The 72,089-nt window shown below is 43.2% G+C and overlaps 2 protein-coding genes and 1 long non-coding RNA gene across 4 annotated transcripts; all 3 read right to left on the reverse strand.

The window, feature by feature from the left end:
* Positions 1-2,733: 2,733 nt before the first annotated feature.
* On the reverse strand, positions 2,734-24,636 carry LOC106586245 (uncharacterized). Its single transcript, XR_001324159.3, has 3 exons — positions 24,514-24,636; positions 23,975-24,047; positions 2,734-4,692 (listed from the first exon to the last, which is right to left on the reverse strand). It is a non-coding gene; the product is annotated as an uncharacterized LOC106586245 (long non-coding RNA).
* Positions 24,637-29,525: 4,889 nt separating this feature from the next.
* Positions 29,526-47,003, reverse strand: atf2 (activating transcription factor 2). Its single transcript, XM_014173311.3, has 12 exons — positions 46,215-47,003; positions 45,360-45,429; positions 45,175-45,271; positions 44,962-45,080; positions 44,733-44,861; positions 43,795-43,973; positions 43,300-43,411; positions 42,122-42,208; positions 39,696-39,899; positions 39,250-39,447; positions 35,610-35,715; positions 29,526-31,485 (listed from the first exon to the last, which is right to left on the reverse strand). The coding sequence occupies exons 2-12, from the start codon at positions 45,405-45,407 to the stop codon at positions 31,265-31,267; spliced, it is 1,500 nt and encodes a 499-aa protein (XP_014028786.1). The 5' UTR covers positions 45,408-45,429; positions 46,215-47,003; the 3' UTR covers positions 29,526-31,264.
* An 8-nt stretch (positions 47,004-47,011) lies between these two features.
* On the reverse strand, positions 47,012-49,731 carry atp5g3 (ATP synthase, H+ transporting, mitochondrial F0 complex, subunit c-3). Of its 2 annotated transcripts, none has more exons than NM_001139711.1 (5): positions 49,587-49,648; positions 49,385-49,479; positions 48,321-48,395; positions 48,015-48,205; positions 47,012-47,886 (listed from the first exon to the last, which is right to left on the reverse strand). In NM_001139711.1, the coding sequence occupies exons 2-5, from the start codon at positions 49,421-49,423 to the stop codon at positions 47,772-47,774; spliced, it is 420 nt and encodes a 139-aa protein (NP_001133183.1). In that variant the 5' UTR covers positions 49,424-49,479; positions 49,587-49,648; the 3' UTR covers positions 47,012-47,771. The 2 variants fall into 2 exon arrangements, with proteins under 2 accessions (NP_001133183.1, XP_014028401.1); XM_014172926.3 differs by lacking the exon at positions 49,587-49,648 and adding an exon at positions 49,665-49,731 and having other exon boundaries at positions 47,300-47,886.
* Positions 49,732-72,089: the final 22,358 nt, after the last annotated feature.

The raw sequence follows: 72,089 nt of genomic DNA on the forward strand, positions 1-72,089 counted from the left end.
AGACTGGTGTTTTGCGGGTACTATTTAATGAAGCTGCCAGTTGAGGACTTGTGAGGCGTCTGTTTCCCAAACTAGACACTCTAAGGTACTTCTCCTCTTGCTCAGTTGTGCACCAGGGCCTCCCACTCCTCTTTCTATTCTGGTTAGAGCCAGTTTGCGCTGTTCTGTGAAGGGAGTAGTACACAGCGTTGTACGAGATCTTCAGTTTCTTGGCAATTTCTCGCATGGAATAGCCTTCATTTCTCAGAACATGAATAGACTGATGAGTTTCAGAAGAAAGTTTTTTGTTTCTGGTCATTTTGAACCTGTAATCGAACCCACAAATGATGACACTCCAGATACTCAACTAGTCTAAAGAAGGCCAGTTTTATTGCTTCTTTAATCAAAACAACAGTTTTCAGCTGTGCTAACATAATTGCAAAAGGGTTTTCTAATGATCAATTAGCCTTTTAAAATTATAAACTTGGATTAGCTAACACAACGTGCCATTGGAACACAGGAGTGATGGTTGCTGTTAATGGGCCTCTCTACGCCTATGTAGATATTCCATAAAACATCCGCCGTTTCCAGCTACAATAGTCATTTACAACATTAACAATGTCTTCACTGTATTTCTGATCAATTTGATGTTATTTTAATGGACAAAAAAATAGCTTTTCTTTAAAAAACAAGGACATTTCTAAGTGACCCCAATCTTTTGAACGGTAGTGTACGTTGAGTTCACATTCTCTAGATAATATTCAAACAAAGACGATTTCAAAATGTATGAAATTAATAAAATACTGCCTTTTGAAACAGCCTGACTACTCTGTCTGTGCAGTACAGGATATAAATATGTGGAGTACTGTACTGTACTGGCCATATTGTGGTTTATCACGTTTGGTTGGCTGTAACAACATCTGTTCAGGAGTACAAGGTTCCCATGGGAACAGCACTGGTGTTTCTCCACTTCCGCCATACACCAGCGCTTATCTTGTTTGCTGAAATAAGCCTGCCAGTCCCGCGAGGGGACAAAGTTAATGTACGCTTCAGAGCTAATAATGTTCGAATAACTCAATCTGTGAACTTCATACATGGAACGGATATTACATCCTCAGCAACAGAAACACGAGTGAATTTCTGTAACGCAAGTATGCCTCACACTCGCAAAGCCCTAGTCTAATCCAGGAGGAAAACAAAGCATCATTACTTATTCAAAGATGAATCAAGCACAGTAAATATAAGTGCCATTATCACCATTGATATGCAATAAACAAGCAATCTACCGCAAGCATGCAGCTAGCATCGAAGAAGTGGCATCCATTGTTGTTTATCAGTGGCATCCGTTGCTGTTGAGAATACATATGAAACTACTAGGGAGACCTGTATGTGTTGTTTGGCTTGAGGCAGTGTTCCAACCAACAGGCACCAGGCCAGGAATATCAAATAATTCAGATTGACAAATAACAGACCGGCTGGTGGACATCTGGCCATCTCATGTCTAAGGATGATGATGTCTCCATGTTGTCTGCTTGTTAGCATATCCAAGGCAGAATGGCAACCAGCTACGTTAACACACCATAAGGAGAAGGAAAAAAACCTACCAACATGTTTCAGAAAAACAGACTGTATTGAACATGGAGGAATAGGACAATCTGGTGGAGGGAATAAACTGGTGTGTGAGAATGAGATGGAATGGAAAGGCAGACATTTTCCAGAAACACAAGTATTTGAGAATTCCCTGGTTGACCTAACTAGCCGTCGGGCACTACAACCAACTGGACGATCGAGAAAGTATGGGCAATACACAGTACAACTTCATACAACCCAATCAGAAACATCACCCATGTTCTGTAGCCAACCATTTCAAATGACCATGGCTGTATCTCAATGGATTTTCTAAATCAGGCCAAAATGTTATGACTGCATTGTTTTGGGGATTTTACTGAGACACTCATTTTTTCCATGGTGGTCAATAGATAGGCGTTGTTCATGGAGGCTCTGTGCAGCTATAGCAAGGTTACACAACACAACACACACTGAGGCAAGTTCGTTGTAGCAGCAAGTCAGCAGTAAGGCATTTCCTGGACCCAACTCTCGTCTCTCAATTGTTTTCAGAGCCATTTGCGATGGTCAGTTATGACATAATCTCATCTTGGGCTGTTAAACAAGGACAATCCCTCCGCTGTGTAATTCCGTTGCCCTGCTCCTCCTTGGCTGACAGTCAATTGTGAGAGAAATGTGTTTTTCCTTTAACTGTCTTACTGGGAACCAGGGCTCATTTACTGTCCTTGTCTCCACTGGATGAATAACCCAATGACACAACCACTAACACACACCCTGGCTTGTCCTAGCGGTCTTGTGATCTGGACCCAGCATTATTTAAAGGAGTAGTGCCTGGAGTCATTGCAATTCTGCATAATGCGAGCTAACAAAACTATTGTTATTGTGTAACAGTTCAGACAATAACTTGTTATGCACAACTAAATGGATAACCCTTAAGGAACATAAAGTAGAAGTCGGAAGTTTACATACACCTTAACCAAATACATTTAAACTCAGTTTTTCACAATTCCTGACATTTAATCCTAGTATCAATTCCCTGTCTTTGGTCAGTTAAGATCACCACTTTATTTAAAGAATGTGAAATGTCATAATAATAGAAGAGAGAATGATTTATTTCAGCTTTTATTTCTTTCATCACATTCCCAGTGTGTCAGAAGTTTACATATGCTCATTTAGTATTTGGTAGCACTGCCTTTAAATTGTTTAACTTTGTTCAAACATTTCGGGTAGCCTTCCACAAGCCTCCCACAATAAGTTGGGTGAATTTTGGCCCATTCCTCCTGACAGAGCTGGTGTAACTGAGTCAGGATTGTAGGCCTCCTTGCTCGCAAACACTTTTTCAGTTCTACCCACAAATTTTCTATAGGATTGAGGTCAGGGCTTTGTGATGGCCACTCCAATGCCTTGACTTTGTTGTCCTTAAGCCATTTTGCCACTACTTTGGAAGTATGCTTGGGGTCCTTGTCCATTTGGAAGACCCATTTGCGACCAAGCTTTAACTTCCTGACTGATGTCTTGAGGTGTTGCTTCAAAATATCCACATCATTTTCCATCCTTATGATACCATCTATTTTGTGAATTGCACCAGTCCCTCCTGCAGCAAAGCACCCCCACAACATGATGCTGCCACCCCCGTGCTTCACGGTTGGGATGGTGTTCTTCAGCTTGCAAGCATCCCTCCTCTTCCTCCAAACATAACGATGGTCATTATGGCCAAACAGTTCTATTTTTGTTTCATCAGACCAGAGGACATTTCTCCAAAAAGTACAATCTTTGTCCCCATGTGCAGTTGCAAACCGTAGTCTGGCTTTTTTATGATGGTTTTGGAGCAGTGGCTTCTTCCTTGCTGAGCGGCTTTTCAGGTTATGTCGATATAGGACTCGTTTTACTGTGGCGTCGTGTCTTTGGCATCATTAAATTGAACTGTTATTTTATCAAATCAATTCTCTGTAATTATTATTACGTGATTAAACTAATCATGTAAATGTAATTAACTAGGAAGTCGGGGCACCAATGAAAATCTTCAGATTGCAAAGTTATAATTTTCCTAATATAACTCTTCAGATATTTTAATATCTGATCAATTAGTCTTCTAATTAATGAATTATTCTTTACCTCACGTTAGTCTCATTCCGAAGTCGTAAATCGTTGGTTATCTGCACGAAGCCAGCCTTTACTATGAATCATCCATACATCAATTGTCTTAATCATTTATTTACTAACTAACTATATAATCACAGAAATGCATAAACAAACAAACAGTAGATATGGTTACAAGGAAATGATCCCTAGTGGGCTAAGCTGATTTGACGGCTTGGTGGACAAAGGGTTGTGGGTGTGGACTGAGAAGGGCGAGAATTATAAGAGTCACTACACAGTTGATAATTATATTGATTGAAATGCTAATCCTTTGCACAGCAACGCTCACTCATTTGGGAATAATTGCAATCAATACATATTTACGCTCAGTGTGTCGTTGTGATCTCTGTTGGAATCGTCCATCTTTCTGTTGGAAAGTTCATCCGTCCGTGTCTCTCCGCTCCCATAAAGTCTCTCGTGGTTAGAATGGATACTTCAGAGACCCATTCAGAATTGTTCTTATATCAAATCAAATGTATTTATATAGCCCTTCTTACATCAGCTGATATCTCAAAGTGCTGTACAGAAACCCAGCCTAAAACCCCAAACAGCAAGTAATGCAGGTGTAGAAGCACGGTAACTAGGAAAACCTAGGAAGAAACCTAGAGAGGAACCAGGCTATGAGGGGTGGCCAGTCCTCTTCTGGCTGTGCCGGGTGGAGATTATAACAGAACATGGCCAAGATGTTCAAATGTTCATAAATGACCAGCATGGTCAAATAATAATAATCACAGTAGTTGTCGAGGGTGCAACAAGTCAGCACCTCAAGAGTAAATGTCAGTTGACTTTTCATAGCCGATCATTGAGAGTATCTCTACCGCTCTTTCTGTCTCTAGAGAGTTGAAAACAGCAGGTCTGGGACAGGTAGCACGTCCGGTGAACAGGTCAGGGTTCCATAGCCGCAGGCAGGACAGTTGAAACTGGAGCAGCAGCACGGCCAGGTGGACTGGGGACAGCAAGGAGTCATCATGCCAGGTAGTCCTGAAGCATGGTCCTAGGGCTCAGGTCCTCCGAAAGAGAGAAAGAAAGAGAGAAAGAGAGAATTAGAGAGAGCATACTTAAATTCACACAGGACACCGGATAAGACAGGAGAAATACTCCAGATATAACAGACTGACCCTAGCCCCCCGACACATAAACTACTGCAGCATAAATACTGGAGGCTGAGACAGGAGGGGTCAGGAGACACTGTGGCCCCATCCGATGATACCCCCAGACAGGGCCAAACAGGCAGGATATAACCCCACCCACTTTGCCAAAGCACAGCCCCCACACCACTAGAGGGATAGCTTCAACCACCAACTTACCATCCTGAGACAAGGCCGAGTATAGCCCACAAAGATCTCCGCCACAGCACAACCCAAGGGGGGGTGCCAACCCAGACAGGAAGACCACGTCAGTGACAACCCACCCAAGTGACGCACCCCTCCTAGGGATGGCATGGAAGAACACCAGTAAGCCAGTGACTCAGCCCCTGTAATAGGGTTAGAGGCAGAGAATCCCAGTGGCGAGAATAGATGTTTCAGCGGTTGTCGGTCTTCGCATTCAATGGTACATAATTTCTAGCTGCAGACTAGTAATTAGTATCGAAAGAGTTGCTCTTATTCTGTCGGATCAATAGTCTCAGAGTTTAACCACGTGGTATGGTTAAGAATTCAGCAACCATTACAACCTTAGCTTATACTGAGGTTTTTCTGGTCTCTACTCCAACCTTTGCTCCCTCAGCTGACCGAGGTATGCATGGTCTCAAGTGGGTTTCTTCAGGTGGGGTTTTTATTCGGAACAGTAGAAAAGGGCTGTCCCATGAGCCAGATCATGTCTGTGTTCATGGGGGCAGGCCAATGACTTAGTTAAACTATAAAGGTAATACAATTCTCTCACATTAAGGGTTTAAAATCACATTACATAATTTCACAAATAGTTTCATCTTTACTCATTCATTTTATACAATAATTAGACGCAACCCTCATAACAGAGGCTCCTGTATAAACAGAGTTATAGTAATGTGGCTGTATTGTCTTTTCATGATGTTTTGTTTCATATTACAGCCTGAAACAAAACGGACCGGGTCGTAGCTGGCTACTCCACCGAAAGTTTACACGTTCTCCAAAACATGGATATTGTTCAGTTCTCAAGTTCTGTGGTGTAGAAGAAGTTCCTTTGTTCTACTGTGAAACTCTCTCTCTCTATACTGCCTGGCCAGGGGGAGAGAGTCTCCTCCAGGAATTTATGACCTGAGATAACAGAACCTGGGTGTAGGAGAAGGAGGGAGAGGGGGAAGGTACTCGCTATACCCAAAGAGGGCCACATCATGACAGTGGATATAGATACTTTTGTACCTGTTTTCTCCAGCATCTTCACAAGGTCCTTTGCTGTAGTCCTGGGATTGATTTGCACTTTTCGCACCAAAGTACGTTCATCTCTAGGAGACAGAACGCATCTCCTTCCTGAGCAGTATGAGGGCTGCATGGTCCCATGGTGTTTATACTTGCGTACTATTGTTTGTATAGATGAACATGGTACCTTCAAGTGTTTGGAAATTGCTTCCAAGGATGAACCGGACTTGTGGACGTCTACAATTAGTTTTCTGAGGTCTTGGCTGATTTCTTTTGCTTTTCCCATGATGTCAAGCAAAGAGGCACTGAGTTTGAAGGTAGGGCTTGAAATACATCCACAGGTACACCTCCAATTGACTCAAATGATGTCAATTAGCCTATCAGAAGCTGCTAAAGCCATGACATTATTTTCTGGAATTTTCCAAGCTGTTTAAAGGCACAGTCAACTTAGTGTATGTAAACTTCTGACCCATTGGAATTGTGATACAGTGAATTATAAGTGAAATAATCTGTCTGTAAACAATTGTTGGAAAAATGACTTGTGTCATGCACAAAGTAGATGTCCTAACCGACTTGCCAAAACTATAGTTTGTTAACCTCTCTAGGGTAGGGGGCAGTATTTGCACGGCCGGATAAAAAACGTACCCGATTTAATCTGGTTATTACTACTGCCCAGAAACTAGAATATGCATATAATTGTTTGATTTGGATAGAAAACACCCTAAAGTTTCTAAAACTGTTTGAATGGTGTCTGTGAGTATAACAGAACTCATATGGCAGGCAAAAACCTGAGAAGATTCCTTACAGGAAGTGCCCTCTCTGACCATTTCTTGGCCTTCTACACTCTCTTTATTGAAAACTGAGGATCTCTGCTGTAACGTGACACTTCCTACGGCTCCCATAGGCTCTCAGAAGGCGGCAGAATGTTGAATGATGACTTTGCAGGCCATGGCTGAAAAACAGTAGCGCATTTGGTAAGTGGTCGATCAGAGAACAATGAGACTGGTGCTCGCGTGCATGAGAAGAGTCCATTTTAGATTTTTAGTCTTTGAACGAAAACAGGGTTTCCCGGTCGGAATATTATCGCTTTTTTACGAGAAAAATCGCATAAAAATTGATTTTAAACAGCGTTTGACATGCTTCGAAGTACGGTAATGGAATATTTCGAATTTTTTTGTCACGATACGCGCCGGCGCGTCACCCTTCGTTACCCTTCGGATAGTGTCTTGAACGCACGAACAAAACAGAGGATATTTGAACATAACTATGGATTATTTTGAACCAAACCAACATTTGTTATTGAAGTAGAAGTCCTGGGAGTGCATTCTGATGAAGAACAGCAAAGGTAATCCAATTTTTCTTATAGTAAATCTGAGTTTGGTGAGTGCCAAACTTGGTGGGTGTCAAAATAGCTAGCCCGTGATGGCGAGCTATCTACTCAGAATATTGCAAAATGTGCTTTTGCCAAAAAGCTATTTTAAAATCGGACATAGCGATTGCATAAAGGAGTTCTGTATCTATAATTCTTAAAATAATTGTTATGTTTTTTGTGAACGTTTATCGTGAGTAATTTAGTAAATTCACCGGAAGTTTGCGGTGGGTATGCTAGTTCTGAACGTCACATGCTACTGTAAAAAGCTGTTTTTTGATATAAATATGAACTTGATTGAACAAAACATGCATGTATTGTATAACATAATGTCCTAGGAGTGTCATTTGATGAAGATCATCAAAGGTTAGTGCTGCATTTAGCTGTGGTTTGGGTTTATGTGACATTATATGCTAGCTTGAAAAATGGGTGTCTGATTATTTCTGGCTGGGTACTCTGCTGACATAATCTAATGTTTTGCTTTCGTTGTAAAGCCTTTTTGAAATCGGACAGTGTGGTTAGATTAACGAGAGTCTTGTCTTTAAAATGGTGTAAAATAGTCATATGTTTGAGAAATTGAAGTAATAGCATTTCTAAGGTATTTGAATATCGCGCCACGGGATTCCACTGGCTGTTGAGTAGGTGGGACGATTTCGTCCCACATACCCTAGAGAGGTTAACAAGAAATTTGTGGAGTGGTTGAAAAACGAGTTTTAATGTCTCCAACCTAAGTGTATGTAAACTTCCGACTTCAACTGTACTTAATGCCTTGTCATTTTAACATAACAGGAACATGACATATTAAAATACTTCAGAGGTATATAAGGATTACAACATGCGCCATAAATGCGACAGACACCGCCTGGTATGACAGCTGCTCGGCATCTGACTGTAAGGCGCTACAGAGGGTTGTGAGTACAGCCCAGTACATCACTGGGGCCAAGCTTCCCGCCATCCAGGACCTATATACTAGACGGTATCAGAGGAAGGCCCAAAAAATGGTCAAAGACTCCAGTCACGCAAGTCATAGACTGTTCTCTCTGGTACCGCATGGCAAGCGGGCAAGCGCACAGCAAGCGCCAAGTCTAGGTCCAAAAGGCTCCTTAACAGCTTCTACCCCAAGCCATAAGACTGCTGAACAATTAATCAAATGGCCACCCAGACTATTTACATTGGGCCCCCCCCCCCCCCCCCCCAAATTACCCCGATTAACCTGTACCCCTGCACATTGACTCGGTACCGGTACCCCCTGTATATAGCCTCGTTACTGTTATGCAATTTTATTGTGTTACTTTTTATTTTATTTTTTACTTTAGTTTATTTAGTAAGTATTTTCTTAACTCCATTTCTTGAAATGCATTGTTGGTTAAGGGCTTGTAAGTAAGCATTTCACAGTAAGGTCTAAACTTCTTGTATTCGGTCCATGTGACAAATAACTTTTGATTTGATTTGATACCTAATGGGGAAAAATAACAATAGCAGGTTTTGTTTCATTCTGCACATGGATTCAACAAATGCACTCTTTTATTCCGACCATAAAAATCAATGCTGCTTTCTCACTTTTCCAATTTCCTGAAACATGGTTCCAGTTTATGGGCAAGGAGAAAGGCTCTCTAATTAATACCAATTTCTCCCAGTCCTGGGGAACGAAGGTGCTGTGCTTAACCCAGTGTGAAGCCACACAGCAGAACATCCGTACCCCACATGACTAACAATACAACCCAGCTCCCTTTACATTCCACCATGGGTCAGAGTTGATGACGAGAGGCCAGCCTGGAGCCTTGCCTTTATATTGTGCCTAGAAGACTATGAAATACCATGGCTTCGGCTTCTATGTGCTGTGGCGAAAAACATAAATCTAGTCAGTGTGGTAAGCAAGACTAAGATGGACATTCACCTAACTCCGTTATTGCTTTTCTAGTCAGAACATAGTGGTGACATTTGGTCTGTTTGCAATGGACTATATTCCCAATAACCTTGTGACAATATCGGTGTGTACAGAGCCAGAGCCCCGGCCTGACAGAACTGCCAGAGACTAAAGACCTTTATTTGAGGATTTTCATTTCTAATTACAAGGGCTTTAAGATATTAGACTCCAGAAATACCACCTTTCTGGTCAAACCCACAGAGAGGCCATTTCATTTACACAGAAGCTTCAACAGAACATCCCTATCCTCTCATACTCACCTTGAACCACCTCACATGATCTGTGCACCACAACAAGGCCTATAGAAAGAATTCCATACAAAGCATCCAAAGGAATTTACCCTTGTGACTTGTAATATCCCATCACAATATTGTACCTCTGACCATCAGAAATCTTGTATTATTAGATTCTAGATTCTTTTTCTCCTTCTTTTTGGCTATATTTTCGTACTCAGTTAGGCATACGGTTCTTCAATTACAGCCTAGTCACAGCTGCAAAAGCCCCATGTCTAAGAATAATGACATAGGCACCAGTTAGCTATTAAACATCTCCAATAACATTAAATGCAAATATTGCTGACACGAGGAGGATGTTTCCATGTCTCTAAATGGTTGAATCATTTCACTTAATGTAACGGCTGATTGTTAAAACATTGATTATTGCGTCTTTGTTTCCCTGATTTATACATTGGCAGACACCAGACGTAAATGTGAACAGCTGCATGGCTGCTAACGAGTTGGAACAATCCACACTAGATTACAATCTTGACCACAGATTGGAGTTGGACCAATGTAGACATTAGGGAAGACAACTGGTCAATTTACTAGCCTATATGAAAGGACTAACTGCCCTTGTCAGTGAAACTACGGTTTAATCTACAATAAATTCTTCCTTATAAACCTAGGAGTTTGCAGTGTGCCGAATGTAATCCTAAATGCTCATTTACCATATTGACACTGATACTTGCCATGATGGTGACTGCTGTGTGCCAAGAGATACATCTGCAGATGCATGCGATACACTAGTCTTTTCTAATCCAAGCACACAATTGAAAACCAGCCACAATGAACTAGATAGCACTGCAACAAATTGCTAGAAGATTAGGCTAATTGATCCTGAACAACACTGATTCTGAAATGTGTGCAGTAATCAAGACAAGTTCACCAAAGACAGCGACACCATCTGGATTTCTTAACATGACAAACAAAGGGAGTTGCAGCACCTGGCCTATAGAGTGTAGAAGCCTTCGATAAAAGCAACAGTTACACAACATAGAAAATGCTATAAATAACGTATTATCTTCTGACCTCAGATCTTTGAGTGGTAGACACACATGACATGACCCCTTTCTGACAGAAGAAGAAGAGAAACCACCACAGAGTGTCTAGTTTGCTCGTTACTTGTTCTTGTCATGAATTTCCCCTTCAGCCTAACCTAAGAGTCATTTGATGACATGAGAAGTTTGCTGAAGAGGGTGTTTCAAGATATGTCATCTTATTGGCATCACTTAAAACAAAAGAGCTATTCGGAGAACAGGTAAGCTTGGCGTAACCAACTCTGCAGGAACACAGAAGTATTATTGCATGTCAGCATCTGTATATAAAAATAAAGTCAACTCGATGCATACGGATAATATTCAAAAGCAATCTGCAATATACCCAACAACCAGACAGGTTTATGTATAAAGGACCAACACTGAAAAGTATGATGTTAAAATGTTATAAGCAGGAAAGGGACATTTGAAGGGCAATTAGCCTTTTCCTTAATTCATTATCGTTAAGTAACCAGGGATGAAGTGGAGCACATACAGAAAACATGCATCCTGATAAAACAGTATCTCGCCCTCTCCACCAGGCCAGCCTCCTCTCTCACTGGCTCCCTCCCATCTGGGAGATCTCTGAGTGGTCTGGGAGCTCTCTGAGTGGTCTGGGAGCTCTCTGAGTGGTCTGGAACTCTCTGTGGTCTGGAACTCTCTGAGTGGTCTGGAACTCTCTGTGGTCTGGAACTCTCTGAGTGGTCTGGAACTCTCTGAGTGGTCTGGGAGCTCTCTGAGTGGTATGGGAACTCTCTGAGTGGTATGGGAACTCTCTGAGTGGTCTGGAACTCTCTGTGTGGTCTGGAACTCTCTGAGTGGTCTGGAACTCTCTGAGTGGTCTGGAACTCTCTGAGTGGTCTGGAACTCTCTGAGTGGTCTGGAACTCTCTGTGGTCTGGAACTCTCTGTGGTCTGGAACTCTCTGTGGTCTGGAACTCTCTGTGGTCTGGGAGCTCTCTGAGTGGTCTGGGAGCTCTCTGAGTGGTCTGGAACTCTCTGTGGTCTGGAACTCTCTGAGTGGTCTGGGAACTCTCTGAGTGGTCTGGAACTCTCTGAGTGGTCTGGAACTCTCTGAGTGGTCTGGAACTCTCTGTGGTCTGGAACTCTCTGAGTGGTCTGGAACTCTCTGAGTGGTCTGGAACTCTCTGAGTGGTCTGGAACTCTCTGTGGTCTGGAACTCTCTGAGTGGTCTGGAACTCTCTGAGTGGTCTGGAACTCTCTGAGTGGTCTGGAACTCTCTGTGGTCTGGGAGCTCTCTGAGTGGTCTGGGAGCTCTCTGAGTGGTATGGGAGCTCTCTGAGTGGTCTGGGAACTCTCTGTGGTCTGGGAGCTCTCTGAGTGGTCTGGGAGCTCTCTGAGTGGTATGGGAGCTCTCTGAGTGGTCTGGGAGCTCTCTGAGTGGTCTGGGAACTCTCTGAGTGGTCTGGAACTCTCTGAGTGGTCTGGGAACTCTCTGAGTGGTCTGGAACTCTCTGAGTGGTCTGGGAGCTCTCTGTGTGGTCTGGAACTCTCTGAGTGGTCTGGAACTCTCTGAGTGGTCTGGAACTCTCTGAGTGGTCTGGGAACTCTCTGAGTGGTCTGGAACTCTCTGAGTGGTCTGGGAGCTCTCTGTGTGGTCTGGAACTCTCTGAGTGGTCTGGAACTCTCTGAGTGGTCTGGAACTCTCTGAGTGGTCTGGAACTCTCTGAGTGGTCTGGAACTCTCTGAGTGGTCTGGAACTCTCTGAGGTCTGGAACTCTCTGAGTGGTCTGGAACTCTCTGAGTGGTCTGGAACTCTCTGTGGTCTGGAACTCTCTGAGTGGTCTAGGAGCTCTCTGAGTGGTCTGGGAGCTCTCTGAGTGGTCTGGGAGCTCTCTGAGTGGTATGGGAACTCTCTGTGGTCTGGGAGCTCTCTGAGTGGTCTGGGAGCTCTCTGAGTGGTCTGGGAGCTCTCTGAGTGGTATGGGAGCTCTCTGAGTGGTCTGGGAACTCTCTGAGTGGTCTGGAACTCTCTGAGTGGTCTGGGAACTCTCTGAGTGGTCTGGGAGCTCTCTGAGTGGTCTGGAACTCTCTGAGTGGTCTGGAACTCTCTGAGTGGTCTGGAGCTCTCTGAGTGGTCTGGAGCTCTCTGAGTGGTCTGGAACTCTCTGAGTGGTCTGGGAACTCTCTGTGGTCTGGAACTCTCTGTGGTCTGGAACTCTCTGAGTGGTCTAGGAGCTCTCTGAGTGGTCTGGGAGCTCTCTGAGTGGTCTGGGAGCTCTCTGAGTGGTCTGGGAGCTCTCTGAGTGGTCTGGGAGCTCTCTGAGTGGTATGGGAGCTCTCTGAGTGGTCTGGAACTCTCTGAGTGGTCTGGGAACTCTCTGAGTGGTCTGGAACTCTCTGTGTGGTCTGGAACTCTCTGAGTGGTCTGGAACTCTCTGTGGTCTGGAACTCTCTGAGTGGTCTGGGAACTCTCTGAGTGGTCTGGGAACTCTCTGAGTGGTCTGGAACTCTCTGAGTGGTCTGGAACTCTCTGAGTGGTCTGGAACTCTCTGAGTGGTCTGGAACTCTCTGGTGGTCTGGGAACTCTCTGAGTGGTCTGGAACTCTCTGAGTGGTCTGGGAACTCTCTGAGTGGTCTGGGAACTCTCTGAGTGGTCTGGAACTCTCTGTGTGGTCTGGAACTCTCTGTGGTCTGGAACTCTCTGTGGTCTGGAACTCTCTGAGTGGTCTGGGAACTCTCTGAGTGGTCTGGAACTCTCTGAGTGGTCTGGAACTCTCTGGTGGTCTGGAACTCTCTGAGTGGTCTGGGAACTCTCTGAGTGGTCTGGGAGCTCTCTGAGTGGTCTGGAACTCTCTGAGTGGTCTGGGAACTCTCTGTGGTCTGGAACTCTCTGGTGGTCTGGAACTCTCTGAGTGGTCTAGGAGCTCTCTGAGTGGTCTGGGAGCTCTCTGAGTGGTCTGGGAGCTCTCTGAGTGGTCTGGGAGCTCTCTGAGTGGTATGGGAGCTCTCTGAGTGGTCTGGGAACTCTCTGAGTGGTCTGGGAACTCTCTGAGTGGTCTGGAACTCTCTGTGTGGTCTGGAACTCTCTGAGTGGTCTGGAACTCTCTGTGGTCTGGAACTCTCTGAGTGGTCTGGGAACTCTCTGAGTGGTCTGGGAACTCTCTGAGTGGTCTGGAACTCTCTGAGTGGTCTGGAACTCTCTGAGTGGTCTGGAACTCTCTGAGTGGTCTGGAACTCTCTGTGGTCTGGGAACTCTCTGAGTGGTCTGGAACTCTCTGAGTGGTCTGGGAACTCTCTGAGTGGTCTGGGAACTCTCTGAGTGGTCTGGGAACTCTCTGAGTGGTCTGGAACTCTCTGTGGTCTGGAACTCTCTGTGGTCTGGAACTCTCTGAGTGGTCTGGAACTCTCTGAGTGGTCTGGAACTCTCTGAGTGGTCTGGAACTCTCTGTGGTCTGGAACTCTCTGAGTGGTCTGGAACTCTCTGTGGTCTGGAACTCTCTGAGTGGTCTGGGAACTCTCTGAGTGGTCTGGGAACTCTCTGTGGTCTGGGAGCTCTCTGAGTGGTCTGGGAACTCTCTGAGTGGTCTGGGAGCTCTCTGAGTGGTCTGGGAGCTCTCTGAGTGGTCTGGGAGCTCTCTGAGTGGTATGGGAGCTCTCTGAGTGGTCTGGAACTCTCTGACTGGAACTCTCTGAGTGGTCTGGAACTCTCTGAGTGGTCTGGAACTCTCTGTGGTCTGGAACTCTCTGAGTGGTCTGGGAACTCTCTGTGGTCTGGGAGCTCTCTGAGTGGTCTGGGAACTCTCTGAGTGGTCTGGGAGCTCTCTGAGTGGTCTGGGAACTCTCTGAGTGGTCTGGGAACTCTCTGAGTGCGGGCACATGTCTAGTGGTTAAGCGTGTTGGGCCAGTAACCGAAAAGTCACTGGTTCGAATTCCAGTGAAAGATCTGTTGATGTGCCCTTTAGCAAGGCACTTAACCCTGATTGCTCCTGTAAGGTGCTCTGGATAAGAGCGTCAGCTAAATGACTCAAATGTTAAATGTAAATGTGTCTCTTCAGCACAGCCTCCCTGTTGAGCCAAGTGGGGGCTATATGTCTCTTCAGCACAGCCTCCCTGTGGAGTCAAGTGGAGGCTATGTGTCTCTTCAGCACAGCCTCCCTGTGGAGCCAAGTGGAGGCTATATGTCTCTTCAGCACAGCCTCCCTGTGGACCCAAGTGGAGACTATGTGTCTCTTCAGCACAGCCTCCCTGTGGAGCCAAGTGGAGGCTATGTGTCTCTTCAGCACAGCCTCCCTGTGGAGCCAAGTGGAGGCTATATGTCTCTTCAGCACAGCCTCCCTGTGGGGCCAAGTGGAGACTATGTGTCTCTTCAGCACAGCCTCCCTGTGGAGCCAAGTGGAGGCTATATGTCTCTTCAGCACAGCCTCCCTGTGGAGCCAAGTGGAGGCTATGTGTCTCTTCAGCACAGGCTCCCTGTGGAGCCAAGTGGAGGCTATATGTCTCTTCAGCACAGCCTCCCTGTGGAGCCAAGTGGAGGCTATGTGTCTCTTCAGCACAGCCTCCCTGTGGAGCCAAGTGGAGGCTAATTGCTAGTAGATGAGGTTGATGGGCACATGTAAGATGAGGGCCATGAGGACAGCTCTCAATAGCAGTGAAAGTGAGGAATTCACCTACACATGGAACCAGGAGAAGCACATTCTTGACAAATGCACTCAAACTGCCAAAGAGTGGCTGGTCTGAGAAGAAATGACTTGCTGTCTTCCTGAAGCCCTGTGTGTGCTGTCCTGTAGCTGAGAGCAAATAAAAGCAAAGTGCAGCACTATCCATTGGAGATTATGACAGCAGCATATACTGTAGGCCTATATCATATTACCCTGACCATACACTCAGCCATTCTCTCTCAGAACTGATCAATATTGTGATCTTAAGCCAACGTTGACTCTCCCGAGTGGCGCAGCGGTCTAATGCACTGAATCACATTGCTTGAGGCGTCACTACAGACCCGAGTTCGATGCCAGGCTGGGTCCTCGTCCCATCTCGCTGTAGCGGCTCCTTATGGCGGGCCGGGAGCCTGCAAGCTGACCCGGTCGCCAGCTGGACGGTGTTTCCTCCGACACATTGGTGCAACACGCTTCCGGGTTAAGTGAGCAGTGTGTCAAGAAGTAGTGCGGCTTGGCAGGGTCGTGTTTCGGAGGACACTTGGCTCCCGACCTTCGCCTCTCACGAGTCCATAGGGAAGTTGCAGAGATGGGACAAGACTGTAACTACCAATTGGATATCACGAAATTGGGGAGAAAAAGGGGAAGAAATGTAAAAAAGCCAATGTTGACCCTTATGTGTTGTGTACATATTTGATAGGCCATGGTACACTAACTGCAGTTACAAAGCAAATGCTGTAAACCAACCTGTTCTAACTCAACTACTAACACAAAGTCACATGAACTAGAGCTGAGCTGATAAACTGAAAATGAGTGACACCGACCCAACCGAACACTTATTGTGGACAATTTGCTGATGTCGTTCATTACGATGAATAACCTATAGGGCTCTACTAGAGAAATGTGAAGTTTGAAATGAAATCATCTTGCGAATATGGGTGATTGCTAATGGGACAATTGATAGTTACAACATTCAAAATAGTAGTATTAGTTTTAATGGTAATATAAAAATGTTTAACTGTGGTGCAGATTAATATAATAATAATAATAATAATAATTATACAGTGCATTCGGAAGTTATTCAGACCCCTTCCCTTTTTCCACATTTTGTTATGTTACAGCCTTATTCCACAGTTGACAGTGCATGTCAGAGCAAAAACCAAGCCATGAGGTCGAAGGAATTGTCTGTAGAGCTCTGAGACAGGATTATGTTGAGGCACAGGCCTGGGGAAGGGTACCAAAACATTTCTACAACATTGAAGGTCCCCAAGAACACAGTGGCCTCCATCATTCTTCAATGGAAGAAGTTTGGGGCAAAGACTAGGGCAAAGGTTCACCTTCCAACAGGACAACGACCCTAATCACACAGCCAAGACAATGCAGGAGGGGCTTGGGGACAAGTCTCTGAATATCCTTGAGTGGAGAGACCGGACTTGAACCCGATCGAACATCTCTGGAGAGACCTGAAAATAGCTGTGCAGCGACACTCCCCATTCAACCTGACAGAGCTTGAGAGGATCTGCAGAGAAGAATGGGAGAAACTCCCCAAATACAGGTGTGGTGTGCCAAGCTTGTAGCGTCAAACCCAAGAAGACTCAAGGCTGTAATCACTGCCAAAGGTGCTTCAACAAAGTACTGAGTAAAGGGTCTGAATACTTACGTAAATGTAATATATACGTTTTTTTTATTTTTAATACATTTGCAAAAATGTATAAAAACCTGTTTTTGCTTTGTCATTATGGGGTATTTTGATGAGGGACAAAAACAATTGAATCAATTTTAGAATAAGATTGTAACGTAACATTTTGGGGAGAAAGTCAAGGGATCTGAATACTTTCCGAACGCACTGTATACGCCATTTAGCAGACACTTTACCCAACACGAATTACAGTCCTGCATGCATAAACTTTACGTATGGGTGGTCCAGGAATCAAACCCACTACCCTAGCATTACAAGCACCATGCTCTACCAACTGAGCTACAAAATACCAAATGTTTAATGTTACAAACTTATCGTTCAACTTATAGTTATCGTGATAATTCAGTCAATGTATCGCGATATGGATTTTTTCCCATATCGCCGCGCTCTAGCTTGAACTCATGTTTATCCACTTTAGAGACCAAATCAGAGCATGGATCAAAAGTCCTCACTCTCCATTAGTGCAGCGCCATGTGGTTAAATTTACTGAATAGTATTGTATCCAATGTCTGGGTCCTCAATACCCAGGAACCAGGGCGAGATATACTTCAGGCCTAAGAGCCTATGGCTTCTAATGTGAACCCCATAACACCGCCTGGGAGCAGAAGTAACATAAGGCCTGACTTTACTAGAGGCAGTAATAGCGGTGACCTCACGGTCCCTGGAGTCGTCTTAGGAACACACAAGTCCCGCTCCCTTCATGTGCAATGAGAGGAGCCCTCATTAAGTCAACGCTGGTCTTAAAATGTGTATAGTTAAATCCTGGGTAAAGAGCCCTTTCTCTAATCCCATTAAGTCCTCCAAGCACAACCCTTTGCTTAATTGTTGGAGAAATTGGGTCTGGGACCGAGAGCTCAGCTCACCCAGACAGAACAAATTCTGTCAAATTGTGTGCATCTTGAACACATTTAGAAAATCCACATTAGGCTAATTCTGCTTTTAATAAACCCACTTGGCAGATTGATGGAAATCTCAACTAAAGAGACTAGTGTACAAATAAAAAAAGTGGAGAATTTCTTAAAAACTGCAAAAAAACATTTTCAAAACAATTTTTGGGCAAATAACCCAGCAGTCTGTCCAAAACCGCTGGCATTTTCAACACATGACCACCACAAATAGAAGTGAGAGGTGGATGATGTAGTCACATACTGACTCACTCATATGACTCACACCGCATAACAACCTTAGACAAGGCTTGATATTAAACATCCCCTCCATTTAGAAAGCTGCGTATTTGTCAAGCCCACATCATTTCACACGTCAAGAGGGATGTGTAACTTGTGTTGATGTGTGACGAATTACCATCTAGCCTAAATAAGATAGATGCCCTCCGCAACACTAGACAACAACAAAACAAAAAAACCATTGAACAGAACAGCTTCAACTTATTCTGCTGATCAGAATGAAGGTCGGTTCTAAAGTCAACCCAGAGAAATAGACAAAAGACGATTATGTCTTCTTTTAGATTACGCTGACGTCCTCCTATCCGTGAGAGCATCAAGACAACTGAATGATCTTATGAGCTACTGACCACACAACATTCTGATGTAAATGAGCTGAACCCATTAACGTGGTGCTGGCCAACAGGGTGGACCCAGTGAAGGAAGGAACAAAGTAGAATACTGTGAAAAAGCCCTGTACAAGAAATACTGTCGAGGTAAACTGAACAAAGAAGGATTTCAGATGAAGGCCATTGTGTTAGGATGACGAAAACAAAGCAGGCAGGACCTTGCATTTAACCTTGAGATGGTTGTCTGGGTGTCGCTGTTGGTAATCAGTGAGCTCCGTGAATAGAGAACAGGGATAGAGTAACAAAGCATTCGGTCATTTGAAGATGTTTTGAAAGCTGCTTGCTTTGCATTCACAACAGACAACCCCTCCCCCAAGTCCATACTAGGCCCTACTGCAAACGATTAGCTAAATGAATATTGAGGGGGTTTGACTGAGCTGGTTATGGTTGATGGGATCATGGATGGGGGTTGGAACTGAGCTGCACAAACAGCCCACAAGGCAAACCTGCAGAAGCCTACAACAGCAGCCTCCAAATATTGAAGATACCACTATCTTTATTCATTAGATATGGGTAATATATCAGTGAACAAAAACCTATCCTTTTCTCTATCAGTCAGTTTCAGCGTGACTGTCAAAATAACGCAGTTCTATATCTACAAAGTCATTAAAACCAGCGGATCACAAATGTGAGGGTGAGGTGTCTATCACAGCGGCCACACACAAGCACTCCCGGCATGGGCTCGATACGAGCCCTGGACGTACAATAAGGCACGCGATGAAATGACCGAAAGGGTAATGAACAAGCTAATGAGGGGAATCAAGACTGCTGCAGGGCCAATAAATCAAAGCAACTGTGTCTGCAATGATATAGGAGCAATCGGTAACAATGGCCAGAGCAGGGAGCAGGAGGGCGTGAGGTGGAGGAGAAGGGCCATCAGCATAATGCATGTCAATGTCACGGCCATGCTGGTGGTTGTTGGCTTCTAATATAGCGCACAATCAAAGCCTTGTTTTCTGTAGGAAATGATGTCAAATGAACACTTCAGGGCATTTCCTCTACCAAATGAAATAAATAAAGCAACCTTTATTAACTTGGCTCTGTCCTACTGACCAAATAAAATAGAGACTTCTCCAAAGGAGATTTGTTGACTCCTCACAGTTTCAACCTTGAAGGATTTTACACGTGACGGATTAAATTACCAAACTGAAACTGTATTAAAAGAGGACCTATCCTCAACAAAATAGCTTGAGCGAATTCGTTTGAAAGAATCAATAGAACCCAGTCTTCAAGAATCAGGACACGTATCAATAATCAGAGATCTTCTAGCTCAACGTCATACTATACAAACAATGAAAATTAGTCCTGGATACATTTACAATATTCAAGGAATGTTCAAAGGAAAAATATGAGATATGGGAATAGAGATGAGAAAAATAATTACAGTGATATGTGGGGAAGAAATAGAGAAATAACACCATTAAGGTTAATTGTAGGCGAGAACCAGGAGGAGATATCCATGGGGAGGCTTGACACACAATAACCTGAAACTGCATGGCTAGGACATTATCCCCACTAAATCCATTGAAATGTGGGAACTTCATCCTTCAATAATTCTGTCCGCTACAATGTGATAAGAAATCGATGCTAAGATTCTCATGGGTTTTGCTACAGTATCGAAACGTTCAATATGGCTTTGCACTCATCAGCATTTCACTCCAGATTCCCTGTTGTGAGCATGTGAACTCAGGCAAGGTAAGGTTAATTAACGCTTCAATGTACGGAGGGTTATCACAGTTTTCAATTACGAGATCGTATATAAATGCAGTTCGGAAAATACAATTATAATTCAACTGAAGCAAAGTCATCCTTTTCTGTCTGGGGTTAAATCAGAGTATGATAGGGAAATGATAGCCTATAGCTTATTCTCTGGGAAAAAAAAAGCTAATAAAAAGGCTGCCGCTATTTTTCCTACCATAATCTAAATAATTAAGTTCTGAGGACCTTAAGAACACTAATTACCTCTAATAATGGATTCTACTAAGTGTTTAAGGGTCTGGACAAAACAAGGCCTCAGGGCAGATAAAAGCTTCCGTCCCTATTTGGGATGCCAACGTAGGTAGGTAGTGTATTGAAACAATACAAACAGACCTTAACATTTCTATTCGGTTATTACCCACTAATAACATCACCTCAGGTGGGGTTGAGTATTAAAACTCAAGAGGTGCCACCGTGCTGCTCCTATGCTATGAATAGATCTCTATGCAAATGTGGTTGGAGGCTGAGTAGCTGTATGTGATGTCTGCAGACGCTCCAGCCAGAGATAGTATGCCCTGGGGATGGATTGCAGGGAAGAGCACAGCCCGGGTACGTGCCCAGTGGGGATTGCCTCTACTGCTGGTTGGCCTGGCATGTAGCGCTGAGCTGATACACTCAGGGTATTTCTATTAAATAGATGCAGGTTCTGGGTGATAAAGCCAGACGCCATGCCCAATCGCTCTCTGATCAAGATTAGGGAGAAGCAGTTCCAGTCTGATATTATGTCCTAGTAGTAACTGAACTGAAAATAATTACTGGCTATATGTACTGGCTTTATGTAATATGGAAGGAAAATACACTTCACCAGCACCAGTGATAATATATGGATTTTGGATGGGGGGGGGGGGAATAATATGCAACCAATCTAAATGACAATGGAGGTTATCATCGGGGTGTATTGTGTCTTGTACTGAAGGTTTGGACTGGGACACTACTAGCATAGAGAATTAGCATATTCTGAATTAAATATAAATCAAGCCGTTTCATCTTGGTTTCTTTGGATTAAAAAGGGTTCAAGTCTGTGCACACAAAAACAACACACCTCCTAGGGGAATAGGGTTTTCTGGTGTGAAACCTCGAGCCAGAAGCCTAGAGCAAGTATTTTTAATGGAGAAGCCTCGAGATTCTTAATGCTTACTCTTAATGCTCCCTCCAAAAGCAGGCTAGCAGCTTGTATTTATGATACAATTCACATAAATGAGGCCGTTTGGCCCTTAATCCTTGCCTAATTAAGTGAGCGCCCAATCTGCTGAGGTAGACTACATAGGGCCATGGCGTAATACCTGTCGAATTACGGGAACAGCAGGACCAGTCTTCTCTCTGTCAGCCGATCAGCAATATATTAACATTCCTCTCAGTTATTCAGGGGGTAAAGACAGAGACGGCAGAGAGATTTGGTTTTGTTTCCAAACTAACATCGGTCTTGTTTATTTCTGTGGTTGGGGCCCTTACTTCCCCAATTCTACTTGACTTCTACATATCCACAGATATTTCAGTGCTTTGTGTGTATATTTACAGTGCCTTCGGAAAGTATTCAGACCCCTTGACGGTTTTCACATTTTGTTACGTTACAGCCTAATTTTAAAATTGATTAAATAAAATAAATTCCTCAGCAATCTACACACAATATCCAATAATGACAAAACAAAAACATGTTTTTAGACATTTTTTCAAATGTATTTGAACATAAAAAACTGAAATACCATATTTACATAAGTATTCAGACCCTTTGCTCTGAGACTCGAAAATGAAACTCAGGTCTATCCTGTTTCCATTGATCATCCTTGAGATGTTTCTACAACTTGATTGGAGTCCACCTGTGGTAAATTCAATTGATTGGACATGATTTGGAAAGGCACACACCTGTCTATATAAGATCCCACAGTTGACAGTGCATGTCAGAGCAAAAACCAAGCCATGAGGTCGAAGGAATTGTCCGTACAGCTCCAAGACAGGGTTGTGTCGAGTCACAGATCTGGGGAAGGGTACCAAAAAACTTCTGCAGCATTGAAGGTCCCCAAGAACACAGTGGCCTCCATCATTCTTTAATGGAAGAAGTTTGGAACCACCAAGACTCTTACCTGAGCTGGCCGCCTGGCCAAACTGAGCAATCGGGGGAGAAGGGCCTTGGTCATGGAGGTGACCAAGAACCCAATGGTCACTCTGACAGAGATCCAGAGTTCCTCTGTGGAGATGGGAGAACCTTCCAGGAAGACAACCATCTCTGCAGCACTCCAGCAATCAGGCCTTTATGGTAGAGTGGCCAGACGGAAGTCACTCCTCAGTAAAAGGCACATGATAGCCCGCTTGGAGTTTGCCAAAAGGCACCTAAAGACTCTCAGACCATGAGAAACAAGATTATCTGGTCTGATGAAACCAAGATTGAACTCTTTGGCCTGAATGCCAAGCGTCACATCTGGAGGAAACTTGGCACCATCCCTACGGTGAAGCATGGTGGTGGCAGCATCATGCTGTGGGGATGTTTTCAGCAGCAGGGACTGGGAGACTAGTCAGGATCGAGGCAAAGATGAATGGAGCAAAGTACAGAGAGATCCTTGATGAAAACCTGCCCCAGTGCGCTCAGGACTTCAGACTGGGGTGAAGGTTCACTGCCAAAGGTGCTTCAACAAAGCACAGAATAAAGGGTCTGAATACTTATGTAAATTTGATATTTAAAAAAATATATATATATATGTTGGCAAACATTTCAATAAACCTATTTTTGCTTTGTCATTATGGGGTAAAGTGTGTAGATTGATGCGGAAAATAAACTATTTAATCAATTTTAGAAAAAGGCTGTAACGTAACAAAATGTGGAAAAGTCAGGGGTCTGAATACTTTCCCAATGCACTGTACACACATGAATATACACTTTGTGCAGCCCGCTTGCTTTCGGCGGTTTTGACAAACAACCAAGCCATTCTGTCTGCGTTGTGGCCTTTCTGACAGACAGAAAGAGTGAGTGCTCCTCTCCATCCTCACCACAGCAGACACATCTGTCTGAGGCAGATGCTTCCCCCTAACACAACGAGAACCTGACAAGAAAATGGTCGGCATGGACGCTCTCCGCTCTCATGGTCGCAGCCTCCAGCAAATTAACATTCACATCATTACAAGATGAATAATGCATCAGCATTACCTCAAGGTTTTTAATTAATACAACAATCAGAATTAATAATCTGCATTTTGGGGGACGACGACGATGGAGCATCTTTTATTGATTTGCTAGTGCTGTTTTGTTGATTCTGTTGATATACTTTATAATCGCATCTCAAATAAACCATGCTGAGAGCTAACTAGGCTAGCCAGTCACAGACATGAAATAGCCACACAGAGGAAAAGGGAGTCATTGTTATTCATCAGAGTTGTGTGACGGTGACCTACATATTAACATTTACAATTCAACCCTCTGTGATCACTCGCTAATCAAAGCGAGCCCAAATCTGAGCTGCTGTGATGCCACTGTGAGGGCTTGTTGTTGTGCTGAGGACAATATGAGCTTTGGATGCATAAACCTAAAACACATAACCAAATTCAATACAACACAGCACTGATAAGTAGGTTGGTACATCCATCCAAAATTGTGCAGTACAATAACTAAATATCACATCTGACTTATTGACACGTTTTATGTCCCCTGTAGTTATCTAGTGCAGTAGTTGAGTTGAGCATGTCCTCGGGAAGAAAGTTCATCGACTCACCTCTGCCAGTCAGGCTCTGGGGTGCAGATTTTCAGGTACGGATATGGCGCCTTCTGCTGGAGCTAGTACACTACTGCAGAACAAGAGTCACAGAGAAAGCATGGTCAAATTTATGAAGAAAATTGACCAATTCTTACAGAAACGTTTACCGCTAGAGTTCTGTATTCATCATAACCTGTCTGTAGTATGGCTATGTATAGCACGGCTATATTTTGGTCAGGCACACTGAATGGAAGCATACACTGGTGAACTGCTTTCTTGGCAAATACACTACTGTTCAAACTAAACCAAAGGGATAGTAGTACAATCACACCATACAATCTTTAAAAAAAATGGCATTTACATCTATTACATTGTTTTGAGCCATATTGTTACAATCATCTCTCGCGGAAGTTTTGATATCAAAACGTCTCACTTTTCGCAGGGATGTAGCCTACAGGGTTGGCTATGAGGCTATGAACGATACAGTTGTATATTTGTGCATGCTGCAGGAGCTATCCTATCTTTACGTTTCTACGTTATTTTCTTGAACAACTTACCGAAGATTTGGCGTATCGCATGACCTACCTACGCTTTAAATTGTACAATTACTAATTGTAAAGGCTATTTACGAGAAGACAATAAAGGTGTCAGACAAATTATTCCAGTCACATGGTAGTATGGTGACCATAATCGGCTGTGGGGGATGATGACGTCATTATGGTACCCCCCCCCCTCCATCTTTGGGGCGCAGACCCTCCCTGTAACCATGGAGACCCCAAGATGCTGCCAGGGGAGGTGATAATGGAGTAAGGCCCTCAAGATTCATTGGTCTCTATTAAGCTTTATAGCAGCCACTGAACCAAAAATCCCCTTGGATAGAGATATAGGCCTATAGAGACATAGACGTAAAATGTAACAATTTTACCAAAAGTCCAATAAGTTGTACTTTTATAAGTAGGCTTGGTGTCCAACACAGCCTTTTTCCCCATCATGGCTGATTATTCTCTGCAATCCACTACCAGTCCACCTCCACCATGTTAAACTCACCTATTGATAATAATGTAGCACAAAGAAAAACAAGCGAGAGTCCACATGTCTGTCAACAAAAATATGTAGATTGTGTGTTTGCTGACATGACAACTAGTATCTGTGCATGAATAGTAGTATTTCATTTGTTTTCATTCAGCATTCAATCAGGGAAATAGGTTGCTTGTAGGAAAACGTGAACATTGGGGAAATGGGTTGTGCATAACAATTAAAATAATTATACCTTGTACAGTATTTATCTCGGGGCATATGTTTGTTTAGAGGGACACAAAAAATAGAAGGAATGAACAACAGGAAATGCCTTATTCACTGTCTTTCCCTGTTTTTAAGGAGATGGGCAAAGGGAGTTTTCTCATTGGCTTTGGACAACGTCAGAGTATCATCATACGATTTTTCTAAGGACCCTGAAAATGTTGAGGATATATTTTTTTAAAGGTTGGGCATTTTTCCTACACACAGCATTATCTACACTGTGTCCTTCATTCTGTAAATGTCACAATGAAGAAATAGTTTGCTCAGATAGAGGAATTCCCATCATCCCACTGGTTCATGGTTGGAACTCATTTGCAAAACGTCTGAGTTTGACAAGGAACTCCATCAACACAGTTGAACCTAAGGCTTTTCTACACTACCCAAATCTGACCAGTTTGGACCTGGGATCCAATTCAATATCTTCCATTCACTGTGGATCATTCTATTCTCTGAGTGGTCTGACAGAGCTTAATCTGGAAAATAACAAGATCTCTTCACTTGAGAGACAGACCTTTTCAGGAGTGACAAGTTTACTCTCTTTGGATTTACATGGCAACCAAGAGTGTGATGTTAAACAGGGTACAGTTGATGGATGAATTCATCTAACAAGGCTGAGGATCAGTGGCAATGCCCTTACAGTCCTGCATCGAGGGCTCTTTGTTGGTTTAAGATCGCTGGAGACCTTATACCTTGAAAATAATCAAATCGCGTCAATGTCGAGAAATATATTTAAAGGACTTGGACGTTGACATGAGCTGGATCTCTCTGGAAACAATTTGTCATGGTTTCCAGGCAGTGTTTTTAAACCTCTTTCATGACTGTCAGCTCTCCTGCTGAATGATAATTCCATCATGCAAATCAAACACACACACTTCAAATCCCTGGTGGGAATTAAAGGCACTGTCTTTGAGCATAACATGCTTTCTGAGATTGACCCAGGCGCTTTCAACAAGTTATCAAAACTGGAAGCCCTGAGGCTGAATGGAAATCATATCTTGAAGATCGGGAAGCATGTGTTCAGTCTCTGTACTCACATCAGGGAGATTGACCTCAGTGACAATTTAATCTCCACGATTGAGGATTCTGCTTTTGTGGGTTTAACACATCTAAGGGTTCTGAAACTGAACCGCAACATACTCTCGCACTTAAGTCCAAAGGCATTGGAAAGCCGCCTTCAGCTGTCATATTTCAGTCTGGATGACAACCCATGGGACTGCGACTGCAGAATACTTTACCTAAAAAGATGGCTTGAGAAGAGCAGCAACAGACGTCTCAGTGTTTCTGTGAGGTGCTCTCAACCTGAACCTCCGAGAGGGCAGTACCTGGGTGCCATAAGCAGTGCATTGATCCAGAGCAACAACAGCATGTGCAGTGATGCACTCCCCCATGTCAATTCCGGAGCAATCGCCTTTGCCAGCAACACATGGCTGTCAGAGCTAAACATTGAGGAAATACAGACACACAAGACTGCTACTCCTGTGGTGATCATCAAAAATGCAAACAAGCGTGATGTTTCAGAGTTACAGTAATAGCCAAATCAAACAGCAGCTGGAATCCCCTTAGAAACAGAACAATCCAATCAATATCAGTGCAAACCACAACTCCGACCAAAGTGTCCCCTGTGGAAATTACAGTCGATGATGCATGCACCTACAATCAGGTGATCATCAACATTTCAGCACGGATAGTCATCTTCAGCCCTGCTGTCATTGAATGGAGGTCGGCGAAAGCTGACAGACAAAATGCGTACTTTAGGGTAATATACGACCAGTTTGATACAACAGCTAAGTTCAATAGGTTCATCAATGTCAAACAGGGCACAGTTTGTAACCTCGGTGACCTACAGCCCTCAGTGTCGCTCGTGAGCGAGTCTGCCATGTAGCCTCGCGTGATCTCTGTCTTGGTATCATCACAGATGCTGACGAGTTATCAGGGCCTGAGCCTCACACTATAATATTGTACTTTAGTGCTACCAATACCCTGGTTATTATTGTTGTCCTAATTCTCTTTGGGATATAGAGCCTTCACACTGAGGAAACACTGAAGCAGTACTCTGCTGATGTTCTCTCAGAACAGAAGTATCTCCTGTGCTATGCGTGCTGGGATTCCAATGTCTTATCATAACTCTGGCATTCAAACGAACAGTTCCCACACTGGCACTTATCCGAGCTTGATGCCATAGAGCTGCCATCTGCACACTAAACATATATCTATCTACATGTTACCGTACTCGGGTGGCCATTACCCTTCATGATCATATTATTATATGTTTATTACATACTGTATGTCAAATTGATCTATCAAAGCATTGAATTATCTGTTATATTTGTCATTGAAACTCATCTTTCACTGAATGTTTGCTGAGTCTTGAGGGGGGTTGTTGTAGGTCTTTCTGTGCTCACTGACCCACACCAAAACTCATTGCACAATATCCACCAGGTGGCAGAAGACACCACAATAAACTTGCACAGACTCGTCTCAGTCAGCAGCGGACACTGTTTTTCCCCTCGGACATCATTGCACATGCGATAGAAGAGCGCAATATGTACTGCAACATGTCTTTACCATGCTGCGCAACGCTACTCAGCTCGGCAACAAGAACAATGGTGGTAGGGTGACCAGCGGCGTCGGATTCCATCTTTAAGTACAATAAAGAAACAAATCATTAAATGGTGAAATGGTCCAAACAAAGCATGTTTTGAGTCAGAAAGAAGCAACTATCTAGTCTGCACAACTGGTTATACCCCACATGCTTTATGCAGATACACTACATGACCAAAAGTATATGGACACCGTCTGGTTGAACATCTCATTCCAAAATCATGGGCATTAATATGGAGTTGGTCCCCCTTTACTGCAATAAAAGCTTCCACTCTTCTGGGAAGACTTTCCACTAGATGTTGGAACATTGCTGTGGGGTCTTGCTTCCATTCAGCCACAAGAGCATTAGTGAGGTTGGGCATTGATGTTGGGTGATTATGCCTGGCTCACAGTCTGCGTTCCAATTCATCCCAAAGATGTTCGATGGGGTTGAGGTCAGGGCTCTGTGCAGGCCAGTCAAGTTCTTCCACAGCGATCTCAACAGACCATTTCTGTATGGACCTTGTTTGGGCACGGGGACATTGTCATGCTGAAACAGGAAAGGGCCTTCCCCAAACTGTTGCCACAAAGTTGGAAGCACCGAATCGTCTAGAATGTCATTGTATGCTGTAGTGTTAAGATTTCACTTCACTGGAACTAAGGAACCTAGCCCGAATTATGAAAAACAGCCTCAGATCATTATTCCTCCTCCACCAAACTTTACAGTTTGCACTATGCATTAGGGTAGGTAGTGCTCTTCTGGCATCCGCCAAACCCAGGGCCGGACTGCCAGATGGTGAAGCGTGATTCATCACTCCAGAGAACGTGTTTCCACTGCTCTAGAGTCCAATGGCGGTGAACTTTACATCACTCCAGCTGATGCTTGGCATTGCGCATGGTGATCTTAGGCTTGTGTGAGGTTGCTCGGCCATGGAAACCCATTTCATGAAACTCCCGACTAACAGTTCTTGTGCTGACGTTGCTTCCAGAGGCAGTTTGGAACTCGGTAGTGAGTGTTGCAACCGAGGACAGACACGTTTTATGCGCTACACACTTCAACACTCGGTGGTCCCGTTCTGTGAGCTTGTGTGGCCTACCACTTCACAGCTGAGCCATTGTTGCTCCTAGACGTTTCCACTTAAAAATAAGCAGGGCAGAAATTTGACAAACTGACTGGTTGGCAAGGTGGCATCCTATGACGGTGCCATGTTGAAAGTCACTGAGCTCTTCAGTAAGGCCATTCTACTGTCAATGTTTGTCTATGGAGATTGCGTGGCTGTGTGCTCAATGTTATACACCTGTCAGCAACAGATGTGGCTGAAATAGCAGAATCCACTCATTTGAAGGGGTGTCCACATACTTTTGTATATATAGTGTATATCCATGGTTACCTGCTTGACATCTCTGCCTGTCACATCTCCAACGGTGCCAGTAGACAAGGAGCTACATGGTCATCGGGCCAGGGGCCAAAACTCCTCAATGTTCTTCTCATTGTGCCGGTACATTTTCTGGTGGCGGAGCAGTGGCAGAGACTCCCTGCCACACCCTTACAACTGGCCTTCCTTTAGATGTTAGCTCTTTATTCCCCTACTAATTTCCTTCATCCTCAGCCACATGCCCTTTTCTGCCTCTTATGCCAGCTCTTTGGTTGCCTCAACAGATAATAAAATAAAAATCCAGGAGGCAAAAATGGATTTAAAGAGATAAGATTTATTACGTCTTATTTAGGATACTGTACTTTATACATAACTTTCACAAGTTACAAGTTTACTGTCAACACAATATCACACCCCTTTTAAGCAGTTAAGCCGGGGTAAAATAATTTACAAAACCTTTCATAAACTTAAGACCAGCTAGTTATAACTCAAGGTGAAACATGTTCAATGTTACTTACTTGACTGAGACATTATTAAATATCAGTTTAATTCTCTCAGAGAATTATTGAAATCATGCTGAGAGCACATAAGTGACAGTACAAAAAACCTGTTAAATAAAAAGGAACAAATGATATCTGAAACAAAATGCAGGTGTGTCTCGTTAAACTACACAGTAGTAAGCCAATACATTTAAAGAGAAAAGGCAATTTGATACGAAATAATTGTATGATTTGCAAACTACAACTATTTGCTAAAATGTCACTAGCCTTAAAAGCAGTATAAGATCAACATACACATATATCATTGATTCCTCATTAAGTTTCTGGCGCAGCAGTATGTGATTCTATTAGTGTTTTCAAAGTTACTGTACTACGCAAGGCAAACAGAGCCTTCGTTTTAGGTTGGAGGCCAGTAAAGGTTCCTCAAGTTATTTCTTTAATAGAAATAAAACTTATTAGGACTCTAATACATGATTTTAAAAAGTATGACATCTGGAAAAAAATCACAATGTATCAGTAATGATGTTATTTACATTGTTTCCTAAAAAGGTCATATTCTTAAGTAACTTGAATATTTCCTCAAGTGTTCAGAGTCAAACATCAAAGCAATGGACAAGTCACTTAGTAAGCAGAAACATTATTCAGAAGAAACAGATCTCCTATACCAACAAATGATGTACATGGAAACACTCATAATTCTAATGACAAATCAGTCTGTGTCATAAAATGAATGGCACATGGTCGAGTCAACATGTTTATGTAATGTAAGATGTACTGCAATCCTACAATCACTGGTTCATGAAACAATCAAACTACAAATGGAATGTTGGTCAAAGAACGCACATAGAATTCGACCCAAGCTCCTATTTTACAAGTGCAGGCAACTCTGAACATTTAAACCACATGCTACCGGCAGACGTAGCCAAACTAAATCACTCACATAAACGTTGTCAGTTAAAATCTGATTTAACCATTGAAGTTTTGTAATGAGACAGGTATTAAAATCTACCTTAGAAAGCTGCCAGTACATCTTATTGGAACAATCAAAAACACTAAAAAAGTTAAACCCTTCATCTGTTATGTGCAAAATGAAAAAGGCAAAACAATTAAAGTGTCTGCTCCTTACGTCTTCTCACCATAAAATAAAGATATAAAAGGCCATTAAAAAACAAATACATTCCAAGTGAGCCACAACACACTTTGGTAAGGTCTCATTGACAATGCACTGATTCAAATCATTACAACTTCAAAGTTCACAGAGGTCCAAAACAAAAAGGACATGTGTACACAGTCAATAAATCAATCAAATGACTAGAAAACAAGGTGGAAATAAGACAATCATTTCAATCTTCAAACCATTCGTAAAGGGCCTTCTTTTGCATCTTTACCAATTTCCAACAAACCATTACATTGCATTCCAAGAAAATCGAAAGAAACAGAAACCAAACAATGAGCAAAGACAGTATAGTCCAAACCGAAGCTGAGTGAGAGTTCCTTTCCCCTACAGAGGCAGCAGTGAGGCTGGGCCACTGCCTGCGGTGCGGTGGGGCTGATCAGCTTCCTGAGGGCTGAGTCTGGATGGTGGACAGGGCAGCGCCCCGCTGTGCCTGGCCATCCTCTGTGCTCTGGTCTGCTGTGGCAGGGGCGGAGGCAGCAGGGGTCATGGAGGAGGAGCTGACTCCGTTGGAGGTGCTAACGGAGCTGTGCTGGATGGCCTCGTTCTGGGGGCTGCCTGGGACTGACATCTCCTCACAGCTGTCTTCCTTCTCAGATGCTGCAAACACACACACACACACACACACACACACACACACACCCACACACACACACAGTAAAAAAAAAAAGCCTGTTACGGCTTTATGGTTTGATCATCACCTATTTTATACAGTACATTATTGCCGCAAAGGTGCTTGTTAAAGTAGACGACTCACTTCAACAAAATGCAGCCTATATTCATTGCACTATGATCATATTCCAAAATAGGATCAGGAGTAGCCTCTGTTGGCCAATCTATTTAGGACTAATATGTATATCCTAGGACATTTTGTTAATACTACTTACTGTTTTTTCTGCTCTTAATTAAAGTTCAGTTACAATGTCAATTTAAACCAACATCATAAGGGGACATTACATTCTGGGGCATGTGGCAGTGTTTCCCACTCCTCACTGCGTTCTCATTTGTTTTTTGCTACCTTGCCAACTACTGCAGCGACAGATGATTACAGCACCTGATTTTAATGACGCTCACACTGGAGAGTATGCAAGACTTGGAGTCGAAATGCCACCAGCTGTTAGGCAGTTGCATTGAATTAATTGGATCCTGATGGAAAAAAATCCTCTCTCATGCTCCGACTCAAAGGAATGAGGAGGACCACTATGATAATTAATATAGCTAATGATATGAAGTCAGTTGAAATGGCACTAAGTAATTAACGATTGGGCTTGGTATTTGAGAATGTGAGACACAGACTCTATAATAAGAGTTTGCAATAAAATTGCATTTAAAAGGCCCTGTGTGTGTGGGGGGCTCCCTTCGCATTCGTATTGATCAGGCTTTGATCAGATGATTTAGTGCAGGTGAATGTCAAAGCACCGTAAATCGCTCTGCCATTTCTCCCTGCATAAGGTCGATCCCCTTGTAAATCAGCCTTTTTGTTCCATATTCCAGTGTGTATTATTACTCCTAATGGCATTAAGCACAGGAGCGGAAGGCGAGAGTAGACTGCTGATATATTATCATATGCAGCTTTACTAGCTACCCAGAGCAGCCTTCACCATAAGCAGATGGACAGCTCGGTGTGCCAAGAGGAAGCATGGTCTGGCTTGTTTGTAGGGCAGGCTGGGTAATATCCTCCCACCTGCTGTAGCAGTGTGCCTGGGCTGGATGAGGAAACATGTTACCAGACAGGGATGGAGGATGCTGGGGGCCTGGGGGACCACTGGTATTGGGGGGACTGTAAGGACTGGGAGAAAACACAGAGTAGCTGAAAAGACCTCTGTGCTGAGGCAACACCATGATGGAATACTTACATGATCTGCCTTATGTTGTCACAGTATTGACAGTATGGGTCGTTATGAATAAAACGTCACAATAAGGTGCAAAGCGTTCGATTTGTCTGCTGGGGGGCAAGGAGACCCGAAGCTCCGCTAAAACCATTGACAACAGAGCCGTTTTCAAGAGATTGATAAATAAATGTTAACTATTTGATTGTAATATCATCGCCCCTTGAAAAGCGTAGTCAGAATTTCACATTTTCGATTATTCCATACAAAACAATAGTGCACATTTAGCTCATGCTTTTCATGATCAGTAAACATCAACTGACCATGTAATTTCAGATACGTGAGGGTAGCCACCATTACTTGGATATCTGAGTGATATAAACTAAAAGTGAACTATACCTGACAAATATGAATGGTTTAGCTTAATTTCCCATCGTACGTGGGATCTGCCTGTCAAGCAGCAGAAGGGCACATTGCAGTGGTGTAAAGTACTTAAGTAGTACTTTAAAGTAATTTTACTTAAGTCGTATCTGTAGTTTACTATTTATATTTTGACAACTTTTACTTCACTACATTGCTAAAGAAAATAATGTACCATACATTTTCCCTGACACCCAAAAGTACTCGTTACATTTTGAATGCTTAGGAGGACAGGAAATTGGTCCATTCACACACTTATCAAGAAGACATCCCTGGTTATCCCTACTGCTTCTGATCTGGCAGACTCAGCAAACACACATGCTTCTTTGTAAATTATGTCTGAATGTTGACGTGTGCCCCTGGCTAACCGTAAAAATGTATTTAAAAAGTCTAGTTTGCTTAATGTAAGGAACTTCAAATAATTTATACTTTTGATAGATAAGTATATTTTAACAATTAAATTGACTTTTGACACTTAAGTATATTTAAAACCAAATACTTTTACTCAAGTAATATTTTACTGGGTGACTGACTTTTACTTGAGTCATTTTATTAGGGTATCTTTACTGACAATTGGGTACTTTTTCCACTACTGGCGTATTGCCGATGTAACGTTACTGTTAGCTGCTAATGTTACCTTGCCAGCTACCGGTAGAAACTTTGTACAGTTGGCTAAACATTGTGGTAAGTAGACCTAATGTACTTTTTTCTTCAATGTAGGCTCACCCAGTGAAGTTAGCTAACATTATCCCATTATTTAATGTTTTTAAATAGTGTTTAATCACGATTGCTGCTGACAGACATGATAGGCTACATTGATTGATGGACCACGTGAAATTGGATGGCTAGCTAATAACATATCACATCAACATGGCTAGTTAAGTTCACTTTCAGAGGATAAACTAAATGGCTACATCTAATTATTGTTCGATTTGCTTGCCATCTATAGCGGTGATGACAGTAGTCCGACTGACAACTTTCCCAGAACGATGTCAAGCTCTTTCCAAAAGCCTAATATCTGATGACGCCAGCTAAATGACACGTTGTTTGCTTTATAGCTAGGATCTGGCTTCCCTCACGTACAGTATATGAAAATACTTGATCAATTGATGGTTTACTGATTGCTGTAAAACTCTGATGATAGAGCTAAAATGTGGAATAATCGGAAATGTGTAGTTTTGACTATGCTCTTCAAGGAGGCGATATAAAAATCAAATAGTTAGTTATAAAATGTATTTAACAATCCATTGAAAACGGTTTTAGCAGAGCTGGGGAGACTCCTTGCCCCCAGCAGCCAACTCGAACGCTATCGTAACGTTTTATTGATAACGACCTATAATATAGTACGGTAGAGGCTTGTATCATCTCACTCAACCTCACCTTTCAACAACAGAATGCTTCCGTAAAGTGATGGTATCACAAGATGAGGCTATATTTCTCCATGGTATCAACTAGCTGCGAGCGATCAGCCTTCGCTGAGGTCTAAGATGGGAAGAATCCTCAACAATATGTAAGAAAGATGACCCAATTCATCTGCAAATGGTAGTCAAAACAATCCAGACAACCAAATGAGCACAGTCGGTGACAGGCCAATATAGCCTGGGAGTCATCAGTCCTATAATGCATGAGGCGTGTCAGCGACAGCGCTATGGTTAACAATAGGGATGTGGAATGAACAGTGGCGCTCGGTGACCGCGGCACCTCTCATCGAGAAAGCGCCGCAGTCTTGTCAAGCTCTCCGCTATAATGGACTCATTTTGGAGGCAATCATTGTCAATACAAGTCAGCGGCGGACTCCTGAGCACTGCCGAGACGTGGCTATGCGTACACGTTCTGCATATCGGCCCATCTAAAGAGAGATGGTGAGTTATGAGCACAAAGCTGAGCTGACAAAAATCTAGAGAGGCAAAGGGGGCTGAAATGGTGGAAATTAAAAACTATAGCCTGTTCTTACAAAAGTGCTTACACAGTGACTGGCGAAACCTGGCAGCCATTAAGTTTTACAACGAGCACCTGAGGAACAGGCACTTCTGGGCAAAGTGAGTCAACCATCGCCTCCCAGACAGCCGTTCTACTGACAACAGCAAATTGAAACTAAGAGGCTGCATAAGGCAGACACTATGCACAGATTTGCACATTTCAAAAGGCATCATTAAAGAATAAAAAGCTAAAGACTGATGCCTTTATTCTTCATTTAGGCTTCCATAATGGCACAGGTGAAGCACATTTAAAACAATATGACTTGAAATGACAGCTCAAAACAGATGACTTGCAGGAGACAAAAAAGGCATATGAATAGACAAACTTCTCTGAAGTTTTTCCAAAAACAGAAAATGGCCTAATGTGTCCATAGCTCTGGAGATGTCGGGGCTAGGCGATGAGCGAGACGTGTCCCTCTGGCGAGAGGTTAGCAGGGCTCGTTTTGGATGCATTTGCAGTGCGGCCTGGGGCTGAGGATAATGGAACATAACTCACTGTGATAGGCAGATTTCTTCTGCATGGCGGTTACAGGGCAATCTTTATGAGCCAGAAGAAGCTGCTTCAGCCGAGCCACTTCATTTCTCAGCAGGGTGACTTCACTCTGCCAGAGAGGAGGGAAACAGACAAAACACACACTCAAAACACAAAATGGCGACTTGACTGACTGCCACATACTTTCAAACAGATACCCGAGTCTGATAACCATGTGTATTGTATGCATTGTATGCATCTCTGATTGAAACATACTATATTTAGGCTAAACCTTCACCATCCCATGAGGAGCATGACCTGTCAAACCATCAGCCATCAACGACTGTCTCGATGAGGGGCTGTGAAGTGCTGGATAAATCTTTGTTCACATCACAACAGCCAGCATACACACATTCCCCAGTTCTGAAAACATCCAGGATACACACATTCCCTAGTTCTGAAAACATCCAGGATACACACATTCCACAGTTCTGAAAAAATCCAGGATACACACATTCCACAGTTCTGAAAACATCCAGGATACACACATTCCCCAGTTCTGAAAACATCCAGGATACACACATTCCCCAGTTCTGAAAACATCCAGGATACACACATTCCCCAGTTCTGAAAACATCCAGGATACACACATTCCCCAGTTCTGAAAACATCCAGGATACACACATTCCCCAGTTCTGAAAACATCCAGGATACACACATTCCCCAGTTCTGAAAACATCCAGGATACACACATTCCCCAGTTCTGAAAACATCCAGGATACACACATTCCCCAGTTCTGAAAACATCCAGGATACACACATTCCACAGTTCTGAAAACATCCAGGATACACACATTCCCCAGTTCTGAAAACATCCAGGATACACACATTCCCCAGTTCTGAAAACATCCAGGATACACACATTCCCCAGTTCTGAAAACATCCAGGATACACACATTCCCCAGTTCTGAAAACATCCAGGATACACACATTCCCCAGTTCTGAAAACATCCAGGATACACACATTCCCCAGTTCTGAAAACATCCAGGATACACACATTCCCCAGTTCTGAAAACATCCAGGATACACACATTCCCCAGTTCTGAAAACATCCAGGATACACACATTCCCCATTTCTGAAAACATCCAGGATACACACATTCCCCAGTTCTGAAAACAGCCAGGATACACACATTCCACAGCTCTGAAAACATCCAGGATACACACATTCCACAGTTCTGAAAACAGCCAGGCAGTGAGGAGACTTTAGCTACTATTTTCTCAGTACCCAAAACCATTCTGATTTTATTTTATCCTTACAAAGGGATAACCACAAGTCATTTCTCTCTCCTTGTCTGTCTGTATGAGAGGCCTATATGACCATTACATTACTGCAGAAATACTCATTCCCACCCCCACCAATCCCATGAAGAAGAACAGACACAGGGAAAGGTAGCTAACTGGATAATGGATGGCAAGGTGAATAAAGTATGATGCACTTTTTCAATTATGTTGCTCCTTGCGCTATAATTACGGCTCTTTACTGGCACCCGACCAACACATTTGTCAGAGGTGAGCTCTTCCGATTGTCAGCACAACTTTGTGGATTCTGCTGAGATTTACACTCCCGTGTCATTACAGTCCCCATGGGAGCTGGGGATTCTGCATGCAGTAAAGAGAGGCCACATTACGCTGAAGGTGACTTTCACTGGAATTAGAGCAGCCGGGGGCCCACAGAACACCCTATGGCAGATTTAGACTCTTTCTGTTCTCCTTTAAAAAAAAAAAAAAGGACTATGGCTGCTTAATCTATTTGTCTAAAAGCGGCCAATTTATGTGAATCCAGATTATGGATTCACATAATGTGAGACAGATTTTAACAGCTGGTAAGAGCCCTTACACATCTCTACCACACCACGCTCACTACGCAGCCATCTCTCATTACAGATAAACAACCTAGTTCCCACTGCGGCTTTGTGAAGGCGCTCATCCTCTCCACCTCTTCCTCCAGGTATTCCCTGTTGATTATTATTATTATTATAATATGTTCCCTGTTCTTATAAGAGCTCTTTGTCACCTCCCACGAGCCGGGTTTGTGACAAAAACTTACACTCACTCTTATGTTTAATAAATGTATCGTATAGTGTGTGTGGCAGGCTTACAATGACGGTAAAAAAAAAAAACATTTGAGAGTGCGCTGACCCTGGTGCTAGAGGGGTTACGCAGCTGGAGGTTGAATGCTTGAAGGGGTACGGGACTATAAAAAGTTTGGGAACCACTGGTTTGGATCAGCCCTCCAGTGCAGGTGCAGCCCACAGAGAGAGAGATTTTAGCATGGCTACAGGGAATAGATGTTATGGTATTGATAGATGTTGGGTGGCCCCAACAGGCAGTGTTTAGCGACTACTTTGATTAAACTACCTACCGTATTCCGAATACCATAAAGACACAGGTTTGTTGGTATGATGTGGAGGAATCTAGCCTAGTATGGATTACACAACCAGACTGCTTGTTATTGTTACTACGGCATTGGTGGAACAGCTAAACACCCAGGTCTGATGAGGTGCACTATTACAACCAGGATGTTAAACCCGGGAAAAACCCATAAATGGCTGCATTCCTTATCCAATTAATATGCATCATGTTGTCATACAGTAGGATAAAGCATGGCGGCCTGAAGAAGTTTAACTTGTTTCTAAGTTTGTGATTTAATAGAATGGGAGCAAATGGTCCTTTCCTTCCTGACTCGGAGGCCGGGAGCCCTGTGGGTTGCTGCCTGTTCTGACACCTCATTAAAAAAGCCCGTTAAGGATGATGTTATAGTAATCGTGCATCATTAGGGCCCACTCCGCTGATCAGCTGGGCCAATGTGTCAGCACGGGAGTTAGAACTAAAACCGCACCGCTGATTAATGCCTTCATATAAAAGAACACTTTCATTCTGTGACATTCAATTTTCGCCCCGCGACTTCTTCCGTTCCTCATAGTTAACAGTGGTGCTCTCTGCGACCCCATCCTTCCTCAATCCCCCTCTCCGTTCCTCCACCTTCATCTGCTTGCGTTCATTTAACGCTTAGCACGTACACCGATAACCATCAAGGGTGACAATCAGATATTGTAACAGAAATTCATCACAACCCCCCCCCCCCTCCATTTAATTCCCCCCCCCCCATGTCTTACTTTTCCTCCATGGACAAAGAAGACAGCAAGCAAATAAAACAGCACATCTCATTTAATTGTGTGGAACGCCGATGTGCCGCACCCCGGATCACACTTATCAACAGAGACAACAGTCACATGAACTGTAGAGAACTTGTCAGCGTCAGATCCTAATTGCTTTCTGCAAAATGAAGGTTCAAAAAGACACCTTTCCCTGAGAGATTTTAGAGGCCATCCAGTAAACTGCTGAGACAGAAGCGAGGACACGCTTGTGTGCGGCTGACATCTGGAGGATACAGCTTTATTGACAGGGATGTATCGGAGAATGGGGGGGCTCGCACGCCGCCCGCTGTCACACCGCAACTCCTCGTAATAGGCTTTAATGACTTCATCACCGCACAAGGGGAAAAAGAAAATGCACACACACACGTACACAGTAGAATCCCTCATACCTGATGCAATAAGCAGTTACTATATGTTAGACTGAGCCAAGGTCTGCATATACCTGTAGTTGTCCGTTCATAGAGTTGAGGTCCTCAGCCTTCTTCTCCAGCGAAGACACCCAGACCTTCCTCTTCTGTCTGCAGCGGGACGCCGCCGCTCGGTTGCGTTCCAGGAACTTGCGCCTCTTCTCGTCCGGGTCCTCGCTGGTGGCTCTGCGCCGCCGGCCCCCTGTGTGCTGGGCAGGGTGCACCTTAGACGCCTGGCATGGAGAACAGAATGCGCGGCACAAATTCATCAGAACCAACCTATCAAGCTCTATAACACATAGGCTATTCACATGTATCGCATGGCTAATGTAATGTTCATCATAATCACTAGTTATTGAGTGGGTAATACAAAATTAATATATTAATACCCTTAAAAAAAAAGGTACTTCAATGGCTAGTTGTGGAATAGCCTAATTTAAGCATAGCGCCCTCTGGTGGCCAGTTGTGGTAGTGTACTCACAGGCGTCTCAGTGGTGGAGGTGGCAGGCTGCTGGAGGGTCTGGGGGCAGGGCTCCTCAGGCGGGGCCGGGGAAGGGCCAGGAGACAGAGATGGGGAAGGGGCCACGGCCGGGGCTGCAGTGTGGGTCACAGCACTGCTCTGGACATCACCAGAATCTCCATTGGTTACCTGAGGGAGCTGCTGGCTTAGTACTGCCTTCAGCTTCTAGAGGAAGAAAACAACACAAGAGCACATGAGCCACGAGACAACACCTCTCTGCAATGTAGGGATGTTCCGTTTTGAGTTGAAAGTCATGAACATAGTCTTGAAGTAGACCATTGAGATACAAAAAAACAAAACAAGGAGTTGCAAAAGACGAAACCAAAACACTATATTCTGTATGATGGGAAATTAGACATCAAAACAAAGACTTCCTCCAGTAATGTTACATAGGAAATCTAATAGCTGTCACGGCCAATATCCTATTCCCCTGATGAGCTGGGGATGTCAACTTGTCAGGGGAAGCTCTGCCTCTTGGGTGTGTTTATAACACACCATAGTGCCCCCCCCCCCCCCCACCCCCCCCCCCCCCCATCTAGAGCGCCCAACCCCCTTCTCTGTCCCTGGGCATCTGTCAGACAAGCCATAAAACTAGCTAACAAAGTCACCAGGAACACAGACATCTACAGTGCGTTAAAGAGACAAATAGATATACAACTACATCCTTCTAATCTACATGTAGCTAGTCATACGACATACTGGGGAATTTAATCGCATGCCAAATCCATATTTGTAATTGTTGATGTTTTACATGAAAATCTACGCAACACACTTCACCCATCCTGCATCTCGATAAAGGTGACAGACAGTAATTTAAAGCCCAAATCCTCCACCATCAAACAGTGAGTAAACAAGCTGAAGGTGAATGAGCCATCTCAACCCATAACAAAGTGAGTGGGAATACATTTACATGGGAGAACAGAGGAGCACATTATTCTAACAACTACCTTTTGCCAGACCAATCTATCTACCAAATTAGTTTATCGTGTAATACCCTTCCAGAAGCTCTTCTGGCAGAAACAAGATATTATTCTCCTGGAATGGCCCATAGAAGGAGGGAGAAGCCAGTCAGATTCATATTTCATTTCTGCCACAGAAACCTCATCAGTGTAATAACCCTCCATCTCATGGGTGTTATTCAACCATCTGCTGCTATATTACTTATCTTTATTTTGCAACTAATTAACAGCATAATCTTCTAAATTCAGCAAGTTAATTATCATTATTGTGGTCTTTGCAGCATCATCAGTCCTTGTAAAGCGCCGTCTCCGCGCCCCCGGAGAGCAGGGTGGGTGGGGGGCTGGCTGGGCGGGGGGCTGTTTTCTTGACGTGGGCTCATTAGGTGTTTGCTGATGAGCTGAGTGTGGTGGTGGTAAGGAGGGGGGAGGGGGGGGGGGGGGGGGGGGGGGCACCGGGGGTGGGGGGTTCGCAGGTCAGCCAGGATTCTGCTGAACAAAAGGTTCCATGCAGGGTGAGGCTGACTTAATGTGCCTCTGAGCCCATGCCAAGATGCCCCCCAGCTGGCTCTCGGCAGAAGCCCCCCTCCGGCTGGCCTCGGCGACGGCGTGTTGAGCACAACGCTATCTCTGCGTTTGTCATCCCTGCGCCCCGCGAACCCAATAAACCACCCCTCACCCATCTTAAAGTCCCCCCCCCCCCCAGCCCTCCTTGTAAAGCTTTACCTGTTAATTTTCAGAGGTGCGGCGTGCTGTGAGCATTTACAGGTTCTGTGATACGTGCTTCATCACCGTGCCAATGATCTACCTAACAACGGTCCATATCTCTGCCCTTCAACCATCACTACTAACACAAAGGGCCAGAGGCTAGAGACACCGCTCATCCACCCTGGTTGAGGCATTAAAGGGATACTTCGGGTATTTTGAGTCAGATGAACTCATAGATACCGTTTTTCATGTCTCTGTGTCTAGTCTGAAGGAAGTTAGAGGTTTTTTTGTGAGCCAATGCTAACTACCGTTAGCGCAATGCCTGGAAGTCTATGGGTATCTACTAACATGCTGGTATCCACAAGACTCTGGGGAAGTAGATAAAGGGCGTCATTGCCCAAATCCCAAAGTATCTCTTTAAGCCAGGTCACGGTCATACACCATTCACTAGCATCTGTAACACATACTCAACTTTAATGGCAATTTATATCAAATACAAACTGCTAACATCATTGCAAAACACTTGTTTCTAGTTCCCTCTTCTGGTTAAAGTAAGGAACTACAGTACAGACATAGTAGCTACAGTATTGGCATGAACTACTATTGTACATAATCCAAATGTAAAATTACTTTGTGGATCAATTTGACATAGTTTGGGGGAATTTCAGGCATGCACATATGCACAGAACCCTTGACGGGATGTGTATGAGACAAAGACATTACCAGCTTAGCTTCTGATTGGACGGCTTGAGGCGAGGGCGGTCCAGGGATCCCAGGGACGTTAGGCACTACGGTGACGGGTCTGACAAGCTGACAGCACAGACACACACAGAGACCAGCACAAGGAGAATTAGTCTCTCCCAGTGAGAGGCAGGCAGCCCCCTCCCCTCCCAATATGTGTGCAAAACACACACACACATACGCACACACAGCGCCGTACGCTCAGAGTTTTCCTCATACCTCAGCCTCATTAGGCTGGATGGCCTGTTATTTTGTGGAGGCAGCGCCACATGGAGATGCACCATGTACGCTAATGAGCTCCTGCCTGCCTGTGTGGAAAGCATATGGACAGAAGGGCTAAGCACAGGAGAGGGATGGAGGGAGAGACGAGCTGGAAGGCCAGAGCCGGGTCTCCTCTACCGTCTCCGCACAACGAGACGGATGGAAAACGAGAGAGAGGAGAGGAAAGGGGATGAAGGGAGGAGGGGAGAGGAGACCCAGCAGTGGGATCTCTTCCTTTCCTCGTCAGTGGCTCCCCACAGACTGGGAGAACGGAGGTCTTTTCCCCGCTGCGCCGCCATCAGGAGATAATCATCTGCTGCTCAGTGTTCCACACAGACAATCAGGGCCAGAGAGAACAAGACAGGGACCCTGTCTGTCTATCGTCACCAGCCACACGTCGCTCTGGGGGAACTAGGGACAGGGAGATTTCTATAGGGCCTAAGATATGGCTAGATTAGCTAATGTCCTTAACGGACACTGAAGCATAATATCCAGGGGTGGCATATTAATTGATTGCAACATATCCAGTCTGCCAGAAGTCAAGTGTGGTGATTCAAATTGTACAAGGACAAATGGCAGTGAGGCACCCTGGACTGGAACATACAACCGTTTGGCCTACTCACTGTCTTTGCCAAGGTGACATACAGCTGCTCTCTTCTAAGGCCCATTAGTTCCCCCATCATCCCCTGCCTGTCCAACGTATGCCAAAGACACTAGTGCCAAAGTAGTAAATAGTGAGCCTGTTCTAGGGGCTGAATACATGGCATTAACTAATCACGGGAACGTGGATTTAGGTCTAGTTAAAATGGGCCTAAGCGAATGTGCAGCACACTAAATCCATACATTTAATATACACCTTGGAACTCCATAAAGCATTGAGCGTGACATGCGATACTTACAGGAATTGCGGTTGGAATATGTACACTAGAAGCGATGGTTGCTGGGATTGCGACGGGCATGGTTTGTCCATTAGGCAGCTGAAAGAGTACAGGAAAAGTTCCAGAGACTGGACTGGAGGGGAGAGAGGAGACACTATGGGTTACACAACAACCAGCAAAATAATATCTAGTCATGTTACATCGTAAATTATTTCTCCTTTAAGAAAGTTATACACTTCACACTACAACAAAGAAACACAAAACAGACACTCAAAGGAACATAAGGTAACGTAAAATGGACAGCAGAACTTTGTGGATTTGTACTCATACAATATGGTAGCAGTATTGGTCACTGACAACAAACCAAAGAGCATACTTTTCAATGAACCATCTTACCACAAAATGCAAAACTATAAAAGACACAAAACATAATTACAAAAAACAAATTAAGCAAAAACACACCAAAAAAAAGTTATACAAAAAAAATCAAATAATTAACATGTTTTAGTTACTTACACTATTGGTCTATTAGAGGATGGGACTTGGGTAATTACAGAGCTAGATGTTGGCGATGGGAGAGCTTGCTGTATAACAACACTAGCGTCTGAGGTTGCTAGGAGTACATTTGGGACTTGGAGGGATGCAGGATGGACTATAGTAGAGGTTGGCAGTGAGGTCGGCTGCAAAGATACCTCCTGAAAACACCATACGAGACCTTAGCTGCATTAAAACCTTCAATGACAACCTTTCTCTAGATTTCAACTACGAATGAATGCCCTAGTTGTGTGTCATTCTTATAGTACAGATTAAAAGATGGATTGATTAATAACTGCTAATAGACAAGGATCTGATGTACAAAATATAAAAGGGATTTATTTATCCAAATAATTTTTTGCAGTTCTGGTACTACTGTGTACTATTTTGGGGAAGCAGTGAAACTATCAACCAAAGCACTGCAGAAGGGAATCAGTGTTTCAGTGATCCCAGTAAGAGCTCTTAGTCTATGATGAAAATATTAAAAGATGCTGCAAATGAGCATGAGGGTAAACCTTATCCTTAGATGGCAAAATAGTCAAAACAGTAGTTTAACTGTTACATTGGGTGGTCATTTGAGGGTAATTCACTCTGAGCTTATTGCAATGTTGTTGAGCAACATCTCTGATAAGCCATCCATTGGAGTTCATGGACACTGTATTAGCACAATTATGACACCACATCTGCAAAGTTAGTCTATATGGTAGAAAATACAATTGCTTTTTCAGCAATCAGGGTATTGTCCGACCTTCAATGAACCCTTTTCAACAATAAATCAAACTGTTTGGGTTGAATATAACCCTGGCTGTTCAAGTGGTGAGACAATAGTTGTTCATGTCCAAAAGTAAAGATGTAGAATTTCCCTACATATCAACTGATCCACCAGGATATCAATGTATGAAGTATACCAAATCCTTTACTTTGTCGTCACTTGTTGTAGATTCCGGATGGGGCAGAGGGCTGCCCCGATGTGCCTCCACAGCTGAGTGGTCCTCAATTTTATTTTGTATGATCATTGGTGTGGCAAGAGGTGACAGATCCAAGGGCATCTGCATGTCAGAAACAAATATCAACAGATCAGATCTGGAGCAACCTGTACTACCAAATGAGCCTTAGCTTTGATAGCATCACTGAATAGTAACTACTCACCTTTTTGAGGTCATCCTCAGCAGCTTTTTTGAAGTCATGCTCAAATGGACTGGTAAGCTCATTGAAGAGTCCCACTTCCTCACAGTTCTTCAGAAAGCGTGTAGGTGTTGGTGTTTGGTCTGCAACACAAGACAGGGTCTCTCTCTCTCTCTCATACCACTTGAATGAATACTAACATTTAGTCATTTAATTGTGGGCTCTTGTAGTGCTTACCAGCAACGATGACACTGTTGTCCCTTGCTGGACCAAACTTGAGTGTCATCTCATGTTTGTGTTTGTGGACAGCCAAGTGGTCTTCGTTTGTAAATCGCTATGGAATGATGAAAATGTATAATTTACAGATAACACTTTTCATATATAACCATCAAAGACAAACCAAATGGACTTTAAAAACATACCTGACCACACCCAGGAGCAGTACATAAGAAAGGTTTGTCATCACTCATATTCAGGAATTCCTTTTATACCCTGGAATGCAAAATACAAGTAATGATTTGCACTGTAGTAAGTAGAATGTCCCAGATCAATGATCATCACCATATAGAAGGCTCTGTCAAATATTGTATCTGCTTTAGGACTTTGTGTGGGGACAAAGCTTATTGATAGCAAGTTGGCAACTGTCCCTTGTAAATGCATGGTCTTTCTCTGAGTCAGAAGAAAGAGTGAGAGATATCCTCTGTCTATGACCAGCAATATCTATCAAAATGAATAGTGGAAACTCGAATTATGACAGATGACACAACTGTATATTTAACTATCAAGATAGCTACAGCATCACTAGCTAGCTAGGTAGCGTTAGTTGGGTAACCTACAGCAGCAGTAGCTAGCCATTATGAAACTGACAATACAACATTTCTGACTAGACTATTCAGCTAGCGTTGTCCTTATATTGAAGACAAACAGATGAAATGCAACAATTTAGCCACAACATTAGACACAAACCTTGCAATTTAAAATGTTGACAAATTCAGCACGAGCTAAGAAAACAATGTGGGTGGTTTTGTTTACACAGCCCCTCACCATCATCAAGCTACCAAGCCCTATCCATCCACACCGCCCATTTAGGCAGGGTAGCATCTGCAAGCATATCACCGTCGCCATATTAGCTCTATTTATAACTGCTAATACAGAAAGGATCTGCATTTATCACAGGCCAATAATTTTTATTCAAGCTTACATCCCCACGAATGCCAAGAAATCGTTACATGGGCGATATTTTCGTGTACAATCACTGTCAGTTTGTAGACACTTACCCACGGGCTCAACCCTTGATATCAAAATCCCACGTCTGTACAAAGGTCTCGCGAGAGCAGCATATTTTCCGTATACGTCACTTACTTCCTACACACCACAGCCACAGAGAAGTAGTCTTTGCCACCGCCAGCAATATAAAAGTGCAGAGAAATCAGTTCACAATACAATTTACAATATACTATTTAAATTATATATTTTCCTTCAAAGCTAGTCACGAGATGCTGTTATAATGCCAACAGAGATGTGGTGCATACAACAAATGTGCTGGGACATTGCCACATCCCCAATACAAAAAAAAGCACAGTAGCAGACAAAATTGTCCAGAATATTACAGCATCCAATCTTGAATAAAGTCCTTGAGTAAGGGAACAATCCATAACGGAGTCCAGGTGAAGAGAGCAGGGTCTTCTCTTTGGTAGAACAAACTACAACGCTGCTCAAAAGCAGTGGGAGGTGGAGCCCACCAGAACAGAGAAGGGATAAGAAGCATCCTACATACCCCCAAGGGTGGGGGAAGCCAGGTGACGAGTGAATGGTATTACCATCTGTAGGATGGAGAAATTAACTCCACTGGAAGGCAGGTATACACACCATGGTCTTGTTCAGATCACACAAAATAGTAAAACCTAAAAATAAAAAAAACTGAAAATGTGTATTCTTGCTGTACAAGTTCAGGTAGTACCATCCTGTTTTTAAATGTTTTCTGTGTCTTAAACTGGATGTGACATCCGGGAGCTGGGGTATGAAGGGTGACCATCTCCAGAAAATACATGCAGATCCCTTTTACATTTTCTTTGTGATCTTTTATGGCATTTTTATGAGAACGTAACCATCGTGTTAAATACATTACAGATCCAATTTCCTCCAGGCCCATCCAATTTGACAATGTACCTCTAGTGTTCTTAGGCGCATTGAAAGGCTCTAAAAATCTATCACTAAGGGATAAACCAACTTTATGCAAGCTTAGCTTGAACCAAACTGTAATAGTTGTTTAGGGCAATCATGTCATGATCTCCAGGCTTTTTGACAGACTAAACACTTTCATGCAGAGAACGTCCAAAATAATCTGGACCACTGACCACTATTTAGCACAATCAAATTGTGGTCTAGATTTATTTAATGCCATTTACAAGAGCAAGCGCCCACTTGCTGCCTACTTACAGAATGCTATTGACCTGCACTTGAACCAACATCAACGTGGACCCACAGAAGCGAACATATGATGCACTGAAAATGGCAAATGCACCAGACTGATTTACATTAAGCAGTTCCTTTGTATAATCCCATGTTGATATTCAATAGAAGCTAGTTGTCTTCTTGATTGTGGCGAAACATGATTCCTTACATAGAAAACATACTGCCATATGTTAACTAGTCAAATACATGCATTTTAATTATGTAATTTCTTACATTTTTACAATACATGTTTTTGTTATTTTGAGTGTTGGACAGACTTGAAAATGTACATTTCCATGACACCAACACGGAACAATTTTGGTAGCCACGATAAAATATGTAGTCACATCTGTAATTACAGTTTCTATAGACAGATTTTTTTACATAGCAAACAAGATTAAGAAAGCAACCATCAAACAGAATAGGCCCATGGCTTCAGACAGGGCGAATCCCAGGATAGCGTAGGAGAAGAGCTGCTGCTTCAATGATGGGTTCCTGCAAAACAGAACAAGACAAAACCATTATCAGACCATTTCATGTTAAATCTGTTTGAATCATAGTTTTTCTAAAAGCTGACATTGACAAGCACAGATCTAGTACTCAGCTTGTAGCAGTGGACTTACCTGGCATATCCAATGATGAGACTGCCGAACACTGTTCCAATTCCAGCACCAGACCCAGCCACTCCGACTGTGGCGGCTCCAGCACCAATGAATTTGGCAGCGGTATCAATGTCCCTGCTCACAGCACTGGTCTGGAAGCCTCTGAGAGCTACCTGGGTGAAGGGGCTCTGTGGCATGAGGGCTACGTTTCTCTGAAAAACAAACATCTCCTTAGTGATGGGAAAAGAACTCCAACAACAACTATTAAAGGGATTGACAAGCTTTGGAAGAGCATAAGGCCCTGCACTACAAGAATATGTTTTTCACCTCTGTATTGACCTCAGGCCTGGACAGCATAGAGGCAGACAGGGGTCTGTAAAGAGCCCGGGAGCCAGCACGGACCTGCACCAGGAACAAGCACAAAACAGTGAAAAAAGCAATAATATTTTGCCTGAGAGCCTACACAGGTGATCTTGAAGGCAATAAAGAAAATACAGATGTTAAGGTGCAAACATAACTGTTCAAAGTACAACAAGTGGAGGCCCGAGGGATGTTTCCCCTCTGTCAAAGGCAGCACAAGTGCACCATGGGCCGTGGGAGGCACCTTGACAAAGCTAGCCACTGTCATTGAAGTGGTCAAACGTCAGAGCCGTACTAAGACATGCATAACCTAGTAACAAATTACAACAACTGCATTCCCATTAAGTCATCAAAATGCATTTTCAATCAGGATAAATGTAATATTCTTTCCTCAACACCACTGGATACAAGCCTAAAAAAACAACACTCCTTTTACCAGCTGAGTGCACTTAGCACAAGCTAGTGTCATACATTTAACAGTTAACGTACTAGTAAAACTAGCTATAACCTGTTAACCATGTTGTAGCTAGGTTTCACCTGAACCTGCAATGTTTCTGGCCAAACATGACCTTGGGCAAATATCCCCGAACACACACAATAGGGAATACGAGAGCTCAACAAAATATGTCACTAGTTAGCGTTAGGTAGCTACTGATAGACTTGCGTGCTGAAGAAAGCCAAGTGTCATGTTGACCTTATTCATAACTACCTAGGCTATAGCTAACAGGCTACCTAGCTAGCTCCTAGGCCGGGTCTAGACTCAGAAGTGCACAAACCGCTAACGTTAGTTAGGGAACTAAAATAAGAGCCTCTCACCTAATCAAAGTAACTACTTATATCATGCAAAACTTGGAGAGATATGGCATTTCATTGCAACTAACGTTAGCTTATTAGCTAGCTAATACCCTTGTCAGGCAGCTCTATTCAAGTTCAAAACAGGCCCGTACGAATACAATGGAGAATATGAGTACAGATGTAATAAAACATCGGTTTAATCAGATTGAGTAAAACATACAAATAAAAATACTCACCAGAGCCGGCGTGGAGACGAACTTTGCACAGGCGTACATTATCAAGTTAGTCTGTTTTAACCTGGTCGGTCAAATTTGATTGAAGCCGGGTCTTTCTGCAAAGACAACACAAATATAAGGTCAATGGGTTTTAAAATGCACAACGCTGAAAATAATGACAGTCCAATGCACACAATAATCCGTACAACATGCACCCCCTCACTTGTATTGTGCTAGGTGTTGTTTTAAAGAAGGATGAAACAGGATTTACAATGGACAATGTCTAACATATCCCTCTTACCGACTGCAGAAGGTCGAAGCACAGTAGAGAAGTGCGAACGCGCATGTCGGTGTTTATAGATTCCCGGATGAAGCTTTTGAACAATGGAAGGTCATTTCACTATAACTTTATTAAACCAGTTCAACGTTAGAATTAAACCGAAAGAAACCATGAATGAAAAACCCTGTACAGTAATTTTCAGTGACAAAGATTTTTCTAGATAATTGACCATGGAAATCCATCAGAGCTCCCTGAATGACACGTACAGTATGTAGGACTTTTATGTATACCCTTTTTAATAGGTTAGGCCTATTGTCTTCAATATTATCTCAAAACCAATACATTCTAAAGAAATAGCACAAACAAGCAGAGGAAGAATCAACTTATTTTCTTCAGAACGTCTGGCTTAAAGAATATCAACATTAGACAAAAATATGATTGAATGGTTGATATTGACAGAACTAGGCAATCAATGATTGGATTATTTAAGCCTACTTTTATTTAGCTTTACAGTATATGCTGAATTAGGCAACAAGTCCAATTGGCACCAATTCTACACGTTGTTGTGCATATTATAGCCTGCCTAGTTGCTCATCTTGAGCGTCATCTTCATAGGCCAGGTGATACAGGAATGCATGTATTGTATTCATTCATTAATTCATCCATTAATTCATTAAGTAATTAATTCATCATGAAATCAAAAACATATTTTGATGTACATATAAAATCATATACTATTTCTCCCCTGTTATACAACTCATTGAGTAGACAGTGCCTTCAACATTTCATCTAGGCCTATTCTTTCCAGTGCATCTGTTGAGGTGTGAATTTAACACTACCCAGAGGGGATGTCCCAGAGCCCTGTCTAGGCATCTCTCTGCTTGGAGGTGTAGCTGCACACCAGGAGGATTTGTAATGTTGATGAATGGCTCGCCAGCAGCTGGGGCTGGAAGGTAAAGGTAATGAGGATGGGGATCGAGCCCCTCTTTGCTGCCGTACGATTGCTCTAAGGGAGGAATCCCCCACTGGTTCCTCAGGTATGATCTTTGCAGGTGCACAGGGGGTTGAAGTCACAGCCTCTAGATCTCATGAGCACAGTGTAGAATCAGTCCTACTAATGTAGCACATAAACCTCCAACGCCCTATGGAAATGAATGAATCAACAGTCACTGAAGGATCCATTTCATTTTTCATCTCACTGCAGAGCACAGATTAAATAAGAATACATGTATTTATACAGAGTACAGTAAGTAGCACTGAGTTGGAGTGCATCTTGATCAACCAAAGGTACAATTCTATAATTGCATTTAGATACATACTGGTATATTTAACACACAATTTAAGTAGTGGAATAATGGAAACTGTAATGGGACATAAGGTACATTTTTTGTTCCAATCAATTGCATCCAACAATTATAATCATATCATGTTAGATGTTATGTCTATAGCTAGTTTCAAGTATTTCTATTTATAGGGATTTTACATCATCATTATTACAGAATTTATCACAGTGTCATGCACCATATTGTTACATATTAATAAAAAAATCCATGTCCTATGGGCCCAGTGGAAAAATAAAACTTTCTCTTGATTTCGCCTGTCAGATAGGATTAAATACATATATAAATAGAATGAATGGATTAATCATTGCCTTGAATGGGGAGTCCTGCTCTATTCATTCTATTTTTAGGCATTTAATCCTATCCGATAGGCAACATTTAGATAACTTTTGAAAAACTAGGCCCAGGTTACACAAAATAGCCAGTCCGCTGTGCTTTTCCTGAGCGTAGTCAGTGGGATTAAAGTCCAGCAGAGGGTGCAATTGAGGCTAATGTGATGGCTGTGACCGTCGCCTTTGTTATCAGCAGGGTCGAGGACTTTGGTTTACTACAGGAACGTCATAGGCCCACTGTTCTTCTCACAGTTTTGCAGTCATTATTTTTGACATGACCATATCCACTGAGTGAATTTTATTTTCCATATTCCAAGTGTATTTAATTGATTCTTAAATGATACATATGGTATATACAAGTAAATGACAAAATAAAGGAAACACCAACATTAACTGTCTTAATAGGGAGTTGGGCCACCACAAGCCTGATCAGCTTCAATGCCCCTTGGCACAGATTCTACCAGTGTCTGGAACTCTATTGGAGGGATGTGACACCATTCTTCCACAATAAATTCCATAATTTAGTGTTTTGTTAACAGTGGGGGTGGAAACTGCCTTCTCAGGCAACCGTTCAGTTGGGTTGAGATCTGGTGACTGAGACGGCCATGGCATATGGATTACATCGTTTTCATGCTCATCTAACCACTCAGTGACCACTAGTGCCCCGTGGATGGGGGCATTGTCATCCTATGGGGGCATAGCCATAGTAGCCAAAATAATGGCCTGCCCAGCATGACGGGACATTAATTGCTTAATTAACTCAAGAACCACACCTGTGTGGAAGCACCTGCTTTCAATATACTCTGAACAAAAATATAAAAGCAACATGCTAAAATGTCAAAGATTTTACAGAGTTACAGTTCATTGAAGGAAATCAGTCAATTGAAATAAATTAATTAGGCCCTAATTTATGTATTTCACATGACTGGTCAGGGGCACAGCCATGGATGGGCCTGGGAGGGCATAGACCCACCCACTTGGGAGCAATGCCCACCCACTGGGGAGCCAGGTCCAGCCAATCAGAATTAGTTTTTCCCCACAAAAGGGCTTTATTACAGACAGAAACACTCCTCAACACTCCTCCTCCCCCTCCTCAGACGATCCCGCAGGTGAAGAAGCCGGATGTGGCAGTCCTGGGCAGTTGTGGTACCACATGGCATGTGGTTGTGATGCTGGTTGGATGTACTCACAAATTCTCTAAAACAACATTGGAGGTGGCTTATGGTAGAGAAATTAACATTCAAATCGCTGGCAACAGCTCTGTTGGACATTTCTGCGGTCTGCATTCCAATTGCACGCTCCCTTAAAACTTAAGACATCTGTGGCATTGTGTTGTGTGACAAAACTGTACACTTTAGAGTGGCCTTTTATTGTCCCGCGTACAAGGTGCACCTGTGTAAATGATCATGCTGTTTAATCAGCTTCTTGATATGCCACACCTGTCAAGTGGATTGATTATCTTGGCAAATAATAAATGCTCACTAACAGATATGTAAACAAATTTGTGCACAACATTTGACATAAATTATCTTTTTGTGCTTATTGAACATTTCTGGGATCTTTTATTTCAGCTCATGAAACATGGGGCCTACACTTTAAATGTTGCGTTTATATTTTTGTTCAATATACTTTGTATCCCACATTTACTCAAGTGTTTCCATTGTTTTAGTAGTTACCTGTATGTTTCTTCTTGACAAGGTAGCAGAATGAATATACAATAAGGGTACTATGTCTGTTTTTTGTAAAGTCCTATTAGCTAGCAGATCATTTTCAATGTATAGGCTACATGATACATACCATACTATGTGTGCTCTACGGCCAAAATCATAGTATTTTGAAGCAGGAGCATATAGCAATGTATTAACTGCAACAACCAGACAGACAGCATATCAAAGAAGTGGTTAACCACCTGAGGTCACTGTCTTAGTGTCTAATTAACAGAACTGCAGTACTGGGTGGGTGGGGGGGTCCACGGCTGTGGAAGGTGAAGAAAGCACAGCCCAGTCTCTCCCCTGACTCCCGCCTCCTCCCTCGCTCACTGAGGCATGCACGCTCTGCTCTCCCTGTCTGTGGTGTTGCATATAACACTCAGAGACATTCCATTTGCATGCCGGCCCCATCAAGCTGGATGCACTCAGACTCATAATAAAAGGCATTGACCCCCTTAACCTTTATGAATTACAATTTGTGCCTGCAGCACGTCCTGTCAGAGGTCTCAGAAATGTGGGCACCTCAGCCGAGGGGTGTGTGCGTGTTGTTTTGCAGTTGTTAAGGAGAGGGGAAAAGGTTTTTACAGCTCCTCGCCGGAGCTCCTGACAAGCTGGGAGGAGGCGAGGCGCTCTGACAGCGGAGGCAGGCCAAAGAAGGAAGGACTGCAGGCAGCGCTGCTGGTGATGGCTCCATGCTAATCTCTAGCTCTGGATGCACAAATATACTGTATAGACCCACTGATATCTATGACAAGGCCATGGCTAAGAAGAAAGTGAACTGGAGTTTATCAGGGGTTTAAATACAAACCCTTACTGGCTACTGTCATCTTCCGTACCATCAAACTCATGTTCACCTTTAATGGCATGTTTACTATCTACTTGATCACTTGGAGGTTTTTTCCTAGATGGTCTTCAGCTGGTCCAATAATCCATGGCACTGTAGGAGGGGCCAGGCAGCTCAGTGATACAGCTGGAAATCATCCTACAATATCCAATAGACACGTTTTCTCAAAGAGAATGCAAGGATTTAAAGGACATTAGTATTCACAAAATATATGTTTTCCCACAAATCCATAATAACACTGATCTTTGTGCTGCTGGTAAGCAGGGCCGTTGGAGTGAGGCAAGAAGTGCTGAGGCTTGCAGTATCATCATTCTTAATAGATCCTGACTTTATAGGCCTGTAACAACTCTACAAGCAGGCACCCTCTTGTACTGTGTCTATATGTTCTGAGAGGGAGCAGGGTAAGGCTGGTTTAACCTCATTCTGCTTGGAGGTTCTACATTTCGACACCGAAAGCATTTGCTCCAACTACATCAACAGAGAAGCTATAAAATGGGCAAAGCTGAAGACAGAGCCAAGAGAAACAGCCACTTTTCATGGACACGTGTTTAAAGGTGAAACATAAAAAGCACCAAAAGGTCTTAATTTCACACACTGCCCTCAGTTGCACACCATATAAATTAGATTGAGACATAAGGGTCGCTCAGGGCCGGCCCTGGGCATAAGCGGTTGCTTAGAGCACCCGGCAGCTCAGATATCATATTAGCATGGCATAAGTCATGGCAAAAGGTGCAACATTTCATAAATCTGCAAACGTTTCTCTCCGCCCCATGGCCACATGTGTAGAATTGCAGGATATTAGCTGTAAAACTGCAAGGTCTTCTCTCCTTCCATGGTAAAAATTTGTAGAATTGTATGAAATGTGTTATGAATTTACAAATGTTTCTCTTCATCCCATGGCAAAATGTGTAGAATTGCAGGAAATTAACTTTCAAACTCTCAGCCATCAAGAGGGGGGCCACTAAAATGTTTTGCCCACGAGGTGGGGGCCCTCCAACCAAATCTCACTTAGAGCCCCTAAAAGGGTGGCTGTAAAATACTTGGTTGCTGTTTTCCACAGACTTCATTACAATTGATTAATGTATACAAAATTCTATTGTGGCGGGAATTAAAATGCTCAACATTCCAAATTCTCATTAAATCACTATTTTTTTAAAACCTTAATTTAACTTGGCAAGTCAGCTAAGAACAAATTCTTATTTACAATGACAGCCTACCCCGGCCAACTGTGTGCCACCCAATCACAGCCAGATGTGATACAGCCCGGAATCAAACCAGGGACTGTAGTGACACCTCTTGCACTGAGATGCGGTGCTTTAGACCACTGCGCCACTCGGGAGTCCCCTAGCTTGATTTTCTTCAGAGCAGACTTTTAGTGTTGCGGGTGGATCGGCAGTGTAAAAGATGTAGAGGTCGTGGGGCAATCATGCATGTAATTGTAATTATGTAATCACCTACAGTATATTCTGAACAATATCAAATAGAATTTAGGTAAAGAAAAAAACTACAGCAATAGATATATTCTCATAAAGATTAAAAACGAGCATTCCCCTCATTCTCCTCCCTCTTTCTCTCTCCATCAAAAGAGTTCTGCTCAGCATCACAAGTGGCAGTCAGTGGCTTTATGTGAGGTAGCGTGCCTGACAGGGGCAGCCGTGCGATGATTGGTTTACAGATGTGCGCTTCCTCTGGTGTCTTCAAGGTCACTGAGATTTACAATCAAAGCGCTTATGGCTCTTTAATAACGGGCGTCTGAAGCTGATTAAAAAGCCAGGAGTTGTCCACCGTAATGGAATGTGCTTGAACCTTTTTGTTCACCACTTTGTGGTACCTGAACATATCTGCATATGACATCTAAGAAAGGCTCTGCACATGCAGTTTCACAAACAGACGGAACGAAGGGAGACGGTTCGAGCAGGCACACTGCAGGCATATGGAGAAGTGTGTTGATGGACAGACAATATGTGGTACAGGTTGAAGAAAGCTGCATTTAAAGATGCGCTTTCTTAGCAGTTTTTGGGGGTAGTTAACATGCATTACTGTAAAGAGTCTGTACTCAAAATAGATCTCAAACATGGCTTGAATGTATTTATTCAATCAGGGTGTAGTTAGTAGGAACATACACATTTGAGCCATTTTCAGTGTGAGCGAGTCAAGTTGGAGCTTTCCTTTATAAGCAGAGGTTTTCTTAACATGCAGTGGCACTCATTCAGAACATAGCTGATTTTAAGAGGCGCATATGGTCGGAATTTATTGTGCTCAATTATATGGTTTTAAACTGGGATTAGCTTTTGAAGGACCCTCCATTATCAAATGCTTCCTTACGAAAACATATTCACCATAGATCCCTGCAAATGTCTCCTAAGTACTGGTCTCAGATCAGGTGTCATATATGAGGCTCTCTCAAAATGTAGTGAACAAGCCCTTCCTGCCTTTAATGGGCTGACCCACAGCCCAGTTCATAGAGCTAATAAAAGTGGTCTGGTGGAGGTCTGAAGCTGCACAATGTCAGTAGCAGATGCCAAACTCAGCAAGTTCCGGAATGCTCAATGAGTTGCTTTTATAGACCCCATTAATAAGCATTAACTTTCTTTCCCAAGATATGAGAGCAAGCAAAAAGCCACAGCTGGCAGCATTTATTTATAACACATGACTCTCTCAGTGAGGTCGAGTCATGTTGTTTTGGCCATGACGAAATCATCTGGAAAGCTACTCTTCAACAATCCTAATTAAGGCAGCATGAGGCCAATTTTGAAAAAGGCTATAAAAGTCCAAGCATTGGCCACCACATGAAACACACATTCATGTACGTCCTGGTCTGCCATCGCCCTCACGTGTTATGAGAAAAAGAAAGAAAGGGATGAGGAACATTCCAGGATATTGACTCAACAATGAAAAGCTCCACAACTGGCACAGTAGTATTCTCACAAATACATCCCTCTGGAAATTAAATGTTAAAGAATCCATAAGCAAATGAAAAGGAACTGCCATACAATAAAGTACAATCCTAGAGACATAGCGGCAATGTTTTTCCCCACAAAAAGCTCACAACATCCACCACTAAAAAAGGTGTAATAACAAAAATTCATGGACTGAAGAGAACTGTCTGTCTGTCTCCCAACATATAAGTGCGTTACACATGCTTATATAAACATTCCTGTATTAGCCTACTGTACAACACATAAACATCATCTTGTCCCCACGCCTCTCTTTCGACTGGGAGCCAGATCAGTTACTACGGAAACCCACACAATCTGGTCCCACTCCTCCTACACAATAAACCAAGCTGGCACAGAGCAAGCCGAATCAATCATGGTGCTTTATTAGCCTGTCACTAGTCTGCTTCCTGCAAGTGTGTTTACCCCGTCTACGGCCCCTCCGATTGTGGCTGTTCAATGTACATTAAGACAGACCTAATTGAGATTGTGGGCGGCCCAAAGTGCAGGGCTCAACTCGTCGCCGTTAATCTGTCATATTGTCAGGAGTCACAGCGGCGCTGACCAAGGGTGGCCCCACCTTCAAGGTATTGCTGATGACTCTGTTGTGCACGGTGGGGGGGGGGGCTCACCTGCTTTAACATTATTGGTTGACCACCAAGAGAGAAGAGCTACCAGCTTCACTATTCACTCGGTTTCCTCAGACCTCTCAGTTCAACTCTCCAGTAGACACCTTAATCCCTTGACAAGTGGACTTTATTACTAACTTCTCACACATGACACCAAGTGTTCTAAAAAATCTGTTACCTTTAGTCACTTCAGGGTGAATCTGTTCAGTATTCATGTTTCGACTTGGTACACGTTAGGGGTTTTCTCATTAGATATTATGATTGCTCCTAATTAATTGCATGTTGCACATAATAAATGACTGTTTATAATCACAACAGGCACAATCAACACTGAAGATTGCAGCATGTAATGTGTAGGGGCAGGCGATGAATGTGAAGTTATCCCCCTCTGTGAGTTCAACCCCTCAAATAACTGCTTTCTTTTCAGATTGGGTTACTGATGGCAGTGTAGAAATGTCCTTTCACTCTGTTTAAATGAAAGGCATGGAAAAGCATTTAAGCAATAACAAGATATAAATGAATGTAATCGTACTGCTGGAAAAGGTGCTTTTTACAATCACGCAACATATTACAAATAATAGCCAAATCTCACAGAAGCGCCCGGGTTATTAATTGCATGCCAAATGGGAACCGTCTGTTCCGCTACGGAGATATCGTGGCGGCGAAAGATCACCAAAGAAAATTAAACCACAATCAAAGTACATTTCTACTATCATAATTTCTGATTGTCAGAATCACCTTTCCTCATACTGCATCTAGCAGTGTAACAAATCTTCAATTTTATTAAGTGTCTCAAGTTATTTTGTTGCCCGTCATATTTCATATTGATGATGTATTCCTACGCAGTTCTGTTTTTAAAATAGGTATCCACACCATGTCTAATATGCAACATGATTTATTAGACATGGAAATATGAGAATGCTGCCCTGAAAGGGAATTTAATTGATAGCTAGAGAGGCAACAGCTTCTAACCCAGAGTCCTCTGTGGCATCCTATTTGTAACATACCCTTCCACATTTACACTACAGTGACAAAATAGAGCACCAGGTAGTTTTTGTCACATCATTTACACCATTTAGCCAGATTTAATTTGCGGCGCAAAATTCAGAAAGTGATTCGTTTCATATTAAAGTGAATATCAGTTTCGAGGTCTGTATCTGCAGAATGCGGCTGTGTTTACTGGCGTGTGTTATGCTGGCATGGAAACTCATAAGTTCTGAAATGTCAGGATTCTATGCATTCTAATTGAGTGTATAGCGGTTAATGGCTGTGGAAATTCACCCGCTTGACGTGCTTATTCCCCCGTGTGCCGTTTCACAGCCAAGCCCATGAGCCTCAATTAAATAGTAAAATAGGCCTGTTCTTGAAAAGAACAACAATGAAATCATGAGCCTACATGACAATACCACCATGTTTTACCTTGAACCAACTATGGCCACAGCTTGTAAATGATTAAACTGAGTCCTTGTAAGAAAGGTTGGGGCGGCAGGTAGCCTAGTGGTTAGAGTGTTGGGCCAGTAACCATACGGTTTCTAGTTTGAATCCCCTAGCTGACAAGGTAAAAATCTGTCATTCTGTCCCTGAACAAGGCAGCTAACCCACTGTTCCTAGGCCCTCTTTGTGAATAAGAATTTGTTCTTAACTGACTTGCCTAGTTAAATAAAGGTGAAATAAAAATTGTAACAGAGAGGCGTCTAAATGTACAATATGAGGGCATCTAGGAGGCTCTTGGCTGTGTGTCTTTAGAGGTCTTTACATTGGAAATATTCTGCGGAAATTTTATTGTACTGTTTTTTTTTCCTTCTCCAAATCATCATGTGGTTTATAAGGTCACTTCCTGGCATTCGTTATTGTTATGTTTATTGACCAGCTGCTACAAGATGGTTGATATAGGCCAAAGTTGTCAGTACTACTGTAATTACCCATAAGGCCAACAGAGCATTCTATAATAGTCTCTCAGACAGGTTCTGCAGCGCAGCCTTTCCTAGTCCTCGAAAGTAAGGCCTAGTTTCATCATACTAGATCAAGTCCTAAAGTATCATCCCAAATTGAAAGGGTGCTCTGTATTACAACATGGTACTTCCAATGTCAACAAAAGGCCATACTGCTTTTCTTTCACAGCTGGGAGGCTGTATGAGGCCAGCGGTGACATGTTTACCACATATTTTCAGAACGTTTGCAATCTATAAATATATGTGGAGCATAACCTATTAAATTCTGTGATACAGGAGTGGCTGGATATTGAGCCTGGCCTGATTGGGCTAGTTTATTTTTCACACCCTCTCTTATTGTTTTTATGGCTCCCTGGCTTTAACCCTTTACTGCTTCACTGATTTCATGCCAGAAAAAAAAAAAAACTTTTCCAATAATTCAATTTGTTGTTGGAAATAAATGGAATTCAAAGGATAGGGCTGCTGCCATTCAACACAATGTCTATACCAGAAGATTAAAAAAATACTTTATTTTACACTTGTCTTCGATTCCTATTAAAACTAGGTGTACAAGTGTCTGCATGTGTACTTTATGTATGCACTACTATAGAAACAGATGGTGGAGTGAAACTCTCATGTGACCATACTGTACAAACGTGTGTTCCATTGACAACACTGTAGGCCATGGAGGAATGTGTGAAGTTTAGACATCTACAAGTGTTATAAGCACATATTTGATAGACTCTCAGATGTTCATGGGTAGATTTGATTGACATAATTAATATCATTAGACCATGTGTACAGTCAGATATGGACACATATTATCCATCATCTGTCTTCAATATACCATACAGCTTTAAGACTGAAAAGAGGTCATGAATAAACAAGAAACATTCAATGTATTTATCCATCCCCCCTGTCAATCACTGTGATAATCAAAACTAACTTTTAGGGAAATTGATGATGTTTTTTTCTTCAAATTTCAATTTGTTGGCAGCAACTATGGCCATGATGAATGACTGAATGGTCCATTTCCTTGCTAGCGTTCTTACTAACCTTTCCTGACAGCTTAGATATTGCCTACCTGGTAATTTGCTCTACAATAATTGTTACTGTGAGATTTCCCCTGCTTTTAACAAGGATTCTTAACACCCTCTGTAGGTGACAAAATGCAATTACAAACATGAAGTGCCCCACCGTGACTGGCCATCAGCAGCTGCCACCACCATTTCCCAACCCCAACTGTTTCCATTAATGGAAAAAGAGGCTCAAACAGATTCTCCAAACATTCGCAGAGAATAAAACTTTAATTAAAAGATATGAAGGCGTTTTATTGATTAACGGCATCAGTGATTAAAGTGTACGGCTGACTTTTTTTTCTTTTCTGGCTTGCTGTTTTGTTCCCCCTCAGAGATCACTAATTGTTGCAGCCCTGTTTATTGATAAGTGTGTTTGATGAATGCAGATGCGCCTGTTTGGAGAGCGGGCACCAGCGCTGATGGAGCGATCATATTGTGCGAAACACCAGGTTCAGGCAGGAACAGCTGTTGCAGCGCCATCCACTGGGACGCCGTGTTTCACAGCCACCCTGGGTGCACACGCAGGCGCTTTGCAGTAAAGCGCAAACTAACATTTCCACAACACTCTATGAATTTTATGACACATCACGAAAGCTCTCTGATCTCAGTCCAGCACTTAAATCTTAATTATCAGACTAATTGCTCGGGCTATATTCATTTCCCTGGTAATCCTTCAGTGATTATACTTTGTGTTCAATAGCAGGCTTATCCTTTAATTAAAAGGATTATTAACCTTTAAGATGTAGCCATGTGGGATTACACCCTCAAATGTTAGTGTCAAAGCACCGAAAACATGCTGAGATTGAAGTGCAAAACAGGCATTATATTCAATCATAATCAGTAGACTGGTCAGATGGTCCAGAGCTTCATTACAGGCTGGTGCTGCTGCGGAATGGACCAACAACAGCCATAAACCATCAGAAAATAGCTCCTCTCAATTAACACACAGAGAATGCTGACACTTCACACTTCTCAGGCCGACAATGTGTAGGCGGCCTATGTACAGAGCTCAATGCAGGCCCAACGCCACAAGAGCAGGAGACCGAGAACAGGTGAAGATATGTGCGAGAACAAGGTGAGAGGTGTTATGTCAATGGTAAAGAACTAATTATAATACAGACGATGGAATCTTAGCGGCAGCAAGGCTTTGTGACCTTCCACCCCAGGACCATAGGATCAAAGTCAGCCAAAGAGGAGAGCGATGGAAAATCATTTGGGATGTGGAGAGTGTGTAAGGACAGGGGCAGAGGGCTGGAGAAGCCTCATTGATTCATGTACTGTACAATCATGTGCACATGCGTGGAGCAAGAGGGGACAGCCTCGTCAACTTTCACTCAACCTCTCCCAACACCTGACTAATAGAGGAATATATTAAAGAACTGCATTATTTTGATAATGAAGGTCATACCGCTGTACTTATACAATGTCATATCCTATACATTGATCACAGAGCACCTACCTCAATAAACCTATGAATAACAATGCTATCTGAATGTATACAGTTACAAAATGGGCCATTTTCTGCTGAGGAACAGAGATCCTAAAACCCAAAAGCTGAGTCAAGCAGTTATTGGATTTTATTTAAGAGCTGTTTACCCATGCCAAAGCCACACTGCGTTATCGAGAGCAAGTCTTCATTTAGACGTCCTAATTAGTTAATTAGTTGGTGGTTAAGGACGATATGAGCGTCTCATCAATCTCTCCATCTCTAAAAATAACCATTAGGGAATCGTTGTGGTGTGAATCATTAGAATACTGATGACTAAGGGAAGTGTCTGTGAGGATGAGAAGCCTACTCGTGACATCATAATGCAGACAAACACACACAATCCACTACAGCTCCATATAACCACAATTGGAACCACCGGTAAACGTGACATTAAGTCATATGTTATTGAGACATAATATTTGAGCGATTCGGTTGCAGGATGATGACTTTCTGAACCACACAGGCACAATCCAGTAGAGATCCAAAAAGGATTCAAATGGCCAATCAAGTGAAACGAAAAACATATTGCAACTATTGATTTAACACAACGAGGTGGTGCTGTAAGAAAATCTTTGAAGTAGAATATACAAGACACATTTTTGTCATTCAGCAGACGCTCTTGTCCAGAGCGACTTCCAGTAACGAGCGCATACATTTTTGTACTGGTCCCTCGTGGGAATCGAACCAACAACCCTGGCGTTGCAAGTGCCATGCTCTACCAACAGAGCCACGCAGGACCCCGCAAGGGTATGACACGTCGCAACATACCCCCATTCTTCAGAAGGACACAGAGAACGTGTGCAGTGATTCCTTGAAAAAAAACATCCAGAGAACAGTGCAGTACTTCACTGTATATGTGGAGTAAGTGAGAGAGGTAGAGCATAAGAGGGGAGGAACGATTAAGTTAAAAATAGTTAGCATATGGCAAAAAATGATTGAGTTTCCAGGGCTCTGAAAATTCACTCTAATTATTCAACAGTATTTCCTCTGTCATCCTTCCCTATACATTCCCGCGCTCGGCAAATGCAAGTGACTGCAGCTATTATACATAATTCGGCTGCTTAATTGGCATGGATCGGGTGAAAGTGGGCTAGGGAGAATCCTTGGAGACTAATAGGGGCACATATCAGTGGCTCCATCAGAACACTAGTCCCCTAGGTGTTAGAAGTCAGCAAATATTTCATGAGCAGTACTATCAAAGTGCCTCACCTGTGAAACCCTGCACACATTCACAGTGAGGAACACTTCCGAAACAGTTCACCTGTCAGGGGTATTTATAGCAAGGAGGAGGAACATGACGGATGCTAATGCCATGGAAATTATGCAGGGTACTGTTGCTGCCATAATGATATGTTAGACTTGAACAGGAAGGTTAACTAAACTAGTCATTTAAGTTATAAGTGGGCCACTGGCATACATAAAAACAGGATATCATGGTTTCCATAGTAAGAGTGTCTCTTGAAATAAATATTGGGCTTGCAAGTCAAGGCATGAAAATGGGGTATGTACAGAAGATATATATACTGCTCAAAAAAATAAAGGGAACACTTAAACAACACAATGTAACTCCAAGTCAATCACACTTCTGTGAAATCAAACTGTCCACTTAGGAAGCAACACTGATTGACAATACATTTCACATGCTGTTGTGCAAATGGAATAGACAACAGGTGGAAATTATAGGCAATTAGCAAGACACCCCCAATAAAGGAGTGGTTCTGCAGGTGGGGACCACAGACCACTTCTCAGTTCCTATGCTTCCTGGCTGATGTTTTGGTCACTTTTGAATGCTGGCGGTGCTTTCACTCTAGTGGTAGCATGAGACGGAGTCTACAACCCACACAAGTGGCTCAGGTAGTGCAGCTCATCCAGGATGGCACATCAATGTGAGCTGTGGCAAGAAGGTTTGCTGTGTCTGTCAGCGTAGTGTCCAGAGCATGGAGGCGCTACTAGGAGACAGGCCAGTACATCAGGAGACGTGGAGGAGGCCGTAGGAGGGCAACAACCCAGCAGCAGGACCGCTACCTCTGCCTTTGTGCAATGAGGAGCAGGAGAAGCACTGCCAGAGCCCTGCAAAATGACATCCTGCAGGCCACAAATGTGCATGTGTCTGCTCAAACGGTCAGAAACAGACTCCATGAGGGTGGTATGAGGGCCCGACGTCCACAGGTGGGGGTTGTGCTTACAGCCCAACACCGTGCAGGACGTTTGGCATTTGCCAGAGAACACCAAGATTGGCAAATTCGCCACTGGCGCCCTGTGCTCTTCACAGATGAAAGCAGGTTCACACTGAGCACGTGACAGACGTGACAGAGTCTGGAGATGCCGTGGAGAACGTTCTGCTGCCTGCAACATCCTCCAGCATGACCGGTTTGGCGGTGGGTCAGTCATGGTGTGGGGTGGCATTTCTTTGGGGGGGCCGCACAGCCCTCCATGTGCTCACCAGAGGTAGCCTGACTGCCATTAGGTACCGAGATGAGATCCTCAGACCTCTTGTGAGACCATATGCTGGTGCGGTTGGCCCTGGGTTCCTCCTAATGCAAGACAATGCTAGACCTCATGTGGCTGGAGTGTGTCAGCAGTTCCTGCAAGAGGAAGGCATTGATGCTATGGACTGGCCCGCCCGTTCCCCAGACCTGAATCCAATTGAGCACATCTGGGACATCATGTCTCGCTCCATCCACCAACGCCACGTTGCACCACAGACTGTCCAGGAGTTGGCGGATGCTTTAGTCCAGGTCTGGGAGGAGATCCCTCAGGAGACCATCCGCCACCTCATCAGGAGCATGCCCAGGCGTTGTAGGGAGGTCATACAGGCACGTGGAGGCCACACACACTACTGAGCCTCATTTTGACTTGTTTTAAGGACATTACATCAAAGTTGGATCAGCCTGTAGTGTGGTTTTCCACTTTAATTTTGAGTGTGACTCCAAATCCAGACCTCCATGGGTTGATAAATTGGATTTCCATTGATTATTTTTATGTGATTTTGTTGTCAGCACATTCAACTACGTAAAGAAAAAAGTATTTAATAAGATTATTTCTTTCATTCAGATCTAGGATGTGTTGTTTAAGTGTTCCCTTTATTTTTTTGAGCAGTATATATATATATATATATATATATATTTTTTTTTTATATGAAATTCGGAGAATCCTTGAAAATCCTGATTTTGATCAGCCATTACAGAATCTTCTAATCTATTAGTCTAACCTTGACCAACATAAATGGGCTGTGAACGTCAAGTCAGCAACATCAAACAATCAGCAGATGAATGGCTTCTTGCAAGCCAATGATTGTTTTAAATGAAATGTTAAAGAAGAGTTGGTTCTTTAATTTAGGACAGGGATCCATGTCTTGGAAGCTGTAGAACATAACACCCCGTACCCCCCCAAAAAAGAGGAAAGGGTACTAATAACAAAAAATGTTCAAGCCTTGTCAAAACAAATTGTGGCCACTAAAGGAATCAATTTTTTACATTTCACCTCAATCTAGAGTTCACTGACCCCAACTATCAAATTTACAGCTATGTCACCGTGTTTGTCAGATATGTGTTTTGTTGAAAGTTTTAGTGTATAACGTTGGAGATCATGACATATGTATGGATTTAATGGGCCCTTGAGTCAGCCCTCTATATCTCATGTCATTCACACAGGATAAATAGCTTAGGCCCCCTCACTTTAATAACATGGGAGGGGATTTGTGGATCAGGCCTTGAGTCTTCATCTTAGCTCAGTTAAAGTCCTCTGAATGAGCCATCAAAAGGTATTGATGTCACCATAGGCTTGTTATTCCGAACCGCAAGTCAATAGCTGCTACAATGGAGTAATACCAATTTCTGATGGTATTTGTGCAGAGGGGGTGCCTCTAGAGTGATCTTTATCTTTTACTACAATAGAAGCTGAGACATTTGTTGTTGTTGCGGTAGAAGCCGGGCAACCATTGAAGGCTGGTGGACTAATACTGTACCTCTATGATGTATGGAATTCTCTATGTTTACTTCAAATCCCTCCAACTATATTACAGTAGGTGTTTAGCTATGAACGGTACACCAGGAACTTGGAGGACCTCCATATTATGACTCACTCCATATCAATTTCTACCATGAAATATGCGTCTTAAAAACACAAGGAAATGCAACAAGGTCAGCGTCATTCTGAAAGGAAACAGATCAGACAATACACTGGAACCGACCCAAAAGATGACCCCAAGCTTGTCATCACCTCACTCCAAGAACACAAGCTGAGAAAGTATGACACCTGCATTTTCCTCTCTGGACAGATCTCATTCAGGAGCCAAAAGAAGAGAGAGCAAGTCAAGCTGAGGATTCCCTCTAAGCACCAGAGAGGACTATCTCCACCTCAGAGAGGGGCTGTTCTGTTAGCCCGGAGAGAGGGATCATGAGTACCATATTGACTTTAAATTACAGCAATAGCGGCTGCTCATGCTGTCTCAGGAATACGCTGCGGATCAAACACAAAGATCAGGCCTGGATTAGGAGAAAGCCACTGAACAAGCACACAGTCCTCTCTCCTGCAGCAGCTCCACACTCATACTGCACCCCCAAATCTCACACTAAGCTTTCCCCCCCGCCTCTGGAGATGTAATACAAATACCTTACACTTCCAGCTCATTTGGGTTTCAAAGCCCACATTGATTGGAAAACGGAGAAGGTATCCAAATACAAGAGGATATCTTTGTGGGTAGGGCTCTAGCAGTAGTGGTGCGTGGGTAAAATCACTGGGGAAGCCAAGACAGAAAAAAAGGCATTTTACAACCTATGTGTTGCGTGGTTTGCTCTATAACCTGTTAGTTCATATGTCTTGACACCGTGATATATAGGGCTAAGGCCGAGACAATAAGAAGCCCTTGGCAGAATAAATTCAACCACATCTTTGTTTCATCACAAAACCGGAGAGCAACATCTGTCTGGTGAAGTCCACAAAACATATTGCATGTACAGTAACAGTTACATGACCTACAGCATGGTCAAGCAAGTTCATGTTTCCGACATTTCTGACCACTAAACAACTACTGATTTAGAACCACTGAGATTTACCGCAAGTCACAAAGAAAACAGGAGCTGCCTCCACTATTCCAGCACCATTTCAACTTTAACATCATCTAATCACCTATGCTTAGTCGAATAGTGACAACTAAAATATACCAAAAATGATTTTGTCTAATCAACATAAGCTAAATATGATGTGGCTGTCCATGGTTGTGATTTCTGTTTGCGTGTGTGTGTTCGTGCAAGTAGAAAAAACATTCTGACTCACCTTACTTGTAGAGAAACTCCAATGCCATCCTCCTCTCTTTCATGTTGACGAAACGGTCTATCACACTGTCATACATTACACGCTTAAATTACCTGACTAAAATTCTTGCTCTCTAGCCTAACTTAATTTCATGGGCAACATTGGCTAGTTAACATTAGCCTTCTACATATAGCTACATATTGAACTTCCATCCTCTCAGGACAGGGGCACAATGTATGAATTTATGGTTGGATCAGAATCGCCGTTATAATCATTTGCCAGTACGGAGAATTAAGTAAAACCACAAGTCCAAATCCCTATCTCCATCCATAACTTAGGAAAGAGACCATTTTTGTTAGCTAGCTAGCCACCGGAGGACAACAACACAACGAATGCACAACGAGTTTCTGCCAATGACTAGTGCTCTCGATGCGATGCGATTGGAGTGAAGCCAAATCCAAACTGGCTTCCCTTGGCACTTTTCTTTTTGGTCTGCCAGGACCATTCATAGGTGAGCTCACTCACCTTAGCTCAAGGCTGATTGGCTATTATTTTATACTTTTTTATCAAGGGAGGCCAAATGCTCACTGGGCTCTGGAGAGACCCATGCGTAAAACAGTGGAATAGAACTGCATTTCCTCCCTGATGACAGAGACTCTCACGTTTGGTCAGGAAACAGACAAACCCCACAATGCCTTGCAACTGGGCTTTTATTTTCCTTTTCCTGGCAGTTAAACAGAAATAACATAACACCATGCATGATGAGCTGGGAGGCATTGTCTCAGTGCTCTAGGAGGAGTGGTGCAGGATATGACTACTACAGTGATAAATGATAGTATGGACTGCCTCGCGTGACAAAATAACTGGTGCACAATCTGCATGTGCTCCATCATTATGTGTAATTGGGACTCATGGCGATGTTCTTCCTCCGAGCCCATATTTAGGAACGAGGCTTCTCAAACCTAGCCTGACGACTCACACTAAATTCTTCCTCTGCTCAGCTGTTCGCTACATACTTTAGTCTGAGTCTGCCATCATTGAAGTCGTTTGTGGTGACGGGGGAAACTAGGGGTATTATACAAAACAAAGTCATCAGCGATTGGATTGTCTCTAACCAATCAGAGCTTCAAAGGCAAATAACACATTTTCAAATTGCCGCTTTACCGACGTGTGATCTGGCTCTGACCCAACCCATCAGTTTCTGGACCAATCAGGTGGCCCCGAATGTGTTCGCATTCAGTGAAGGGTCGGGATGTACTCAGATCCAGAATCATCGCATTTGGCCGGAGCAAGGAGTCTGGGCAGACAGGAAATCTCAAAGTCACTCCTAATAACACACGCTGCACAGAGAAAGGTGTCCAAGCTGTAAGAACAGAACGTTTGATTACTACACATGATAGGTATGTACACTGAACTAAAATATAAACGCAACATGCAACAATTTCAAAATGTTTACTGAGTTACAGTTCATATAAATCAGTCAAAGGCCCTAATCTATGGATGTCTAATGACTGGGAATACAGATATGCATCTTTTGATTAGAGATACCTTTAAAAAAAGGTAGGGGCGTGGATCAGAAAACCAGTCAGTATCTGGTGTGACCACCATTTGCCTCATGCAGCGCGACACATCTCCTTCGTATAGAGTTAATCAGGCGTTGATTGTGGACAGTGGAATGTTGTCCCACTCCTCTTCAATGGCTGTACGAAATTGCTGGATATTGGTGGGAACTGGAACCCCGTTGTACACGTCGATCCAGAGCATCCCAAACATGCTGAATGCGTGACATGTCTGCTGAGTATGCACTGGGACATTTTCATCTTCCAGGAATTGTGTACAGACCATTGCAACATGGGTCTGTGGATTATCATGCTGAAACATGAGGTGATGGCGGCAGATGAATGGCTCGACAATGGGCCTCAGGATCTTGTCACGGTATCTCTGCACATTCAAACTGCCATTGATAAAATGCAATTGTGTTCATTGTCTGTAGCTTATGCCTGCCCATACCATAACCCCACCGGCACCATGGGGCACTCTGTTCACATGTTCACAACGTTGACATCAGCAAACCGCTCGCCCGCGCAACACTATACACAGGGTCTGCCATCTGCCCGGTACAGTTGAAACTGGGATTCATATCCGTGAAGAGCACACTTCTCCAGCGTGCCATTGGCCATCGAAGGTGAGCATTTGCCAACTGAAGTCAGTTACGACGCCGAACTGCAGTCAGGTCAAGACCCTGGTGAGGACGACGAGCATGCAGATGAGCTTCCCTGAGACGGTTTCTGACAGTTTGTACAGAAATTCTTCGGTTGCGCAAACCCACAGTTTCATCAGCTGTCCAGTTGGCAGGTCTCAGATCATCCCGCAGGTGAAGAAGCCTGATGTGGAGGTCCTGGGCTGGCGTGGTTACACGCGGTCTGAGGTTGTAAGGCCGGTTGGACGTACTGAAAAATTCTCTAAAGGACGTTGGAGGCAGCTTATGGTAGAGAAATGAACATTACATTATCTGGCAACAGCTCTGGTGGACATTCCTGCAGTCAGCATGCCAATTGCACGCTCCTTCAAAACTTGAGGCATCTGTGGCATTGTGTTGTGTGACGAAACTGCAGATTCTAGAGTGGCCTTTTATTGTCCCCAGCACAAGGTGCACCTGTGTAATGATCATGCAGTTTAATCAGCTTCTTGATATGCCACACCTGTCAGGTGGTTGGATTATCTTGGCAAAGGAGAAATGCTCACTAACAGGGATGTAAACAAATGTGTGCACAAAATTTAAGAGAAATGCGCTTTTTGTGCGTACGGAACATTTCTGGAATATTTTATTTAAGCTCATGAAACATGGGACCAACACTTTACATGTGTTTATATTTTTGTTCAGTGTAGAAACCTCTACAGACACAAGTATGGGTGCCTTTCTACTGTGCAATGCAAAAGCCATATAGTAATATCAAGTGTCAGTCCAAACTGCCTGTCTGATGTTGTTTGTCTGATGTTGACAGTGAACTGAACCCTGAGTGTGTGTAACACACCCATGTATTTAAAGGTACATATTACATGCATAGGCTATTATTGACAGCTGTCTGTAGAATCTGGAGTATGTTGCATTATTGTAAACAGAGTAGTTAAGATTCACAGGGAGAGCCATCCGGCCCCAGTCAGGCTCTGATTACAGTGCTGCTCATTAGTTATAATGGGGATGCATGTAATTTGCAGGCTTGTGTAATGAGGGTAAGAACAGACTCATGCATCCTAATAGTGCCCATACAGAATGTTCACTGCGACACTATAATTCACACTATGTCAGGCAGAGGCAGGGACTGCTATAACAACACTTGGCAATGTATACAAATATAGAAGTGGTGAGAATAACCTCTAGAAAGTGAGAATTTTGGTCGAGAGTTGATCCTCAATTTCCCTTTCTCAAGGTGTTTTCTAATATTGGTGCCCCCTGTCTGTAAGCAAGTATAACTACGGTGGTTAAGGTCTACCAAGACCAAGGAGCAACACTACAGAAAGTCCTTGTTTCATGACCTCAGCCTGTATACCTTTCCCCCTCCTCTGAATCACAGCTCCCCACACCATCTTTAGCATTTAGAATTAATTGCGCAGTTATCCTCAAATTAATTCCTAACTGTTTTACAACACAGAGAGAGAAAAGGGCAAGCCAATTATTATTCTGTTTTCACCTTACAGAGAGGGATATTATGCAAATGATCTTCTCTACATGATGAGGAAATGGGGGCTTTATTTTCCTGGGCAGATGCTGCCTAGACAGTCCTGTGTCCTGTGTGCAGCCAGTCAGGAAGTAGAGATGCCGGTTAGATAGCATCTCTCCACCTGGCTTCCCAGTGACTCCACATCTGAGCAACGACGCCAAAACATTGCACAATTCATTTTTTTTTTTTCATTTCAAGTAGGGAATCATGTGAATGTTTGTGCCAGACAACTAAGGTTAAAGAAAATGTTCCAACTGCTATAGTCCCATTTGAAACAGGCGTACTGCACATACGGTATGAGCTCGAGGCGCTTCTTGACATAAAACAAAGCCCTGTAACTAAAGTCATATTCTGCAAATATATTTATTTGTCACGAGTAGAGCGTGCAGAATGTTCGCCGTGCGGGAGGCAGCCAGATTCGGGTAGACAGGGTGGCTAGGCTGGGGTTTCCGAGAGGACAGGGGGCATCTCACCTCCCCTGGCCCGCCCTTCCTCCTGCAGTACACACAGTGAGTGTTTATTAATCTGAGACCTAGAGACCTGGGAGCAGTTTAACAGTGAATAACACAGACACTATGTTTCAAAGCGCTTCAATAGAAAACGGCTAGAAAAGTGAGCCAGAAATAAGTAGGTTCCAACAACCTCGCATTGAAAGCTGTAAACCAACGATATAGCTTTAATGAGCTATAATGATACGTTAAGGTTAAAGCACTGATCGTCTTTACAAATCAACAAAAGGAGGAGCGTATTGAAAGCAGACCCTGAGAGAATCCATCATCACCTCAAAAACTGCATGCAGTGGCACAGCTCCAGGTGCTCTCAGCAAATTGGGGCCTTGGATGGGGAAGGGATCAAACACCAACTCAATATTTATTATTTTCCCTCTGATCTGCAGCAGTTCTGCGTGCGAGTGGCTGAGGGTAATTGTCTACCTCATTGTGTGTGTTTGGGGTAAGCTTAATCATGATGTCAGATCCCTAATAAAAGGTCATTAAAAGCACACAGATCCAGGTTTTACATATGTTAGGCATAGGGGGGGTCTCAGGAACCCTGTCTCGGAGGTAAACATGCAGCCTGCTTGACAAATGATGCTCACGCTGAGATCAGATCTTTAACAAGAGATCTCGTTATTAACCAGGTCTGCATAGATAATTGGCACTTGAGCCTGCACGTTTTAAA

Source organism: Salmo salar, chromosome 25 (assembly GCF_965601325.2).
Source record: "Salmo salar chromosome 25, fSalSal1, whole genome shotgun sequence".
NCBI classification, from domain to species: Eukaryota; Metazoa; Chordata; class Actinopteri; order Salmoniformes; family Salmonidae; genus Salmo; species Salmo salar.

What these genes read in the sequence shown, in the direction of transcription:
- atf2 (XM_014173311.3), bottom strand. Translation starts at nt 45,407, where the DNA reads ATGAGTGATGACAAACCTTTCTTATGTACTGCTCCTGGGTGTGGTCAG. An exon ending in CTGAGGATGACCTCAAAAAG is followed by an intron (nt 44,862 to 44,961) that starts GTGAGTAGTTAC and finishes TCTGACATGCAG; the next exon opens with ATGCCCTTGGATCTGTCACC. An exon ending in TCCAATCAGAAGCTAAGCTG is followed by an intron (nt 39,900 to 42,121) that starts GTAATGTCTTTG and finishes TTCTTCCTCTAG; the next exon opens with AAGCTGAAGGCAGTACTAAG.
- atp5g3 (NM_001139711.1), bottom strand. Translation starts at nt 49,423, where the DNA reads ATGTACGCCTGTGCAAAGTTCGTCTCCACGCCGGCTCTG. An exon ending in TCGTCTCCACGCCGGCTCTG is followed by an intron (nt 48,396 to 49,384) that starts GTGAGTATTTTT and finishes TTCCTGGTGCAG; the next exon opens with GTCCGTGCTGGCTCCCGGGC. An exon ending in CTCATCATTGGATATGCCAG is followed by an intron (nt 47,887 to 48,014) that starts GTAAGTCCACTG and finishes TCTGTTTTGCAG; the next exon opens with GAACCCATCATTGAAGCAGC.